Source organism: Squalius cephalus (assembly GCF_949319135.1).
Source record: "Squalius cephalus genome assembly, chromosome: 21".
Lineage (NCBI taxonomy): Eukaryota > Metazoa > Chordata > Actinopteri > Cypriniformes > Leuciscidae > Squalius > Squalius cephalus.
In genome coordinates, this window is record NC_137142.1 from 4896680 (window position 1) to 4968768 (window position 72089).

Consider the following 72089-nt stretch of genomic DNA (forward strand, 5'->3'; position numbering starts at 1 on the left):
CGGAACATACTATATGACAAACGCGACAGCGACTACAAAACCGGGGTATTTCTGTTTTACATTAAGCGCCATCTAATGTCAGGGAATGAATTTGCATGTTCACTCGGCTCATCGTCAGCGGAAATCGATTGGGTGTGAACACAAAAAACTCGTTGAAAAACGCTGGCGAATAACGCGCGCTGATATTCGTCCCGGTGTGTACGGCCCTTTAAGCGTTTTCCTCCCATAGAAAACCCTTATTATAAAGAAGGCTACTAAGACAGTGATAAAGATCAAATTCTGTACACACTTTATTAATAAACCATACTATGTACAGAAAAGCAGACGAGCCCATAATATGAACGCAACGTATTTAATACACGGTAAGCGTTTTCCTCCCATATAAACCCGTTATTATAAAGAAACTCTTAACGTGGCTTTCTATGGGAGGATGGCATTGCGGCACACAACAAATCCTTTAAATGGTATTCAATGCAAAACAAAAATTAAATATATAAGTAGCCAATAAAATAAACATAAATTATTGTGGCATTAATTAGCCCATAAACAATATTTATTTAAAGCCTAAACAAATTAATTTAAAGCAAAACACCAGTGTTGGGCATTTATCTGTAATAGGCTAAGTGTTGTATTTGTTTCAGCCGCCCTTTTCAAACTGGCCGTATTTGTTATTGTTATTGACTTATCCGTCTGGCATGGCCGCTCGCTCTAACGTTAACCTAGATAAATGTCCGCTATTATTAGGCACATATCCAAGTGTTTGTGTGGAGTGTGGAGCGCGCTTACTGCATGACATGCTGTAAAATCACTCCGCCCAAGTAGCAGTGCTTCGCCTTCTGAGAATATATTTCCCAGTATGTATACGGTTAGAAGATGGCTGTGTCTCATGTGACCTTGTTATTTGCACACGCTGTGACTATACAAATCACAACATATAAATAGGAAAATGTTGGCGTTATTTTGTCACTTATTGGGAGCAGTATGCTAGCTGGAGCTGTTTACCTCCAGTCTTTGTGCTAAGCTAGGCTAGCGGTGGGTGTGTCAGTGGTGGGTTGTTCCCAGATAACAACCCCTCAAAACAGATAACGCAGGCTCATCCATGTTACTGAATTCTGCAGTGCTATACGCTTGCTAGGAACAGTTTTTCTTCGTGGAAGTTTTGTGTTTGGTGAGCTAATAAAATATTAAAACTCATTTGGTGAACATGTTATTTAATTATGCCATCCAGTATCGTGGACTCGCACTCTCTTGTTTCATACAAACGCAGAGGCTGCCATTTTGTGACTATTGTTTTGTACACAGTTGGATTATGAGATACAAACAGGTATGATTTTAAAACGGTTTAATCTGAAATCAATATATCTTATCCCCATAATTATTTATGTGGCGAAATGCTGTGTAATAAGTGGTATGAATGACTGTATACCGTATCTCTTAAATATCTGTTTAGTTTGAACTTGCCGCTGCAACTGCTCTCACCGCGGAAGCGTTGCTTTTAAAGACCTAATAAAATATTTTAACTCAATCAATATTTCGTGTGTAATTATTTACTTATGTGGCAAGTAGCCGTGTAATAAGTGGGATGATGTACATCCAGCCGGTGGTTCTCTCAAAATAACCCCGACAGGATGATGAGGACCCCGACGCGAAGCGGAACCACCGGCTGGATGTACATTATCCCTTATATAACATCTCGTTATTACTAGAAAAGATGTCATTAAAACGACATAACATATCGTTATTACGACATAATTGAGTGGAAAAAATTATATGTATGTGGCAGCAATGCACCACCGTAATAAAGAAACAGGCATGAATGAGAAAGTAAAGAGTGGTCGATGCTTGATGTTGAGTGCAATAAGCTGTGTAAAGGAACTCAATGCGGTTGGTGCTCGCGCTGACTGACACACACTTGAAGTGTGCACACAGAAAACCGTCTCTCACACAGCATGCGATTGCGAATTCAGTTCTCTTTCGAGTCTTATTTGCGTTTGAATAGTCAGACACACAATAATGTCAAAATGCCCGTCGTGTGGAGTTTTCACGTAAACATAGTCAGTTATGTCTTAAATTAATGTAAACAGTTGGGTAAAAACCGGATGTGTGTCAGTAAACTGGATCTGTGCATTCAGTCTTAAAGGGACAGCAGCATAATAAACAACTGCATTAATGTTAATCGATCAACAAAAGACGGAGAAAATCACTCACTGCTCTTGACTGAATCACTTTTGGATCTTTAATAAGAATAAATTCATATTTGATTCATACAGTGAAAACTATTCAGTGTTTTGGTTATACACTTGATTATTCAATTTCTGTAGTGTTTCTTACTACATGTTAAAGGTTGTATCAGCGATTTCAGGCCCAAAAAAGGCCCAAACATAAATGATCACATTCATCTAATCTTTCCTAACGATCCACTAGCTGCCCGCCCCATAAGCAGGCCGTCAAAAAAACGCGTCTCTGTAGGCAGCCTAGGCTCTGAGATCTGCACACACACAAAAACAATTGGTTTCACCAACACTCAAAACCAAAATAAATAGTGTTCCAACCAATCACCGACAGGGGGTGGGTGTTGTGAGGTTTTGCGCTCGTGTTCTCCGACTTCGCGTGCAGCCGTGCACGAGCGCAAAACCTCACAACACCCACCCCCTGTGGTTGGTGAAACCAATTGTTTTTGTGTGCAGATCTCAGAGCCTAGGCTGCCTACAGAGACGCGTTTTTTTTGACGGCCTGCTTATGGGGCGGGCAGCTAGCGGATCGTTAGGAAAGATTAGATGAATGTGATCATTTATGTTTGGGCCTGAAATCGCTGATACAACCTTTAAATAAACCTACTGTAGCTGAAAAAAAACGTTTATTTATTTGTATCCTTGTCTTATTGTAGTTGTCCTTCTGTTTGTAATTGGCTTTTTTGTTCTTATTTGAATAAAAAGATAAAATAAAAATTGCTAGAGATATATATTGTTATCTGTGAAATCACCCAACTCTATAATGGATAGTAAGGAATAAACGGGAAAGGTTAAAGTAACTGAAATTATGGTCTGTGGGGCTATATCGGATCGGTTATATCTAGGAAAAATATGGGACAACAGAGTTATGAATGTCTTTCATTCACCTAATGCTTTTTCAGATCATCACATGGTTGGATTAGAAATAATTGTTGAGACGTACATACAGAATTATTGGCATTTTAATGTTAAACTGTTATAAGCTGTTTTGTTCTGTCTTGGAATGAATGGAAAATCAATTTTTTTCTGAGAGAGAAAGAGAGAGTCTTAACCAGTGGTGGTATGTGGGTAATAAGATTATTTTAGTCAATTATACCATGTATACTTTATCACAAATTAAAGTAACAGTTCAAACCCTGGAAGAGATGTTGTGTAGTTAGAAAGAGTACTAATGGATAATTACTAATGGATAATTGTGGAACTGTACAGAAAGACTGAAGAAAAAGAGAATGGAACTTGGTTCTTTCTTACAGGAGCAGACAAAGGGAGCACTTATAAGAGGGAACAACATTTTGCTCCATTAAAGATATGGATGCTCCTAGTTCATTTTTTTTTTTTTAATTTAGAAAAAGAAAAAAAGTGAAACAGAAACAGATGTATCATCTTCGGCGTTCAAATGGAACTATCACCTCTGATCCGGTGGAAATAAGAAAAATGGCAGTGTTTTGTTTTACACCAGAGTAAAGAATCATGTGATTCTACGAGTACTGAGGAATTACTCTATGATATGCCAAAGCAAGCGGATAAACCAAAAAAAGTGCTGGATAATGAAATTACTTTTAAGGAACTCACAGAGGCAAAGCAGTTGTCCTCAGGTCGGTCTCTAGGAATAGATGAATTGCCTGTTGAGTTTAATCAGTGATTTTGGAATGTACTTGGAGTGGATTTATATAAAGTATTTTTAAGATGTTTTAAAGAAAAGTCGCTTTCTTTAAGTTGTCAATGTCGCAGTCCTCTCATTGTTCCCAAAAAAGGGAGATTTAGGTTTATTGAAAAACTGGAGACCAGTGTCCTTATTAAGTCTGGATACTGTCAAACTGTTTGGCAAATAGACTCAAGCATTTTTTACATTTTTTGATTGGGAAAAATCAAATGTATTGTGTCCTAGATAGGTCAATTATTATAGTTACGGGATTTAGTTGATTTTAGACACTCTAATCATAGTGATCTTGTTATTTTATCATTAGACCAATAAAAATCATTTGATTGGGTGGATCATGGGTGGCTTTTTAATATTTTAAAACATTAAAACTTTTTTATCATATATAAAATTGTTGAATTCTAATGTATTTATTTTGGTTAGGGTGGTGGGGGTCTTAATGCTCCAGAACTGCTTTGTAGAGGGATCAGACAAGGCTGTCCATTATCTGGGCAGTTATATAGCTGAATGATTGAACCTCGTTTATATATACTTAAGAAATGGTGTAATATTTCAAAATAGAAGTGAAAATGTAAAATTGTCATTTTCCACTTATACAGGTGATATAACAGTGTTCATCAATAGGCAAGAGCATTTTAGAAGCATCTACTGCCAAAGTAAACTGGGAGAAAAGTGAGGGCTATATTAATAATAATAATAATTTGTTACATTTATATAGCGCTTTTCTGGGTACTCAAATCACTTTACATGGAAGGGGGAATCTCCTCAACCACCACCAATGTGCAGCATCACCTGGATGATGCGACGGCAGCCATACTGCTCCAGAACGCCCACCACACACCAGCTTACTGGTGGAGAGGAGACAGAGATGAAGCCAATCAGTATATGGGGATGCCAAGAGGCCAAGGGGCAAATTTTGGCCAGGATGCCGGGGTTACACCCCTACTCTTTTTCCGAAGGACATCCTGGGATTTTTAATGACCACAGAGAGTCAGGACTTCGGTTTAACGTCTCATCCGAAGGACAGTGATTTTTATGGTCCAGTGGGATGAGGTAGGATATCCAAAACTTCCAAGTGGTTTGAGATGGGGGAGAGACGGTTTAAAAGTTGAAGGTGTTTTTATAGGCAATGCTCAATATCAGATGAAAAATTGGGAGAGTATGCTGGATAAGGTGTCAGCCTGATTGTGTAAGTTGGAATGGTTATTACCACAGTTGTCTTATTGAGGGAGAGTTCTGGTCGGCTTCTATACTGTGGCACAGGTGTATAGTCATGGATTCACCCGAGGACATTATATGAGAAATACAGGGGAAAAGGTCTATTTCTTCTGACTGCATGGGGAGCATTTCTTCTAGACTGCATTGGGTCCGAGCTTCGAAGGAGTTTGCGAAGGAGGACATGGATTGGTGGATGTCTAGAGTCGTATCTGTGCTTTCAGATTACAAGCAGCCATTTACCAAAATTATTCATCATGGACTTATACAGCGTGTGTCATCTTTCAGAGAGGACAGGTGGGCTTGGACTTGACAAACACCTGTTTCTAATGTTTCTAATGAGACTGGAAGACATGAATTTGTCTGAAATTACTGAAATTTTATCAGACAATGTTTCAAGTGTGGAGGAATGTTTTAAAGGTGGACAGAGATTGTTTTGCACACTAGGCTCCTGAGGAACCACTGTTTTTTTTATTTTTTTTATAACATGATTCAGACAAGACTTTTGTCCTCAGTGGGTGTGCAGGCATCCTAATGGATAAAGATGGATGGAAATGGGGATGGCAGTGTTGGTTTTGTGGGGAGGGAGAAGTTTAGAGAATTATTTTTTAAATGTATTGGACTAAATAGTCATTTAAAATCACTTTCAACTTGGTTTCAGGGGTTTAAAAAATAATTTTCAGATAACATATTCATAGGAGGACTGAAGTATAGATTTTTATTAAGAAGGACATAAAATCTGGCCATATGGAAAACAAGAAAGAACAAGTCTAGAGTTTGCAGCAACAGATCCTAAAGTTATGTTCATGTGGCTTTCAAGATTGAGAACAGAATTTGCATATTACAGTCTTTCAAATAATGTTCCTGCTTTTTGTGAAATATAGTGCATCAATGAGGTTCTATGTGTTGTACATGATTATCAATTGGTATTAGTTTTTAAAAAAGGTTTTAACTTATTTTCTATCAATTTTTGGCTCTGTTTACACCTGTTTTAAGATGCGTTTTGGTCGATCGGATCACAAGTGGATGACTTGATTTGATTTGCTAAATACAAATGTAAACTGGGTCTAAAACGTTTTGAGCTTGTCCACTTTCAACCACTTCCAGAGGAAGTGGAAAACACATTCGACCGGATTGCTTTCGTAGTGTAAACGCTCATGTGATCGAATGCGTTTAAACAACTATAAAAGACTGTCTACTCTAGCGCTAGCTAGATGGGACTTAAACTTTATCGGTTGAAGACCCAAGTCTGGTTTGAAAATGAAAAACGTATCAAGCACAATGTTCTCTCAGCATTCCTGATTTCTTACACACACTCACAGCGTTCGGCTGGTCTTGCAGCTGTCAGAGCCGAAACTAAAGCTGATGCTCTCCGTGTTTTTCCGTCGTCTCCGGTCACGTTCATGTGTAAATTGCGCAAGCTTATCTGGTCCATTGAATCGAAACATCTAAAAAGAAAAGAAAAAAATCATACATTTACCTGCCCATAGACCCTCCCCTCAAAGAAATCAGGACAGAAGTGGTTGAAAGTGGACAAAAGAGACGGATTAAAACACCAGGTGTTAACAGGAATGTGTCTCCCTTGTCTACTTGTGATCCGATCGACCAAACGCATCTTAATACCAGGTGGAAACAGAGCCTTATTTTTTCTTTGTTGCTTTCCAATGTTTTGGGGATATGATGTTTGAATTAGGAATATAAAATGTGTAAAAAATAAAGTTTTCTAAACCTCTTTCTCTCACTCTCTGTCTGGAGGGAGTCATGAGGGTCTGGTACGCAGCCAGATGACCTCTGGTCAACCTCAGCAGGCAGTGGTGTGTGTGTGTGTGTGTGTGTGTGAGACATATTTAATATGGCATCCTACACTTCACTTTCACTTGTATTGTTAACCATATCAGCTGGTTCCCTTTGAGACATGGGTACAACTGGATAAAAAGGCAAAGCTGCTCTCCTTTCTAAGTGTGAGCGTTAGAGTGTGTGTCCATTTTCCCTTTTGGATCTCTTCCCATCTGGCCGTCTCTCATGTATGTCCAGTCAACAGAAGCTCACTGTCTGTGCCTCTTAAAAGGCCTTTATCGTTGTACTATTTTTCCTCCCTCTCTGTTTTTCTCTCTCATGCCCCCTCATTTCTTTCATGCTGGGATGACCACTGTGTCTGCATTCCTCTCGCATTCCTGCTCCATCACGTTGAACCTCTGAACACACATGACTGAGGCAAAAACTCAAAGCTGCACCACAAACCTGCCGTTTCAGACCAACATTCACTGTTCTTTACAGGGGTCGTGTCTTAAAAAATATATATTTTAAAACTTTTGAAATAAAAGTGTTGATGTGCTGGGGGTTAACATCATTAACTAAAACTAAAATCATAATAAATAATAAAGATTAACTAAAAAAAAAATATTTTCAGCTAGTTGCCAAGGCAACATTTCTCATTTTCGTTGACGTTGATGTACTAAAATAACTAAAACTAAATAAAAATAATATTGTTATTAATTAAAATAAATAATATATAGACATATTTTTTACAATAAAACCACAATTTTAACGAAATTTAAAATGCAAACAGAAAATATAGCAAAAAATTAAATCTAATTCAAAATATTAACAAAAACAATAATATGATGATATTAAAAAAAGCACTGGATTCATTATGAAAATATGTGGTAACTACAATCTATTGAAAGTAAGATGCAAAAGTAAAGCTTGTTCAAAAATGTGTGACTGTTAACAGATTAATTTGGTGCTAATTTAAAACGTTTAACACATTATTATTAATAAAAATAATAATAATAATAATAATAATAATAATAATAAAATGCTTTTGTGAAGAGCCTTTTAAATGTTTCTATACGAGATGAAGACTGTAGCCTACTCATAATCATGTATTTTAATTATGTAAGGTGTGGGTCACCCGATGAAGGAGCTGTGCACACCGAAGGAACCGCACCAGCCCGGAGTCTCACTTGGTTCTTGGTTGAAAAAAAGCGGGTTTTCAGCACAGTCAAGTAAACTGTCATATTTTCTACTAAATGTGTGCCCTTATGTCTTGCAAAACAATTTTAAATCCTGCATTAACTTTTCATATGGTGTTTTTATACAAGGTTATTAATTTTGAGGAAGAAAAAACAAAAAAAAAACCTTGAATATGCCTTTTAATGTATTTTGCAGTGCTGAAATGATGTGACCCACATTTTAGAATTTTATAACCACGACAATATATATTTATAACTGAGACAATCGTCATTGGACATGTGAGGATCTCTAAAACTCACTAGTATCAGTGTGATTTATCCAATAAACTAATAAACTACTCAGAGCCCATACTAGTGCTGATCCGCGTCCACAGATGGCAGTGCAGCATCTAACACCTTTGTAGTATCTAAACTTAAAGTACACAAAAGAAGTGTTGATAATGCTAGTGAAACAACTACTGAATGCACCTTTAAATGAATGTTTTACCCAATCTAAAAAACATTAAATTTTGCCTCTGTATGGCTCTGAAGCAGACGTGGATGATATTGACAAAATAATTATATCTCAATATTTTCTGGAATTTTGTCAATAACAATAATTAGACAATATATTGTCTATTGTGTTTTTGTGCTGGTATCTTTGCTGGCTGTTGTGTCCAGTTCCAAAGCTATCCATATTCTTCATATTCTGTGTGGTGGATTTAATCATTAAAATTCAATTAGAATAATAAGACACTGCAGGCTGTTACCAAGCAAATAAAATCTGTATCAACAAAATCCATTAAAAAATATCCATAAATAATACTGAGATTAATGTTTTGAAATATGAAATGATTTTTAAAAATGAAACAATCCTTTAAATACAAAACTGAAACTACAGTAGGTGGTGGCAAGTCACTGGCTACATCCAAAATCGCATTCTTTCTCTATTTTGAATGAGTATTGAATGATAAGGATACTTCTCGACCGCTAAAAAAGCATGTTCTATTATGAATGTAATCCGGACATACTGCAGTCGCCATGTTGTCACTGTCAGTTGCGTCGCTTCATTGTCATTTAAAAATCTCCTGTGGCCTCATGGGATAGTAAAGTGTCCATCATATGCACACTTCAGAAATCTCGCCGGGATAGTAGGTCTATTCATTTATAAGAACTGTGAATTCTGTTTTGCACCTGCTAATTGCTAAGGAAGTATGTGATTTCGGATGCAGCCACTGTCTTAATGAGTGAGTCGTTGCATCTTTCACTTGACCGATTTGTTCAGACAACTGATTCAGGAAAGAAGCAAGTGACTTTCTTTTTGAATGGATCATTAAATCACTGATTTAGTTAAAAAATGCTGTTTCATTGATTCATTGAAGAAGAAAAAAAGCTAAAACTATATATAAATATTAGCCAAAAACTCATACAGGGACAATTTTGCCATATAGACCTTAGTCAGGGTAGCATCATATTTAACTGTGAGGGCCAGAAGTACAGCATGTTTAATAGATTATCTTGTTTACCAACATGCCAGTTGTTCATCTGATGAAACATCTTTCCAAAAACGTTCTTCTTTGAAAGTTGTGTTTTGAAAATTGCATATGATCGAGGATCTTCACGTAGTGCAAAAACTGTATGTCAGCTTCGTTTTCATCCTCGTAAAATTCAATATGGTGTCTATCCTGACTAAGGTTTTGCTAATATGCCAGCTGGCATTCGCTCCACACAGTGAATTTCTTCCATTGCTGCTTTATATTGGCTGAAATTCCTTCCACTCTAATGAGTCACTTTAGTTGGCATGATATAATGAAGGATAGCAGTACTGGGACATGAGGAGTTACTTCATAAATGAAACTTCTGTCATATTTACTCACCCTAATGTCGTAACGAAACACTCAAACATGTTGAACTAAAAACCCAAATGCAGAAAGGTGGAAGTTTTCTCCTTACTTTAGAAAACCAGCACATGTCACAGCACTGAGGTGACTTTTTAACACAGGGTCTGTCTCTCATTAGTGGCGCTGCAGCTAACCCACAATCCCACTCACCCTTCCTTCATCTCTCAGTCCTTGATTCTCTCCCTCCGTCTCTCTCACAGCCTGGAGCCGTGCCTCAGGAAAAGCCATAATCCCTCAGGCCAATAGAAGACAGATGCGTCCCTCGCTCTCTGAGTCTTTGTGTCTCGCTTTCTCTCCTTATCTCTCAGTCTGACACATACACATTAACACACACTCGAGCGTTGATTCTCCACACACCCCTCTCTACAGATCTGATTCTGCCTGGGTTTTCAAGTCTTTGTGGTTCCATCTATCTCTATCAGTCCCGATGTAGAAACGAGGCCCTGTGAAAGAGGATTTGGATGGTGGCATCTGGAGAGCATGTGTGTGTCAGGAGATGAGCTGACCCGATGCTGGACCTGCAGCCCGAGTGATTCCACTGGGGACCGTCGGGAATGTTAAGGCTTCTGCTCCCCTCGCCTGTCTGTGCTGAGGCTCAGTTTCCTGTGACCAGACTTTTGACTTTTAGCATGAGGTCTAGTCCACTTATTCTTGTCAAGAAAGTCCCACTTGACAGGAAAAGACCATCTGACAGACATTTAAAGTGACCAATCACAGTTTGTTTTGCTTTTAAATGCCTTTAAAATACATACACTAACCAGCTACTTCATTAGGTACACCTTGCTAGTACCGGGCCTTGTTGCCCCTCTTGCCTTCAGAACTGCCTTAATTCTTCATGGCACAGATTCAACAAGGTGCTGGAAACATTCCTCAGAGATTTTGGTCCATATTGTCCTGATCGAATCACACAGTTGGCACACCTCCACATCCCAAAGCTGATCTACTGGATTGAGATCTGGTGACTGTGGAGGCCATTTGAGTAAAGTGAACATGTCCAAGACACCAGTGTGAGCTGATTTGAGCTTTGTGACATGTGCGTTATGCTGGAAGTCATCAGAAGACTGTACACTGTGGTTATAAAGAGATGGACATGATCAGTAACAATCCTCAGGTGTGCTGTGGTGTTTTAAGCTCAATTGGTACTAATGGGCCCAAAGTGTGCCAAGAAAATACCATTACACCACCAGCAGCCTGAACCGCTGATACGAGGCAGGATGGATTCATGCTTTCATGTTGTTTACGCCAAATTCTGACCCGACCATCTGAATGTTGCAGCAGAAATCGAGACTCATCCGATCAGGCAACATTTCTCCAATCTTCCATTGTCCAATTTTGGTGAGCCTGTGCGAACTGTAGCCTCAGTTTGCTGCTTGTAGCTGACAGGAGTGTGTGTCTTCTGTGACACAAAATAGTTTTCAATTTTCAAAACCATTTTACTGCTTAATACTTTTGTAGAAACTGCTATTTTTTCTGGATTCTTGGATGAATGGAAAGATAAAAAACCAACAAAACAGCATTTATCTGAAATAGAAAACTTTTATAACATTATAGAATGTCTTCATTGTCTCTTTTGATTGTTTAATGTATCCTTGCTAAATATATGTAATAATTTATTTTAAAAATAAATTCATAAAATCTTACTGTACTAACATTTTTGAACAGTAGCATAGAGATTCAAATACTACAGAGATATTGTGAAATATTAAAAATGTTTTTTTTAAAAAAACTGTATGATACAATTGTTTTAATATTGTTCCCCATGTGATCCATTTATAATGTTATAACAAATGTTCTATGCCCTAAAGTTCATATTTCAGTTTGAACAGTCTGACTCTGAATATATTATCACGCACAAAAATGACCAAGACACAGTTTTAAGTCACATGACTTTAATTTTTCCATATAAAAATATCACTCTCATATACAACACAACCATAAGTACTTTCACTGAAAGCAGAAACCTCTCCAACTCCTTCACCTGTCAAATAACAGATCGACATTTCCTTGGGAAACTTTATCGCACCACAAGGGGATTGGCTGACTAACCACCGTCTAACAGTCAAGTACCACAATTAACCTCTCGAATGGGTCATTACATTCTGCCATTGAAAATAATATTCAAATTCAAAACAGAACATGAAAAGCTTTAGTGACAAGAACAAAGAAAAATAGAAATGACTGAAATAGAAATTTCCAGATTTGTTGCTGATCTGTTGCTAATTTAAAAGAGGCGTTTTCATTCGTTAAACCAATAAATTACTTGTTTAGACTGGTCTAGGTGAACATTTGGACATCAATTGTCGGAAGAATTTGTTTTACAAGAGCAAATATTTGAAAAGGTTTCAAAACTCAAAGCAAATGCTTTTAAAAGCTCAACAAATAAACCCTGACTCAAATGGAAAACAAAGTGCTGGATATCAGAGCAAATAAAGGAGGATTATGTGTGGGCAAAAACAGAAAGAGAAAGAATGACAGATGGAGAGAAAGAAATACTGACATATGTTGCTGGGACAAGCATAAACAGCCTCTCTGCATCTCTGCTCGATACACAAACACATTCACAGTCCAATCCCAGGTTCAGAGAGGCAGTATTGCACACAGCTGACCTCCTCCTGAAGGAGTCTTCAAGAGAAAATACAACTTTCTCTGTTGGCGTCCTCCTCGAGTCCTGAGGGGTAGACAGCACACGTGCCGATCAGAAGAAGCTGACTCTCATCTCAGCTCTCAGCGGCTCCCAGGCGTATGTACGAGAGTTTCCCTGGAGCCACGCTCATGCTGGATGCTCCGGTTTTGAAGAGCACAAGCTGATGACCTGCAGAGATCAAAACTGTGTGTGAGAGAATGGACATTTCCTGCTACAAAACAGCAGACGGAAGACAGGATGAACAGGATGTGAGAAGCAGGACGTGGGAGGAAGAGAAACATGAGAGTGCTGTGGATCTACGCCACAGGTGCGGTCACATTTCCCATTGTTCTGCGATTTATTGTGGGTGAAATCCAGTCATTTCAATAGGAATCATCATGATTGGGAATTTCACATGATGACATAAGATCTGCCCACACTGATTTCACAACAGGTTCAAGTTAATTACACTGATTTGCTGCGCTGACCAACAGAAAGTGACTTCTGTGTGAGCTGTGCTTCATACATCACTACGCTAAAAATTTCGCTAATGTGACTCCACTTTAATACTATGTAATAAAGCTGGATTCTGCCAAGTGTTGGATAAATTTGAGCCAAAACACTGTTGATTTTGACATCAAAAACAAGAGGGAATAATGACAAATGAAAACTCAATATCTGTTCTCTTTTAGACAGTACTGAGTTTAAAAGGAGAACCTCCTTCTAGGGCTTTAGAGCGGAGATTAACTCACGTCTACAATAAGCTGTTTAAAACGTGCATTCAGCCGATCAATTTTGAGCATCCAGGTGGTATTATCAAACATATCTTGTGGAGCGCTCTCGGAGTACACCTTTAGTTGTCATTGTAACTGTTGGAAACGGAGCATAAAGTGGACTTCAAATATTTCATTTCTCACATCCTCCTCAGATTTGTCACGATGAAGTCAGTGATTTCAATATGAACTCGAACATTTCTCATCTCTCATCCAAGATGAAATAATCTGAGCTATGATATAAAATAGCTCTATATTTCTTCTCTATGTCAGCTATTGTCCTATTTGTCTTTACTTTCATTCCACCATGAAATGTTCCACTGGGCTATAAGAACAGATCTCAAGCATTTGAGAAGCGCTGGTCTATATGCGGTTGTTGTGCGTCACGATTTATAAACGAGGCGAGGACATTTATCACGTACATTCACACGAATCCACACACATATTTACATTAACACTATAAACTATAATGGCTCTTTTCCAAAAATCTAGTGAGCTGCCATGCTGTCTACTGTCTACATAGGCAGCTGCCGAAGGCATCCTAACTGAAATGGATCTTCACAGGTCTGAAACACTCTACATAGGCAGCCAACAAACAGATAGCACAGACTTGATTCACAATTGCATTCAATAGAGTTTGAGAGTGAATAGTAGATAGTGCTGTGATCCTCCAATTAAGTGCATTAGTACACTTTTTCATCTGAGTTGGTTCATTTTTCCCATAGGTATTTTAAAAAGTCTTTGTTATAAGCCATGAATCAAGCCGATCAGCAACGCAAATAGTTTTACCATTTACTGCTCTTTGTTATTCTTCTAGTTATTTACCTATAGTGCAAGTTTCGGACATTCGCAGAAAATATCTTACTTCCGTGTTGCAAAAATGAGCTGGATAGTTGGTGTGAATGTACTAAGCTGAGCTACACATATTATACACATATTTGGCAACTTTACCTGTCCACGTGCTCTGGTTGGTCAAGACGAAGGCCCGGCACTGGACGTGGCTCTCACACACGTCGATAGCTTCGTGAACGCTGAAGACTGACAGCAGGCATCCGTCGTGCTGATAGGACGGCCAGCAGCGGTAGTTCTCTGCTGCTATTGAGGCATCTAACACACGCTTATACTCTGCCAAAAGAGAGAAAGTCATGTAAAAATGCTATTCTTCAAAATACTGGTTAAAAATATTTGTTATGTATGGGAAATGGACAGATAGTAAACCACTTTATTTTATTTTATTTTTAAAATATGTAAAATATTGCTACTGTTCTGAATGTCAATCGTAAGCAAGTAAATCTTTCATGTTCAATGGTTTCTGGCCAAAATCTGACCGCCCCCATGACAGCACTGACACACACTGCTCAATAAATCAAACACATTGCAACTGTCCAAGAAAAGCATAGTGTGTGTGTGTGTGCGAGTGCGTAGGAGCTCAACACACAGCAACACAAGCTCCTTTATTGTGTTAACACAGGGGGTGTCTTGTTCTTTGACGGAGAGAGTCTTCACAGGCTGTTGTTAGTCAGAGTTTGACATGTGTCTTTTGATTTCTCCTTTATTTATTATTTCCTCCAGAAATTCACTCACACACATTTCAAACACCACTCAACGTGACCCCGAGCACAATAAATGCCTCCGTCGCGGACAGTCACAGTCAAGCCAAGAGAAAGAGGGAAGTAGTGAATAGAGGGAGACTTGAGGAGTGACGGCCAAAAGAAAATGAAAATAACGCTGTCCCTCCCACACATTCATCTCGTTCTGTCGCTTATCTCTGCACTGCCTGTCAACTCTTCAGCACTGCAGTCCATCGCTGAGATAAAGAAACCAATGCCATGCTTCCAAACCCACCTAACATTGTGTCAATATTTACCACAAATCAAAGATTTGTTAGGTTACTGTAATGAGAATTAGAGGGGATCATTGTGGTTAAGAAAATGTTGCAATGTGAATCGCAAATTTTTCACAATGTTTTGAGTGCTACCTGTAACAAACTTTAAAAGAAAATCTCCTACAATAATAGTTTCTATCAGTTAGTCTGTCTGTCTACACTGAACATAAAACTGCTGCGTTACAATCATAACCGATAGGAGCAATAGGAATTAGATAATACATAGCAGAACTTGTGGACAAATGAGATATCACTGCGGATGGGGTTAAAAGAGACACGATCACGGCTGGTTGTGAAACCGTATGATAATGGAGTAACGTGTACGGTAGAGGCGTGAGTTGAGACGTGGAGAGTAACTAATGAGAACAGACACGGTACCGCTGCCAACATTCACTGATGGCCAGATCACAGAAGTGTGTTTTTAGTCATAAAAATGTGCAGCTGTCTGTTTCTCGTCTCGGTCATGTTGTATCAAGTCAACATTACAAGATGTGATTCACATTAACACAACATACTGTTTGTAATACTGAATGTATGACATTACATTAGTGAACAGGGGCAGCTGTTCTCTCTCAGATGAGAGAAAGAATAAATGTAGCTGTCCGTATGAATTCAACAGCTGCGAGGAGCTCAGTTTGGGGAAAACGGGCGCGTAGGAACAATCTGAAAAATGTGTGTGTGGATGAGGTACATTATACAGTAAGATGAATATTAATCACGTGAGGTCCCGTTTGCCTTTAACTGATTTGCTGAAAAGGCAAACAGACACTAACCACAGTAAGATCGACCCAGCTAACAGAGAACATCTGGCAAGGTTATGAACAAACATTCTTCTAATAACATTAATAGAATGTTTGTTCAAAGTTATCTGGTCTTTAGTAATGTTCTCAAAACATAAGCACAAAAAAACATCAGTGATAATATCTAGGGCTGTGAAATGATTGTGATTAATCGCTTCCAAAATAAAAGTTTGTGTTTACATAATATACATGTGTGTGTGCTGTGTATAATTATTTGTATATATAAATACACACACGCACGTATGTATATATTTAAAAATGAAAAATTGAAAAATGTGTTATTTATATATAAAATATTTATATTTATAAATTATATATAAATATACAGTATATACATGCAAATATTTATTAAATATATACATGCATGTGTGTGTATTTCTATATATACAAAATAATTATACACAGTACACACATATATATTATGCAAACACAAACTTTTATTTTAGTTTATTTGATATAATCTTAAATGTGTGGTAACACTCTAGAATAAAAAGATGATTGATTACGTCTCAGACACTGAGACATTATTCTAAAGTGTTGCCAAATTGTTTTAGTTGGACGTTGGTCAGACATTTTTTAAATGTTGCTACTTGTTTCAGAGAACATTATAACAACATAATGTTTGCAAAATAATAAAATGGAATGTTTCCTTAACGTTCGCATGACCAAGAAAAAAAATGTCTTTAAATCATTTAATAACTGGATGTTTTGAACATTCAGAAAAAAAATTGTCACTACCAAATGGGAGCATTAGCAAAACATGCTTTTGTTAGCTGGGAAAGAGGTCTGTATTTGTATCTTATTTTTGATGGAATTTCCTCCTCTTCAAAAGTATCTGAACGCAGTGCTCTGCTAGCGCCCGTGACAAGACCCAGCAAGCAAACCTGCATCACTTACTCATCTAAGATCCTCAAACCGAGTTGACGACAGTACTTCGTGACGTTCCTCCTTTTCATGCTAATGCACGGTTAAAATGACCGTTAAAGACCGTTGAAGGACAGCTTTGATTTCACGCCAACCGCGCTGAAACACAGCCAGTCTGCGTTTTCACAATCCAACCGTGGCTCTTTGACATTGTGGTGATTGGAAGTGGAATAGCGATGGATACACTGTCATGGACTGCATGCCTTTGGCAAATATGCTGACAATGTGGTCATGTATTCGAAAAACGATCCCATGGTAATCCATTTTGTGGACAGGATATATCGGCATAGAGCTGTCAATATGACTGCTGCACCGCTGTGAGGTTTGTAAATGCTTCTGGATAGTGTCTCGGATGGTTTGGAGAGTTTTACTCGTTTTTTTATGCTCTTGGAGAAGGTTGTAACATTCATTCACAGCACTGTGACAATGGGCCTGATAAAAGGAGAAGAGCCTTTAAAAGACTCGAGCTAACTGTGTATTACAAACGTCCCTCCCGACTACTAGGCCATAAATGTCGGAATCTCTGAGTCTCATTTTCCCTCTCTTGCTCTTCAGGGATATGGCTGGATGGGCTTTACTGACGTGATTCACTGTTTCTCCTGGAAAGCAGGGCTTTGAATGAAGGTGACTGGGCAAGCTGCCTCGATGAAGTCTTTCTGAAGAGTGAGGAGAGGGAGGGACGCACGAGGCAACTAAGTGGAGCAAGAAGCCAGTAAATAAGAGCAACTATTAGACTCTTTATTGCCCTAATTAATGCTTTATGGAGCGCTCGCTGTCTTTGAATGTTCCTGTAAGATGCAGGAGGAATGAGAGGGAAGTTGATGTAGTCAGCCAGAGCCATGCTGGGCTTTTAATGCGTGTTGGGCAGGAGTGAATTCCGTAGGGAAGCCCTGTCTGTATCCATGCAAACTCACAGTGCTGCCATAGGACCCTGTTTTACAAGAAGAGCTAAAACACCAGGCAGTGCAGAGACGTGTCCAGTCAATGTACTGCCCGCTGGACTGGAATGGAGATTACGAAGGCCTGTTCACATGCCACTTTAAATATTAGCCGATCCCATTTATTCCCCATTACCTAGACTAGAGAGTAGAATGGCTGATTTAATGCTGAAATATATATACAGTATATATATATAAGATACTTAATCATGGCAAATAAGATGTTTACAAATTGCTGAATTTAAATTAACACTTAAGGTCCTCCTTGCACACTGAGTTGGACATTTTCGTGTGCGTTTTTTCATATTCGTAATTCGTTGGCTCTGAACTGTCAAAACACTTCTCAAAATGCTTGATACGGATGCGAAAAACGCAGACAATCGAACCCAGTCCGAATTTTTTTTTAAAGTGCGAAAATTTCGGACTCAGTGTGCAAGGGCCTTTACACTGCCGTTAATGTAATTCTCTTCTGCTCGCCAATGCTGCATTTATTTGTCAAATAAAATGTGATTTATTCCATCATTACTCTAGTCTTTAGTGTCAATTTATCATCATAAATATGATGATTTATTATTACTATCAATGTTGAAGACAATGTTGAAGATCAATGTGCTGCAAATATTTTTGTGGAAATTGTGAAGCAATTTTTTCAGGATTCTTTGATGAAAGTTGAAAAGAACAACATTTATCTTAAATAGAAATCTTTTGTGGCATTATGAATGACTTTACTTGTCCTTGCTGATAAAAAAACAACAACATTATTTTCTTTAAAGCCACAAACCTTTGAACTATAGTGTATTTTACACATTTACTCATAAATTGAGCACTTCCAAGTTGCCAATCGACTAATCATCTAAAAATGACCAAATATCCGCCCAGTTGTTATCGTGATATGACTTAAATATGACCCGTGCTGGCAAAATAAGTCCCAATGAGCAAATTTTCAAAAAAAAATTTTTTTTTTTTTTTTTTTCACATTCTCATACCTTCAAAATGATGTATGATTTGTTGGAATCAATAACCGAGTTAAGATACCAAAACAAAATCTCCTAGCAACCATACCTTAAAATCCCTGGTAATAACACCAAATTTAGCACACATGAAGTCAAAACCAAATATATAAGAAACATTTATATTTTTTTTTTTCTATGATACCACAATTGTTTGATTAACATTAATGAAACAGACCTACTGTACCGCACGGTTCTAATAGAATGCTACACATCAGATGTTTTTCCCAAACGTTCACATAACAGATAATGTTTGAGTGAATACTCGCCAAGACAGATATTTTGAATCTCAGCGTGAGTAAGATCGTTTTTTAATAGACAAAGGAAAGGTAAAGACAAATAAAGATAATTGTATATGTTAAATTGCTATTTGGAGCGTTGGGATAGACGAGGGCTTAATGAACTCATTTTTGTGAAAACCTCAAAATCGACCAAAATCTATTTTTCACTTGTTTCGCCTGTAGATTGAAATGATCCCGTGCGCATTCCGACTCCTTTTGCCAGCACGGGTCACAAATATTTGCAATTGTTTTTTTTTCCTGTGCAAAACTATTCATACCAAATCTGATATTAAATGTTCGCTATTCTCATAAAATTGTACTAAATGGTTTTCATCAAGACTGTACGTAGTCTGCAAAAAAGTGATGGAATAAAATAGTATTTTTCAAAATTGGTATGAAGCGTGAATTTTCTAGTTAGTTATAGTTAAACGTCAAAATGACAGGCTTAACGCAGCACAAAACTGTTGTAAATGAAATGTACAGTCTAAAGACAGCAAACACAGCTGGTGGTGCAGTGAGAGTGGAAAGAGTTAAATCTCTCTGGAGAAGATGTCCCTCTCTTGCTTAACGCTCTCATCAGTCAACAAGTGTCTGCTTTAGACTGCCAGTGGAGCATGAGGGATAGCAAAGAAAGAAAAAGAGAATAGGGACAAAATGTTAAAAACGGGTGGAGCGAGTAGGAAGGAGACTGAGGTGCTTCTTGCTGAAATGGCTGTTTTGTCCGTCAGGAACGTAAGCAGCCCCTCTGCTCACCAGTTATATAAACTCTAATCTTCTAAATCTCCTCTCATTTGTCCTTACATGCACACACAAATTATCCCCCTCTCTCTCTCTCTCTCTCTCTCTCTCTCTCTCTCTCTCTCTCTCTCTCTCTCTCTCTCTCTCTCTCTCTCTCTCTCTCTCTCTCTCTCTCTCTCTCTCTCTCTCTCTGCTGACTGAACAACTGGTTAATTCCGGGGAGATTTGAGGAAACCCATTCACTGCCAGGATTCTGCTGCCTTCTAGTCGTTTCAGAATGATGGTATTTACGAGATGAGCACATGAACACCACCACAATTACCAGTGGGAAACCCAGGCTTAGGTCCTAAAGAAACCTTTTTTTTGGTGACATATTTCTGTCTTGTTTTCCAGGACAAATATCTAAACATCCTTAAATCAAGATCCATTTACTTAAGAAGCAAAATGACTTAAGATATTAAGTCTTGTTTTCTGAAAAATCGACCAAAATGAAGTGAAACGACAAAAACATCTGCCAGCTTGTTTTCCCGTTGAATTAAGTTTATTTTGTGTACCCCATTGGCAGAAAACTTAAAAAAACTTAATTTTGATAAATTTTTCATAACAGAAGACCTTATATGACATTTTGCTTAAATGTATCAAGATATTTGTACTTGAAAATAAGACAAAAATACAGAGTAAAACAGTTTTAACTCTGAGTGTTGACTGTACTTAACTTAATCTGTACAAATATTATGCTGACTTTAGACTGTAAATTTACAGCTCTTTTTAAAAAAAACTCACAGATGTGATTCCAGTAAATTTGGTGCTAGCACATGTTGCAAAGCTAAAAAAGTGATGCACAAAAATCAATCATGTAAGAACTGGAAGTAATTTATAAAATGTAAAAATAATAATTAAACTATTTTAATTCAATTAAACGGCTCTGTATTCATTGAAATATTAATATAGTGCACATTTCTCTCAACTCTGCCTGCCTAGGATCAGTGAATGAGCCCAGAATTGCAGTGCATTCTGGGAATGCATAACTCTGTGAAGCACATATGCTGCCAAGTTAGATATCTTACAAGGCAGAATAATTTTTCTGCCACCCATTTTGAACAGTATTAGAAGTGCCCATGTTGCCTTAAATGCTGTCTAGCTAGGTTTTGCAACAGAACTGCATTTGTGAATGAGCATCTAAACTTTGGTCATTTGAAAGTGTTCAGTAATCAAGGTGTTTTGGTATCTGTCTGGGTCACTCACCTGTTTTGTATGCCTGCGTGTTATTCTTGAGGTAATGTCCGTTTCTGTAGATATCCAGCACTTTTTCGAGGTGAACCAGAGTCTCGTCGGTGCCCCATATCAGCTCTCCTGAAACACATTAATACAGCATAAACAGCTCAACTATTAACGGTTTACATTCCGTCATTAAGAAAACATTCCTACGGAGTGATGCTGAAGTGGATGTTTCGTGACACTGGGAGGGAAAGATAGGATCGAGTCTGGGCCACCCACGCTACCCGCGGCTTCACGGACTGTTGTGTCCCAGAAAAACAGATTTCAAACGCTATCAGACATGCCATTATACTGATGAACATGCTGATAGAGCGCATCAGGAAAGGAATTAAGGCCAGAGACAAAAGGCATGCTGAGGGACAGAAAGAGAAATGTTGGGATGTGAAGAGGAGGAATGTTTGTATGTTTGAACAAACTTATTCTCCTCTATAAAAAGGAGTCAAGAGCAGGGCTTGACATTTACTTTTTACAAGGAGCACATACACTCCTAAAAATATAGGAATGCATTAAACAACTTTAGGGGTGCAGGGAAAAACATAAGTTCGAATTAAGTATAAGTTTGTATTGTATTTGGAGTAAATTTAGGGTATTAGGGTGCGTGGAGTAAAAAAGGTTGAGAACCAGCCCAGGCGGCGACATAGTGTCGGCCCAGACCTGGCTGTGTGGAATCCACATGTACCAGATGTGGGCCGGATCTGGGCCGACACTATGTTGCTGTCTGGGACTGGTCTAGATGGTTGAACAGCTAAACTACCATCTGTTGGATCTAGTTTTGGGTTGACAGACCACCTTAGACCAGCTACCAAAACCAGCTTGACCACCCTGAGCTGATATGACCACCTTTTACCAGCAGGGATAAGAGCAGAACTTGGGTAATGAAATCAAACTCACCTGTAGAGTTGACGATTTTGTCCAGAAGGGGTCTCAGTGCTGAGGGGGCACTGTGAGGTAACAAGTAGGTGAAGAAAAATCTAGAAAATATGGAAAACTATGTCAACATTTCACCTTAAATACACCCTAAAATACACAAATAAAGCACAAGTTGTCTCAGATCTCAGGCCATGAACACACACCTGTAAGCATTGTAGAGGTTCCTCTTTTCGTTGATACCCTGACAGCGGCCCTTGTGGCAGGGGAGGGTGAAGTTGCGTGCGGGGAACTCCATGAGACAGTCTGAAGGAGAAGACGGGGAGCAAGGCGTCTCCTCAACACTGGCGTCGTCCAGGTCGGTCACTTTCAACACTCCCCCCACCAGAACGAACTGTCGTGGCCTGAAGTCCAGCAGGGTGACGGACCCGAGCGGGGAGTGGGACAAATAATGCAGCAGCCTCATCAGACTCAAACAGATCTGCGGAGAGCAATATATTATTTTGTATTATTGAATATATTACGGAAAGGTTGTATATTCATATAAATAACTCTAACCCACATATGACATGCGGGGGAAAAAAAACGAAATATTGATTTAACTAAAATAAATTGAGGGACTGAATTAATACAACATGGCTACTATATAACTATAACTAGAGAACAACTGAATACCAAGTTGTGGAAAATTCTTAATTCGAGGCCATGATGTCTTAGATTTAAAAATGCACAAATATAAAAATTCTTGCTGATTGTCAGGGTTATGTTTAAGGGTACGTTTACACGACAAGATGTACCAAACACAGAAAACTTTTTCCTTTGCGTTTTTCCAGGGGACAATGTTGACAAAATGTTCCTCGTTCACAGGGACTTGCGAAAACAACTAAAAACGCTGTATTCTGCTGTCAGGCCAGTAGTTGGCAATGAGACTGAACACGTAATATGCATCGCATGGCGTCATTCTCCTACGTTGTTGACGTAGTGTATACAGTGCAGCGCTTCCTGGTTCTACCTCACTATTGGTCGACGCTGGTCACGTGAACACCACGACACATGCGTGTTATGCAGGAGCTCGCGTAGGAGAATGACGTGGAAGAGAAGAGATTGTGGATTAAAGTCATTATTTTGGGGGGAACCACTGTAGTCACATGGACTATTTTAACAATGTCTTTCCTACCTTTCTGGACCTTATAAGTTGCAATGATGTTCTTGCCTCTTGGATTTCATCAAAAATATCTTATTTTGTGTTCCGTAGATGAATGAAGGGCTTATGGGTTTGAAACGACATGAGGGTGAGTAATTGCTGACAGAAATTTCATTTTTCGGTGAACTAACCCATTAATCATATATCAATATGTTAATTACTTAGCTTTATTTTGATTAAAGATTACAAATTCAACTGAATGTGAGGCACCGCCAGAAGGTTGGACAAATTAGTGTTCCTTGTTTGAGACCATCAGGTCTACACAAAACCTTGTCAGAATGGACTGTCTCCAAGCACTGGAAGCTCCTCGTTGAAAGAGCCACTTGAGTGTGTGAGGCCTGTTGTGTATGTGCATGTCTGCGAGCGCACGAGTGTGTTACTTGAGGATTAGTCCTCTTATTGTGTGTGAGGGTACGAGGAGTGAGGCTGAAGCTCTGGCAGCTGGTACACCTCGCATTCAAGCAACACCCTCATCTACCATGCTCTTAGGAGCAGAATTCAGAAGATTAGCTGGCCATAGGGAAAGAAGAGGAGGACGGAGACGCAAAGAGGAGTGAGAGGGGTGAATGCAACCCAAAGAAGGAGAGGAGGACATAAAAGAGAAGACAAACAGAGAGGAGATGAGGGGGTGGAGGAGACACTGCCCACGTCTTTCACAACAGACAAAAGCTGCTTTTAATACACTCCGGATTAGCAACTACTGGGAAAGGTCAGCCCCCCTCACACCGTGTGACTGCGTGTGTGTTTGTGTCTTGCTTAACGTGGTAGGCAACCGGTAGCTCTGGCAAATCCATTGAGAACGCCATTGTAAGGGAGGCGAGGCCATCCAAAACACCACAACAGATTCGGTTTCCTCAAAAATGCAGTAAGCATTTGTACCATTCATACACGTGTGAACTGGCTGCAGGATATTGGGAAAAATTACATTGCAATACTTTATTTTTTATTGCGATTATATATTGCGATATGAAAAGATACAGGAATTTGAGTATCTATATTTGGAAAGAATTAATAATTCTAGAGTGAGTGTGATATGCATAAGTGCATCTGCATAAAAAAAATACAAATAATAATAAATAAATAAAAAATATTACTTTTACTCTGAGGATATTTTTGAGTTTGAATTATTTGGGGAAAAGTTTTCATTCGCCACATTCCTGATGTTGTTTACCAATTTAATGCGACTATAAAATAATTCTTATTTTATTGTGATTTTTAATAAATAAAGATATTAAACAAATTAAGAAAAACATTGTAATAATACTATTTTACTGTAAAATTACAATACTAATATTTACGTCTTAAATTCTTCATTTTCAAATGTTAAACCATCGAGCTCTTATTTTGATGGGTTGCTGAAAAATTATTTCATTGTAATTATTATTAAATAGAAAAAATACACAATTTTATGAACAATTTTATTATTTTATGAACATGCGCATTGAAAAAGAAAATGCATGACTTATAAGTAATTATAAAAAATAATATATAATTGTAACCATAACTGTTCTTATAATGCAGGTCTTAATGAGTCTTTATAAATATATTTATAAAATCGTAATACTTATAAATGGAGCTATAATTCATTATAAGCATGGACTTCATAGAAACTGTTACCATAATGGTATTTTACTGTAAAATTGTAATACTAATATTTAAATCTTGATTTCTTCTTTTTTAAATGGTAAATCATAATTTTTGAAGGGTTACCAGCATATAAAATGATGCGCTGCCGGTTTCAGAATGAAGCGCAGCACGTGTTCATTTACACACATGCAGTCTGAAACCGCTGAGAACAGTAACGCATATATTTATTTCATTAAATCACGAATTTAATAATGGCACTAAGCCATATCACAATATCAATTTTGATATATCAAGCAGTAGTGTGAACATTTGCTTGCTTGTCACGTATTTGGTTTAGCTGGCGAGGGCCTGGTGTGTGTACGGATGTGTCCTCGCTCCCGGCATTATGTAGAGGGAATAAAAGCCTTCGTCAGCACGCAGAGGAAATGGCTTTGGACCTAAATGAGCTGTTTGGAAGTCAACGGATTCGACAGTCTCCCCAGAGTCTATTAGTGTCTCATACGCAATTCAAATGTTGCTAAAGCATTGCTGGGGTGTTTCTGCTTTGTTCCACATGAGGAGGCCAGCAGTGCAAAGAGAGTGTGACTGTAGAGGACAGTCTTAAAGAGACAGGACGCATTAGCATTTACAAACATGTGGAATGAACATAACTACTTGGCTTTGTTCAGACAGGCAGCTAATCAGTTTCTTTGGGCATATCTGACTCAAATCCGTTTACTCAAATCTGTTGTTTGGAGTCTGAACAGCAAAAAAAATGCATGAAATCCTAAAACTTGCAATCTGATTAAAATAATTATTGATATTTGGAAATGCTTCAGTCTGAAATGTCACACTGGAATTCAAGAGCTTTTCATTTTGGACGCACATTTATGTATACTCATACACAATATGCCGTGTGTTTATAGTGCATCACAGCTGTGCTTAGAACTGTCCAAATTCACACATTTTTGCTCACTCATACCTATTTAGCAAACTGTCACATTTAGTAAATAGTAAATAGTGAATAAGTGAATTATGAGTGATTTCAGATACAGCATATTACTGTTTCTGGCACTTGCAATTTAAATGGTTGGGGGGGGGGGGGGGGGTATTGAAAGAAATACATATTTTTATTCACCAAGCATGCATTAAATTGATCAAAAGCTTCAGTAAAAACATAAATAATGTTACAAAATGTTTCTATTTCAAATAAATGTTGTTCTTTTCCTATATATTATTATTTATTAGTCATTATTAGAAAGTATTTTGGTATTGTGTTGTATCATCATTACCAAGACATCCAATGTAGATGTTTTTAATATTAAAAGAAAAGTTCACCCAAAAATGAACATTCTGTCATCATTTACTCACCCTCAATTTGTTACAAACCAGTAAGAGTTTTTTCTTCTTCTGTTGAACACAAAAAAAGATATTTAGAAGAATGTTGGTAACCAAACAGTTTATGGACCCCATTGACTTCCATAGAGCTTCGACTGTCTGGTTACCAACATTCTTAAAAAATATCTTCTTTTGTTTTCAGCAGAAGAAAGAAATTCATACAGGTTTGGAACAGCATGAGGGTGAGTAAATGATGACAGAATTACATTTTCTGGGTGAACTATCCTTTTAAATACACTATACCAGAATCCATCACTTGCAAAATGATAGCCTTAAATATTTAATAAACAAATCAGAATTGTGTGCGCTATGAAACTTCACATATCGTGTCCAAAACCTGCACACATTTTGTCAAAGGACTGACTGAAATTAATTAGGACTAGACCTGACAGAAACATTCACACACACACAAAACACACAAGTAGGTTACTCTCAAAACCTCAAAGCTGGGTAAAATATATAAAGGAATGCATAAAATGTTTAAAAATAGTAAGAAATGAAAGGAGAAAGCCAAGAAAAGCCTTAAAGAGGCAATAAAAACCATGAGAAAATCAACAGCAGGAACTCTTAATCCACTGAACATAAAGTCACAACTTGCCTCATACTCATTAAAAGGGTTTCATTGTTCTAGACTGGAAATTCATTCAATATGACTGAAATATCACTCTGAAACGCGAGCCTAATAAATATGTTTAGCAGAATACTACGGTAGGTATGAGTTATGGTAAATGAAAGTCTATTGAAACTAAAGTACGGCTATGAATTGCTCTGCTGAACTCTATACCGCGGTGTTGACATGTAGATGAGTGCACTGTGTTCGTTCCCTATTAAAGCATGACATGTTCAGCGAGCGGCGAGTGTGTTGGTCTGTGTTTGTGAATCAGTGTGAGTGTGAGGAAGGCCAGTCAATGCACTTCTGAGTATAACTGTGGTCTGATTATGGCTATTTTAAAATGTAATGTAATCAAATTGCAAGTAGTTCGTTTTTGGGATTTGATCACATATAATAATCAGTTACGACTCCATTCCTAGAGCTTCCAAACAAATGTTGTTTTTTTTCCTAGAGCTCCTCCTGTCCGAATTTAGGGAAGAATCGGGTCCATCGGAGACGTCCAATGGAATTATTAGGCGCCCCGAATAAACACCACAGACACAGTGTAAGAGTAAAACTATATGCAAATAAGTGTTTTGCCAGATGAGAAGTTTATTCTATGAATCATATTTGTACTACTTTAATTCAATTTACTCTAATTCCTTTTATAACTGTATCATTTATCTCTTTTAATTCCTTTTATAACTGTTTTAATTTCCCTTACTTTATTTTGTGCTTATTTTCTATGCAAAGAACTTTAAATTGCCATAGTGTAATATTTTAATTCCTTTCTATGTAAAGCTTTTGAATAAATGTTTTAATTTTCCTTGCTTTTATTTTGTGATTATTTGTATTCCTTTCTATGTAAAGCACTATTAATTGTCAGATGTGCTATATAAATAAACTTGCCTTGCCTTACCCAGCACTGTTTAGCTAAATTGTGAGCCTGCAATTATAATCTGAACGTATTTATATAAATCTGAGCTCATAGCATATAACTCATCTCTCATTTAAAGCCCCTGTTCACAGATTATCGCATGTCTTTTTTAACATAAATTCGTGTCTTCCTGTTATCAGAGGAAGAGCTCATGCATTGGGATTTCATTCGGTTTCATCCTCTCTGAACAGGATGCGCTTTGGCCACAGGAAGTCATAGCAGATCATTATGGGATGTTGCCAGGGCGATAGCGATCAGGCAAAAGCTGTGCTACTTAACAGGAAGTTCAGAGAGAGCAGAGAGCAGGACGTCCCACAGAAAGCTCTGCTGTAAAACAGGTTTAACTCTACTATAGATTGCTTTTTGGTAAGTGTTTGATTAGGGACATGGGATTCGGACATGTCGCAGGCAGGACTCAAACCTGTGTTACCCACATGAGCACCTGACGGGGTATGAGGCAAACATATGAAGCGCTGGCCCGTGGCTTTGCACAGAAAACACAGTTCGAGGTCGGCCGACTGGGTTGAAGTCATTAAAAATGTTTACAGTGCATTATGAAATGGTAGTAATTTTATGAAATGAATGTAATTTTGTTCCCCTGTTTGTTTATTCAGGGTAAATGAGCTGTACCTTCTGGCCTCTCCCAATCTATTCATCTTTCTCAAATCATATATCAGAATATAGTCAGTGGTGTCCAAAAGTCTCAGACCATTAGTGAAAATGCTTTGTTTTTTTACTCTTTGTTAACATTAGTTAATAAAAATACAGAAATAAAAAAATATAAATAAAAAAAATGAAATTATATTATCAGCATAATTTTCATGAGAAGACGAATTTAAAGTTTTAATTATTCAAGTTTTTGGAAAATTCTAAAACTTTCTATAACTAACTAACTAACTAACTAACTAAGTACAAATAAATACAAAAATCTTTTATCAAAATTAACCTTTAACTTTTTATTAAACTGAATTTAAAAAATGGTGAAATAAAAAATAAACATGACTGTTTTTAATTTTTTTTCTAAATCCTAAAACTTTATATTTATTTAGGTTTTCAATCAATCAATAATATTATTATTTATTTTTTTCAATATGGTTTCAGACTTCTGGGCCTTCCTGTATATAGTATTTTACAATGTCATAAATAATGTTCAATTGGCAATAACCTTTAATTTTTTTTATTATGCTGAATGTAAACAAAGGTTACTTTTTTTCCAAATTTGAAAACGCTCTATGTATTTCTAGAATGAATAAATAAATAAATAAATAAATAAATATGTAACAAGTAAGCAAGTTTTAGGTTTCAGAATTTTGAGCCCCAACGTATATATATATATATATTTTTTTTTTTTACAATGTCAAATATTCTTTAAATCACAATAACATTTAATTATTTTACTATGCTAAATGTAAAAAAGGTTGTTTTTTTTAACAAATTTGAAAACACTCAAACAATCAAGTATTTCTAGATTAAATAAATAAATAAATACGTAATAAGTAAGTACGTACGTTTTAGGTTTCAGACTTTTGAGCCACATTGTATATACATATATATATATTTTTTTTTTTTACAATGTCAAATAATCTCGTAACATTTAATTATTTTTTTCATAGAAACGTTCATAGAAACGTTCGAATAATCACTGACTCCATTTGTTCACATCTTAATTGAAGGTCCCTCCAGAGCTCCAGAGAGACAGTAGATGTTGTGTGATGAGAGCCCAGACTCACCCTGAATCTCTCGTCCCAGGGCGTCTGCAGCAGCGTGATCATCTCCAGAGGGCTTCCCAGCTCCGTGATGGCCGTCACCGTGTCCTTAATGTCGTTGCTGTCCTGGTAGCAGTATCCGTACAGCTGCAGGAGAGAGACACGAGAGCATCCGTCAGCACTGCGCTCGCCACATAACAGCGTTTTATCGTGAGTCTCCGTGACGAGTTTGCCCGGGATTTTCGAGATCGCCCAAAATGTCCGGGATTCGGCTTTTGCGTTCTACAGTCGCCATTCATTGTGTTTACTGTGGCGAGCAGGACGAGGCTGAGGCCGCGGGAGAACGGCGCGAGGCTGGTGGCGTGATTACTGAGACGCAGCGGTCTCGTATCTCTCACGGAGGAGCGGGAATTTTCTTAGCAATGTTAAAACGCACATCAACCGATCACTTGTTTAGCGTTCATGTAAACACTACATTCAGATTCACCAGTCGGAATGAATTCAGTTCGATTGAAACAAAAGGTGTGCATGTAAACAATGAATGGCGACTGCAGAAAGCAAAAGCTGAATCCCGGATATTTTGAACGATCTCGACGGCCGGACATGTCCGGGAAAAAGAGGATGGTAACCCCTACTACTCAGCTTTCTCATACTACTTAACTTTCTCCACAGAACAAGAGGCTGTTAGCTAAGCTTCCAAAGAAAGACGGCTGACACTGTGTGTACATTCTGTGAGTGAGATCCCACCTCCTATGGGTGGGTTGAAAACATGCGGGACAGCGCCTCCTACTGGCTGTAGTCTTTAACCTCTGGCCAAAAAATCCTCCGATGACGCAAAATGACGATTTTTGCGTCATCTGAGGATTTTTTCCAGACAAAAAATACACAAATCTCTCATCTCAGGGAGATATGATGGGGGAAAGCATGGTCATTCGAAAATACTACAGGTTTTCTACTAATACAAAGCTATAATGCTAAATCCTGAAGTATCCCTTTAAGTAGCATTACATGAGGCGTTATGGGAACAGACAGACAGGCAGACACACAGACAGGCATACAGACAGACAGACAGAGAGACAGACAGACAGACAGGCAGACAGACAGACAGACAGACAGACACACACACAGACAGACACACAGACAGACAGACAGACAGGCAGAGAGACAGACAGACAGACAGACACAGACACACACACAGACAGACACACAGACAGGCAGGCAGACAGACACACAGACAGACAGGCAGACAGACAGATAGATAGACAGACAGACACACAGAAAGACAGACAGACAGACAGACAGGCAGACAGACAGACACACACAGAGACAGACACACAGACAGGCAGACAGACAGACACACAGACAGAGAGACAAACAGGCAGACACACAGACAGAGAGACAGACACACAGACAGACAGACAGGCAGACAGGCAGACACACAGAGAGACACACAGACAGACACACAGAGAGAGAGACAGACACACAGACAGACAGGCAGACATACAGACACACAGAGAGAGAGACAGACACACAGACAGACAGACAGGCAGACAGACAGACAAACAGGCAGACAGACAGACAAACAGGCAGACAGACAGACAGACAGACAGACAGACAAACAGGCAGACAGACAGACAGACAGACAGACAGACAAACAGGCAGACAGACAGACACACACACACACAGACACACAGACAGACATACAGGCAGACAGACAGACAGACACACAGACAGACATACAGGCAGACAGACAGACAGACAGACACACAGACAGACAGACAGACAGACAGACAGACAGACACACAGACAGACAGACAGACACACAGACAGACAGACAGACAGACAGACAGACACACAGACAGACACACAGACACACAGACAGACACATACAGACACACAGACACACAGAAAGAGAGCCAGACAGACAGACAGCGTGTAATCAGGAAACGTGTGCTTGTTTGTTTTGTGGGGGAGGTCTATATGTTAGAGGCTGTTTCCCTCGGCCTGCGTGACGGGCTCTCTTAGCGGGGCAGGATTTGGCTTTTTGCTTACAGAAACATTTTCCCAAGCTAATTTAAGCCAAAGAAGCTAGTTAAAATTAAACAGCATGAAATTTCATCAAAAAAGAAAACAACCAATTGCTGTGACCGGCTGCATCGCAAGCATCAAAGGGAAAACGCCGGACCATTTATATTAATGCACAGCCAAGTGTGTGTTTCAGTTGTGTAAGTTAACAAGTTAGTTTCCACGTTCTTCTGTGCTGGAATTATAACCTTTAAAGTCTGTGTCAGTACATGCTTACTTCTATTCCAGTATTACTTCATTTAGTCACATCATTCACACTTGCTAATAATGCATAACACCTCAAACTCATACACTGGCAATGCTAAAACTGTCCGGTGACGACACGCTCGATGTTATGTTGCCTAGCAAAAACACACGGCCTTATTCCTAAAAACACAAACATGCATTTCTGTTTCATACGTAAAGTGCTGCATCCAGTTCAATTTGAAAATGTATGTAGAAATGGATTTATGAATGATTATACACTCTGCAAAAATCATTTTCTATTTTTGTTAAATAAAAATAATATGAAATATTATTATTAATAATAAAAATAATATATATATATATTTAATCATAAACTGAATTTTGTTAGATTAATGCTTAAGAAAAAATGCCAATATGCCAATGGAATAAAAATAAAAAAATCTCTGAATCTTATAGTAAAACACTTCATTTCAGATACATTTATTTAAAGGTGTTTTTACAATATATAAAAAAGGCTTGACAAAAAAAAATAGAACATTTTTAGTAACACTTTACTTAAATCCTTTATGTATAATGCATTATAAAGGTGTTCCTAATGTAAGTTATAATGCATTATATCTTTTCATAAATTGGAACCAAAGTTACAATGCATTCTGATATTCGCAGACTCCTTGTTACATCTGAAATTGGTTGTTTGTCGTGTTTTAATGCTTTATACTTTCTAAAGTTGTGTTCAATGAATAGATAAGTATAATATTACATTATAACTGCAGTTACAATTATTCCTAAAACCATATAATGCATTATAAGATGCATTACAAGCCTTAATGAATGCATTAAAAAATACTTTTATAATGCATTATATATGAAGTAAAGTGTTACCAAATTTTTGTTTTATTAATGTGGGCATAAATCTGTTAGACTATGGGACATTTCATAAATGTGAAAAGCTATAGATGTCCATTGGTGGCAAAACTGGTCACTTTCCCACTGGAAAATAACCATTAGAAGCTCTTTAACCATTTAGTCTTGGCAGCTGATTTAATTGGTGATTCTTAAATTCCCGATCAGTTTTGGCCTGTAGTGTGGAGCGCATAAATCAGCGATGTGAAGTCTGACAGGTCCCGAGATACCTTTGATATCTCAAATGTCAAATTTAGGACAACAACTCTGGATCTTTCTAACTGTCCCTGAGGGAGGATCTTGAACAAGTTCAGCCTGTGATATGAAGCAGGAACAGGACCAATCTGATCTAAGATCTGTGTGCAGACAGGCTTGTAGAGCGAGCCCTATCTGAGATTAAACACACTCTAATGACTATTATCAGCATGATTCATCTCGAATGTGAGCGTTTGTGCTCAGACTCTACGGCTGCCGGCTGGGAATAAAGCAGAGCTGCAGATGGAGGAACGCTGTGGTCCGTCTAGCCACACGGTGCCGTTTCGCCTGACACGAGTTTAAAGGTCAACTTGCTCGTCCGGTTCATTTACTACGAAGACTTTGTATCTGTCCAGAGCTGCTATGCACCAGATGCTAAAGTCACCAAGGGCTCCAGAAATATTTTTCTCATTTCAACTAGTTTTTGGTCTGAAATTTTACGTCCCGTTGCACGGAGTTTGCTCTCCAGAACGGACTGAATTCCAGAGCGGTTTCATTCCTGTGCATGTGAGAAATATAAAAGAGCTCGGTGAAGTTAGTATTTATTTGTCTGTTTTGCAGTCAGTTTAGGCTGTACAAAAAAATCCCTAGGAAGATTTTACTTAATTTTCAGGAAAGAGTGAGTAAGCGGAATCATTATAGGAGGGGTGAAGAAAAGTGGCCAGCAGAAATTAGCTAGATCTTTCACGGTCTAGTTCTCCACTTTATTTTCTCATGAAAACGTACCATGGCTTTGAAGTAATCATTCAGTACTATGGTATATCATATTACCATCTGATACTATGACTGTACCATAACCACAACACAACAGCAACAGTACCACAACAGAACTTACTTTAAATAGACAACTGAGTGGTCATTAACTCTAGGCTATTTAAATGTAGAAATTGAGTTCTGATTATTTTTACAGATTGTGCAGTTACAGGTGTACATTTATGAACATTTTACAATAGCATACAATTAGAATCTGTTTTATAAATATATTTCTGTTCTAATCTAACATAGTCTAAAATTAAAATGTTCCATAATTAAATGCACAAAAAGTGTAATTCAGAAATAAAATAAAAAACACTCAAAAGCATGAAAAAAAAGGAAGGAAAATTCGTATAAAGAAATTTGGGTCACACTTCAGTTTCCAACTCTCACTATTAACTAACTATATGACCTTTGCCTCAAAAAACTTCTAATTATTGCTTATTAATAGTTACTAAGGTAGTTGTTAAGCTTAGGTATTGGGTAGGATTAAAGGATGAAGAATATGGTCATGCAGAATAAGGCATTAATATGTGCTTTATAAATACTAATAAACAATCAATATCCTATTAATATGCATGCTTATAAGCAACTAGTTAATAGTGAAAATTGGACCCTAAACTAAAGTGTACACGTCTGTCTAGCACATGTTTAGACAGAACAACAATGGAAAAGCTGTGGAATGCAAAAATATGTTCTGAGTGAATGGCCCCTTAAAATGCTAAAAAGAAACGAAAGTATCAATCAACAGATCTTTTGTTCTGTATAGTGATGTACATCCGAGTGAAACTGATTATTGAATAAGGAAGAATGTAGAGCTTGCAGTCGGCTGTAAGACAGGGTTGGGTTTAAGTGCACTAAAGGATTGGAGAAGTCCATGGATAATACATAAGCAACAGTATATCCACATTAAAATCAATAACATGTATTTAGAAAATAAATAGGGTGAATTTTCATTCCATGACACTAACTAGCATCTTTGTCAGCTCTTCTCCTCACTGGTGCCACGTGTGCAGATATGCATATTCTCAAAGGCCTTTTTGTTAGGTTAGGTGCCATTAACAAACGAACACGGGTTCACTCGCAACCCTACCGCGATCGTTTCATGAGGACACCCTGGCAGCAAATCAAAATGGCCACGGAGACGGTCATGTTTGCCCAGAGATGAAATAGTGGTGGGCAGTGGAAGCCAACGTCTACGGTCAGTGAGGACAGGACTGTCCACGGGAACAAGAGCTGCTCAGTAACAGGGGCTTGACACTGAGCGTACGGCCCGCGTGCTGAGTTTGAGCTGGGATCAGGTTCAAACCTGTGTGTGTGTGTGTGGAGGGTTTCTGAGAGGGAAAGCTAAAGTGAATAAACGGTTCAGGGAATGACTTTTACCACATTGTTTTAATCAAAGTTTCTGAAGTAACGCCGCTGGAAAAAGTTCTGAGTCATTTTCCCTTGCCTCTAAAATTGATCAGTGAACATTAAACAGATTTGAGACTTATTAAGGTCTGAACAGAAAAATGTGAAATTGTTAAATCTTACTGCCAGAGTTTTCAAAGGCTTCAGAAGTTCTCCCTCAAATGCCTGGTTCTGTGCCTGGTGTTTGACGTGATTCAGCAGTTGTTAATGCTGATGAGTTTGGGATCTTTCAAGGTCCAAATGACTAACACCTCTAATCTAAATTCCAATAAACTAACACAATGACAGAAGTGCCATGAAATTTATTCAGCTTGAACTGTTTACACATTGTATTTATTTTCCGAATCTGTGAATCTGCGCTCTGAAAATCACATGGATCTTTTTAGTGAAGCGATCACACGATGGGAAGAGACAAGTTGGTTTCCTCATCAACCTGTTCCTGCCCAGTAAAATAAACAGAGAGCGAGGCCATGTAGAATGAGGAGGACAGAGCGTTTCTGAGCTCTTCCTCCCACAATCCTCCTTTCTCAGGACAGTCATTAACACAGCACTCCCAAATTGTTCCACCGACACTAACTCCTTAAACACACAATCGGATAAACATGTCCATCCAATCATTTTGCTCAAAAAAAAGAAAAAGTTTAAATCTCATTTGTGACATTCATCTCTTCTGTTCCCCCCAAACCTATCACAAAATCAATGTATTCCATGGAAAAATGTCAGCATACAGATTTGGAACGACATGAGAGTGAGTAAAAAATGGCAAAGTTTTCATTTTTGGGTGAACTATACCAACGCATTCTCATCCTAGGGCGTCATATACTGACGCTTTTGACATTTCGTCTACATCGAACGCACATGGCACCCTTTAGCGTCAATATGACACGCACAGAGCTTTGTTCGGTTATGGGTAGGTTTAGGTCTGGGGTAGGGTTAGGGTTAGACCGCTAGGAGGCGCCTTCTGGCCCATATCTATCTGCGTCTCATATTGACGCTAAAGGGTGCCATGTGCGTTCGATGTAGACGAAATGTCAAAAGCGTCAGTATATGACGCCCTAGGATGAGAACGGGCTGACTATAGACTATAAAGAGGACCTATTATGTACTTTATCAAAGTCTTGACTTTTTGGGGTTCAAAAAACCATGGGCATCGGAACCATTGTAAATGGGTGGGACAAGACCCACCCACTTTTTAAGACCAATGATATTGGACCCACTCACTTTTACAGTCTCTAATTCAGCGCATGTGTCTGTTCGCTTTTCAGAGCGCCGTCAGTCAAATCTATTCCACTTGAGGAATTCCCTAATAAATTAAACTCCATTTCCGCTGAATCGCTACATCATATTTCTCAACGAGCCGCAACTGACGAAAGTAACCGCCCGTTGTCAAATATTGCGTTGCAAACATCAATAACAGCTTTAAGTTGTCATTGCTGGCAAATGACTATGGTATTAGCGGGATAATCCACGGATAGCTGTGCATTTAATGCACGACGTGGAGGCAAAGAACCGCCCGACGTGAAGTGGAGTTTAGCTTACTTGTTTAATTAAAAGGCACCAGAATACATGAAATTGTATTTACTCCAGTAACATTTTTCTGGAGGAGGACCCATCCACTTTTTTTTTCTTCCGACGCCCATGCAAAAAACACATATTTTACATTATTACTCTCTTCGCTTTTAGTTTAGTTTAGTTCCTGTCTCTATGAAGCCCCTCCTTCTGAAAAGCTCAAAGTGCTCTGATTGGTCGGCTGGAGCAGTGTGTTGTGATTGGTCGACTTCGAGCGTGTTTGGGAAATGTCCCGCCCCTTACCATAACTGCCAGTTTAACACACTACTAACTAACTCAACCAGGCCCCGCCGCTTTATTTAGCATGTGCCTTGGGTGGGAATTATTTAAATGAGGAATACTGTGACGTGTTTGTTCCTGGAAGAAAACTCAGAGAGTTCAGAAACAGTGACACTGATATAGAGAATAACTCTTTGACTTTGTAACTTTGCGGAGCGTTTCATGATCATACAGCAACATTACACACTAAAGAAAGATGAACAAAAAGCCTAATAGGATCCCTTTAAACGTAGATATACAATTGCTGTGACCCTGCTGTCGACTGGAGCACAGTCGCCTTCTCCTTCCTGACAAACTGAGAGGTTAAAGTATTAACCCGTGTTTAATTGCGTCTAGCACTAAAACTCTCCGTCTCACTCCCATCTTAAAAATGACCCTGGGGGCCTCTGTGTTTAGGACACCCAGCTTTCACATTCACATGTTACATGCTCACATTAGCAGGTTACTGATTACCCTGCAGTGTATGTGTGTGTGTGTGTGTGTGTGTGTGTGTGTGTGTGTGTGTGTGTGTGTGTGTGTGTGTGTGTGTGTGTGTGTGTGTATTTTGGGACTTGACTAAGAATCTGAAGAGTTAACAGAATGACATGCTAATGTAAACATAATCCCAGTGCAAGACCCCCTAATCAGGCCCCCAAGCTGTTCTGCAGATTGCCCGACACACCATTTCAAATGCCTTTCCATATACAAACACTCGGAAGAACTTAAAGGAATTGTTCACGCATAAAATGTTTAAAAAAAAAACCCATTTGTTCTCTCTCATGTTGTTCCAACTCTGTAGTACTACTTGTTCATCCATGAAACACAAAATGAAACGTTAGACAGAATGTCGGAGGTGCTCTTTACCACGAAAGGAAAGTGGATGTTGAATTTTACTGTCAAGCTCCAGAGAGGACAAAAAAAGCACCTTAAAATTAGTCCATATGGCTCGTGTTCTATATTCCAATTCATCTGAAGTCATGTGATAGCTTTGTAAAAGTAACACACAAAAACCATTATTCATTGTACTGATAATCTTCCTCGTAAGAGTATGACTTCAGATAACTTATAGCCAACAAGCACAATTTATATGGGCTGTTTGGAGCTTTACTGTATAAAGCCCAAAGTATTCTTCAGTTTTAATGTGAACACATAGAGTACATATGCGTACAGCCGAACACATAGCCTTTCAAAAACACAGCTGCTTGACACATTCGTACTAAAAACTTTCATCCTTGTCCAGTTTCTGCGCTATTTTTTGCAAACTAGTCATTTAAAGTGCCACTTTTATGCTTTTGTCAAATATTACATTTCATGCAGTGTAAAATAGCTGCTTGTGAATGCAAAAGGTCAGCAAAGTTTTAAAGATCAAAGTGCACAACAAATAAAGTTATTGTCTCCTAAAAGAAAGAATCGATTCTGAACTGCCGAAACGAGTCGTCAGTAATTCCAGTCTCACTTCCTGTTACAAACCTATGTAACAATGTAACAAATTTGCATAATGTCAGTTCTATGGTGTTCATTGGCTGCCCGTGAACAACATCTACTTTGACCCTCATACACTGAAGTTGTAGCTGAGACTGGAAGAGTTTGGTTTGTGTTGTCGACATGTTTTCAGCGCTGGGAATCTTGCTGCACTTCAAAAGAATGAGGACTCACGCTGGAATTGATACGGACGCTATCGTTACTGTTCGTATCACTGTGTATCAAGTGCTGAGGAAGAGCTGAAATTCAGATATGATAATGGACATTTGGTTTCTGACATGGACTGTAAGCAGTCAACCAATCACAACAGACTGGGCCGTCTGACCAATCAGAGCAGAGCAGGCTCTCAGAAAGACTGAATCTTCTTCAGACTCCGAGAAATGATGTGATGTGCAATGTATATTATGAAAAAATTAAAGTGTTTTATGACTTTTGATGCATCCAAATCTACTGTAGGAGACTTTAAAAACAAAATAAGGAACCTTTAAAATAGCATAATAATGGCACTTTAATTTATAACATGGACTATGTAATTGCGACTTTTTAATCTCACAATTCTGACTTTTCTTTTGCAATTGTGTTTATCTCTCACAATTCTGAGAAATTGTGGGATATAAAGAGTTTATATCTTGCAGTTGTGATTTTTTTTTCTTTCTCAGAATTGTGAAATATTAAATAAAATAAATGTGGAAGAAGAAGTAAAAATGCTACAGCACAAAAGGCCAGATTTACTAAACAGGGCTAAATTAACGTGAGAGCGCAATCCCATACAAGCGCAGATGTGAGTGTGAAGTTCAGCACATGATCTACTGAAGACACACACATTAAAGAACACAGACAGCGGATCATTTCCATAATGACCAACACAATCTACCAAGAGCAGCGCAAGCTAGCGTCTGGTTTAAGACATGCTTTTTTTGGGCAGTAAATAATGCCGCAAATAAACTGATGAGCGCAAACCTTATTAAATCAGCTTGCATTATTCATTTAAATACTCTCCTCACATAAATTTTGCATCTGAAAGGAAAACTCCTACAAATTCAAATGAAATAAGATCAGCCGCAAAAATAACCGTTCACGCCTTTTCAGCGCTAATTTTTCACTGCGTGTCTTTAGTAAACCCTGTCAATCCCTACCTCTGTTCCATGACAGTTTATCAGCATCCCTCCACCACCCCATCTCCTCACTCCTAACTAGTCCCATCACATCCCGCAGGATTTCTCTGGGTTCGGGCCAAACTCGGAGCTAGTTTGCATCTCTCTCTCTGGTGTCTCTGGTGTCAGTGCTGACATGGCAAATGCCCTTCCTGACATGTACATGAATAAGCCCACTCTCCCTGTCCACACAGATCCAGCACCACCGCCACCAATCATGACTGTTTATATAGCAGGTGTTGCCCTCGCTTGTAAGAGGAAGACGGGATCTGCTTGACAGACATGCTAGTTAAAGACTGGAAAGCCGAGCGGAGTGTGACCTCGCTCCTTCAGACCTGCGCAGATCTTTCTTCTGCACTCTGGCTGAACCCGACCTGCTGATAATCATCCTGATCATATCTTCTCACCTCTGACCTCGCAACTTAGAAAATAACAGACATTTATTTCTGTCTGATGTGGCGGCTGCCAAAGCAAATGAAAAGCAACACTTCTGGGCCTGATTGGTTAGGTGCGAGGGCGAAGAGCCGAGGAAGATGTCGACTGCACGGGTTATTTATTAATACTTACATGTGAGGAATATCTGTGTATGTGTTCTATCATTATAGGTTTATAGAGAGAGGTATTATATATGTCGTTTTGCTGATTTATGAACGTTGTAAGAACTAGGGCCTGATCACAGCCAAAGCGCCGGCTCTGAAGCTCTTGGCAGAGAGTGAGACGTGGCACTACAGAACGAGCTGACGCCCATATTCAACTCAACTTTTACACATTTTGATATTTGTAAAAGACTAGAAATTGAATGGAAAAATATATATATATCTGTGCTTCTTTTAACAACTACTACAAAGAAGGAAGCACTTTATTGTACAGTCCTGTTCACCATGTGCATACTATGTACTTATTGTAATAATTACAATAACTGGGTAATAACTAGGTACTAACCCTAAACCTAACCTTAACCAGTTTATATGACCACTACTTTCCTAGGTAAGTGCACTGTAAGCACACGTACTGTAAAATAAAGTGCAACCACAAAGCATTTAAAACTGGTCAACTGGCTATTTGATGTCAGTGTTACGAATGACTAAATCAGGCGTTATTATGTCAAGCTTAACAAAGCTAATTTAAAATAGATGGGCAAATAAAGAGATCATGAATAAATAAGAGAATTTACATTAGAGAATGCTTCACATTTTGAAGAAAAAAATTCTTAAAGGTTTATATGTTTTTAAATTAAGATCATTTCTTTCTTTGATATATAAAAGAATAGCAGTAAAATAAAGAAAATAAGCTTCAATATGCCTTTCTAAATAAATCGAAATAATAAATAGTTTCCATATTAGTACAGTGTGCTTAATTCAAATCAAGCAAAAGATACAATAAAAATAAGAAGACCAAGCAGTGGCCACATTTAATTTGGTTTCACACAAAAATATTATGTTATTCCTTAATGCATTGCACAAAAACAGCTCAGACTGTCACAAATATATATATTTTTGAACAATGTTGAGCTATCTTTTCAAAACCAGATTACAAGTTTGCTTTGTCAATTCATTCTCAAATGTTTAATGTTTAAAGTTGTTCATTTTTAGAGATTTAAAAATGATGAATTTATATAGCAGCTGTCTGTGATCATAATGTGTTTGCGATATAATAAGGATGACTGTGTCTTTTGTGTGAGTTGATAAACTGGGGTCCTGCACCGTTGGTCCCCTGCTGTGAGCGCACAGAATGAAATCAGGCCGACGGCCCCAATCTACATACAGCTTCTGATAAAGCCTTCAATAACACCACCTCAACGCTTACTGCTTATGAAATGACATAAACCATCTCTCCATGGCCATATTCAACTGTGAGGGAACTGTTCCACTGTACATAGCCTATCAATCTTATAAAAAATAAATAAAACTATCTTGGATAATAGACATAATATGCAGAATTAAATTCGGTTACACTTTCTTTTAAGGTGTGCTTGTTACAGTGTAACTATGCATTTAAGTACTGAGTAATATTAAGTAGGTACATGTACTTATAGGGTTAGGATTAGGATTAGGATTAGGTTTGGTTTAGGGTTAAGGTTGCTGTAAAATAAAGTGTTACCTTAGCTCAAATTTCTTCATCAGTAATTTCTGAATCAGTGTAATATGAACTCATCACTTTGATTTTTGCTGTGGATTTAAATTAATAGTAGCATGTGTTTACATGGGTAACATTAATAAACAACATTAGGAATTAGGTTGAATTGTTTATTAATGCTCGCTGTTATCATTAGTTAGTTAGTTACATAGCTATTAATTGTTGAAGTATGATATGTGTAACATGAGCACTCCAGTATTGTAAGTTTGGTAATTAATGGGCTCGTTAAAGAAATTCTAAAGCAAAAGACGATTAGTCTCCATCATAAAGGCCTTTCTAATGCAAACCCGCGTGTTTAATAACTGTGTGAGATCTCAAGTGTGAATGTTTACGCGTGGAGTATCAAAATCAACACAAGCCCGCGGTGTGTGTCTTAGTAATTACACTATCACCCAATCAACAATGACTGAAAATGGGCATTGGCTCATTGTCTGCGTGTTTCGGGCGATCAGAAGCGGCTCTGTTGTGTAGTTTATTTGACACGAGCTTGTCTAGTTGTTGAAGTCGTAATCAGCTCTTGTAAACATAAGAGAACAAGACTCTGAAATTAACAACCCTCGTTTATCTTCTGTCTTCCTGCAGTCCAGCCATGAAGCCCAGAAGTTAACCAGGCTTTGAGTGAAAAAAAAAAAAAAAAAAAAAAACATAGGCTAAAAATATACTTGCATTCTTAAACCTATAAAGTGATATATTTATGTTATGAATGTAAATTATTACATATTTTATTACTTTTTTTCTGTATTTCAGAAAGGGATATAGGCAGGATAAATATGTTTCTAAACCTTTCTAGTTATGGGTTTAGTGTTTCTACAGACACCGTGTAGCTAATGTGAAGTGGATAAAATTAAATCAGCTGAAGTTTAAATGGTAAAAAAAAATGTCTAATAAAAATTGTCAAATAAAAATGTGTTTTTAGCAACCAGTCCAACCACTGAAAAATCCATCGATTAAAACAGTTTAAACGTTATAATTTAAAAACTCTAAAAACTCGTGCTATAATGATGAAACCGTTTTAAAAGTTGCGCTGCAACATGTGAATTTAATTTTGAATTTAGCTCAATTCATCTATGTGCTTTGTTTAAAATAGAATCAACATTACCTTGAGAATATTAGGGTGCTGCAATCTCTCCATCAGCGTCATTTCCTTGACAATTTTGAAGGATGCGAGTTTGTAACAGTCTGTCGACGACGCGTATTTCTTCACACAATTCTCCATGTCGTGACCTCCGAAATCGACGGATTTCAACGCGACGGAGAAGCTGCTGTTCAGAGCCGCCTTGTACACCGCCTTCGTGTATCCCGAGCCCAGATACTGGACATTGGTAACGTTATCAATACTGCCGCAGCCGAGCACCGACTCGCGCGTAAACTCCCGGTGTGCTTTTGTTGCTATGGATACAGCTCGAGACTGATCGTAATGATTGATTTTCTCGATTCCTTTGTATGATTCCCACTCTCCGCGTTGCTCCAGGTCCATGAGCCGCCTGCGCTCGAGCGCTCCGGTGCCGACCCAGTGCGCGCGTCTCTGGCGGTACCGCAGAACCTCATCTAATCGCTCGCGTATTTGCCGCTGGAGCTCCGGGAGTCGCCCGACGGAGGGTGTCAGGTCCTCGATTTGAAGCCGGGCAGGAGAGTCCGCGTCGGGCTGCGGCTGCTGCCGTTTCTCGTGCTGGTGGTGGCGATGCACGCGCTCGCCGTGGTGCTCGAATCCCGGAATGAACAATAAATTCATCAGCGTGCCCATGAGGAACGAGAGGCAAAAGCCCGCCGCGACCACCATCTTTCTCCGCTTCATTTTGTTGCTTATTATTATTAGCAGAAAATAGATGTGTTCCCCCTTCCAGCCTCCGCCTACCCGCCGGGCAGCAGCAGGCAGTGTGGCCGAGCCGGAGTGTCTCGTGCAGCGTGAAGGCTTCAGGATAGCGAGGGAAGGCTATGATGCTGCGCTCAGAAAGATGTGCTGTATGTTCATCTTGCAGTTATGATTTAAGATCCACCCCATATACTGCTGCTCATGGTGACACTGCGTGTGCGCGCAGTTAACGGGGGTCTCCGGGCGCGCACCAGCACTTCGCCTCAGCGCGACTCCGACGAGACTGACGTCACTTTGACTGGCAGTTCACTCGGCTCGCTGCAGAGGAAAAGCGAAGGTTCACACTTAAAGGAATAGTTCCCCTCAAAATAAAAATTCTGTCGTCATTTGCTCACCCTCAAGTCGCTCCAAACCTGCATGACGTTCGTTCTTTTGTGGAATGCAAAAGGTCGTTTGAAGAATGTCTGCATGCATAACCTACACAATGAATGGTGACTTGATATCAAGCCTCAAAACGGAACGCAAACAACATGTGTTCGGCTATTTTTAAGTCTTTTGAAGCCATATTATAGCTTTATGTGAGAAGCAGAGCGATGATTGAGAGCTTATGCGTTTTATTGGCTGCTTTTGTAAGCCACTATATACCCTAGGTTATTTTATGTTGATCTTGAGTGTTCAGTAACCATTCATTGGCATTACAAGAAAAAGAGTGACATGCAGATTCTTCAAAAATTCTCCTCTCGTACACTGAAGAAAGTTGCACAAGTTTGGAGGACAGGAGGGTAAATGACAGAAATTTCATATTTTGGGTTTTCCTCTTGACTGTGGAATTTTGACGCACACACACACACACACACACACACACACACACACACACACACATATATATAATATATATATATATATATATATATATATATATATATATATATATATATATATATATATATATATATATATATATATATATATATGTTAGTGTCTTAATATAGGCCTTTAGTTTTTCACTAAGAACATCCTTTTGAGTAATATATTTAATGGTTTACAATTTAAACATCTTGAAGTGTTCCTCTGTGTTTCTGGCTAAACACCCACACGATACAGTTAGTTGCATGTCTATGTGTTTACCAAATGTTTTAAGCAAGCATTTAATTGTGTTTTTTCAGCGCATTAGACTCTGCTCAGTTTGCTAGTCCCTCTGACTTTCGGAAAGAAAAATGTGTATAATTATGTCTCTGGGGTCGGAGAAGTAAAAGTTTAAATGAAAAACAGACCCGGGCGGGCAAAGGGGGAGAGAAATGATGGAAACATGGCACTTGCAAGCTTTGTTAAACTCGCGCGAGATAAGGGATTCCTCACTAACATCAGGCTGCTGTGTTTGTAGGCTGAGAGTAAATAAACGGCAAAGTCAATCAACACCCTCATATGTATAGACTTAAAGTTCAACACAAACTCATAAACTAAGAGCAGTCTTCATGATGCATTTCCAGTATAATTATTATGCAATGGTTTTCTCTCTCTCTCGTGAACCAGGAATAGCGCAGGCCGAATGCCAGCGACACACACACATCCATCACGCGCGCATTACCATGCTGTTAGCAACTCATTAACAAATACAATCAACCTGTAAACTGGAGCGATACGTGCAGATCAGCAGGAGCCCGGCCGCTCCAGGGCCGCTTCAGTGTTGCCATGCGTCCACTTTTATTTATAGCACTAATTAAGCAAACGTAATTAGGTGATGTTAGTCTCAATTTAATGTGAAAAACTTCGCTGGAGGAAAATGCGTGGGTTAAATTCCTGACAAAACAGGAATAGAGGTTAGCATGGGTCTGGCACTGAACAAGAAAGTTTAACACAAAATAACATGTTTTATCATTGCATATATAACAACAATAACATAATAATAATACAATCATATTAAAGCAATGTTGACAACTCTCAACTCAGTGTCTGGTAATTTATGCGCATATAGGCCTAGGCTACACCGTAAAAAGAGAAACTTAGCTCCATCTTATGGACGTTATAATAATAAAAAATATATTATTATAAATAATAATAGTAATAATGTAAATAGTCATAATAAAAAACACTCTGGCAATGTAAACATAAAATGACTTATCTGTACAAATATTCAAATTCAACATAAGATATGCTCAATAGCATTCAGGGAAAAATAAACGTAATGCATTAAATGAATAAGTGCAGCTATCAATAATGAGGTGTTTACATTGAAGTCTAGTTGATCCAATACACTTCTCTCTCTCTCATAGGTCTCACAGAAAGGTCCAGCATGACTATCATGCTTAAAGAATCCTATTTAGACAATGTTAGTTTTGCTAATGAATGGTATGCATGACACTTGGACTCAAGCAGAGAGAGACACAATGTTATCGGCCTGCATGATAATGGCTCATTAATATCAGGAGAGGCGGGCGCGTCATCAGCACCCCCACCAAAACATTTACATTTCTTCTTTTTTATCAAGCTTTTTAATTTATTTTATTATTATGTTTTATTTATTTAATTTTTTTTAAAGAATATGGACTGAGGGGGAAAACTGTCATTTGGTAAATTATAAAATAACATCCATGAGTTAAGTAAAAGTTTCTAAATGCGCTCCTAAATTTTTCAACTTTGGAGCACATGTGTTCCTTAGGAAAAAAGGAAGCGTCAAGTCCTGTAAATCGTTCCTAAGTTTTTGGAACGTAGAAATGAACATGGCGACTATTTGGTTGCACATGCATATATACGATATGGCTTTTGTTGAAAAAAAGTGTTGGTTGCCTAAATGTGTAGGCCTATTTATAATAAACTATTAGGCTATTTGACGCAAATCAAATCAACCGGATGATTTGCTGCCATGAAACTAGTGTGTGAGACTGTAGTCAAACAGAATAGACTAATAATAAAAAATAAAAATAATTATTTAAAGTAACGTGAGCTGTATTTTGCTCAACGTTGTAGATGTTGCAGTGAAGTTTGAGCGCATTAGCGGGTCGGGGCGAGGCGCATTTCATTTCCCTGAGGGTTTCTTCCCTAGACAATGGAGCAGACATTGTGCTCCCAAAACCCACTGCGTTTTTAAAGGCGTGTTTGCATATTAATTCACCGTGGATATAAATTCAAGTGACTGTAGGTACGGAGTGTTTCCCTTTGACTGACGTTTTTGTGATTGAGTGGATTATTAGGGCGTTTATCCGAGCCCTCGCTTTCACGTTTCCTTTGACATCAGTTTTAGTAAACCATGTGGACGTGTGAAACATCTGTGTGACCGTAAATATATCATATGCGGTGAGAGAGACATGTGTCAATCAAGCATCAATCAGAATGTCTGACATCATCGCTGTTAACACTTTCCCTCTTTTTTCTGTTCTATTTTTAGACGTTACAAACATTACGTTTCTTGTAAGAAAGTATTAGCATTTGTAGTGCATTTGAAAAATGATCTTAACATGAAATTGTTAATTTCACTAAATTAGCTGGTAACACTTTACAATAAGGTTCATTAGTTAACATTAGTTAACAAAATTAGTTAGCATGAACTAATAAGGAACTGCACTTACACAACATAATCTTTGTTAATGTTAATTTCAAAATTTACTAATACTTTATTAAAATCTTGTTAACATAAGTTAATACACTGTGACCTAACATGAACAAACAATGAACATCTGGATTTTTATTAACAAAGATTAACAAATAGAGTAAAAAAAATGTATTTGCTCATGCTTAGTTCATGTTACATTAACTAATGAACCTTATTGTAAAGTGTTACCAATTAGCCTTGTAAATTACAATTTATCATGATTCACCAACATTTGTTAGTAAAAGTAAATAAAAAAATAAAAAAACTTGCTGCGTGCATACAACTTCCTTTAATCAATGAAGCAAGATATCAGTTTAGCATTTTTGTGACATTCAGTAGAAAGTTGCATTCAGATAAATAAACATGCGGAGTCGAGCTCATTCTTGAGTTTATAATGAAATATGCTGAGCAGCAATATCTGAAGTGTGTCTTGTGGATATCCAGAGAGCGTGTCTGGCTTTCCTCAATCCTCAACATGAACTTTCATTTATGTTTATACAAAACAGTCATGCATAGAGTTTTCATTTTTCCACATAGGGCTTAAAAAAACGGCGAAGACCCAAAAATTTTACGATTCATAGCTGCTGTGAAACCACAGTGACTCAGGGTCAGTTTGCCTGGTGTAGCTTACATTTGTTTTGTTTGGATTGTGTTATTGCTAATGTTAGCACAGTCATGATGCAGACACATGAAGAGAGAAACAGAGCAAGAAAACATTTAGTGCAAACAAATTTCCATCTTTCTACAGTGCGTGTTTCAGCTAAGACCGTCACTTATCAGTTTGAAGTTCGTCTTGAGACATCTCTGCAACTCTGAATGAACATATTTGAGCTCTAAATCTCAGCAGGTACCCTGATCAAAGTCACAGAGATGGTCAGAAAGCAAATCAACCGACAGCATTCAAACATTAACCAGAACCAGAGAGATTTTCCAGCCAACATGAGATTTATGAAACTGCAAAAGTGTGCATTATGATATTTTTATGCTTTCAGTCCATATATATGGCAGCACTTGGTGACCTCACCTCACATTGTTTTAATGAGACAGACCTTCATGTGACTCATGAACACGGTCAGTCTATTATATTTCTATTTAAACCACATTGGTTTGTGACATACGCATTTCACCAGGTCTTTTATCGATGCATATTTTATCAGTTATGTTTCAGGAAAACAGTTTAAGTGGATTTTGTCCGATCTCAACATCGGCGGAGAGCTCTCTAAGCGTGTCTTTAAGGCTGAATTCAGATGTTTTCAATCAGAATTGTCTAATAAAGAGGTTAGCTCAGGTCAGTGTATCAACACAAGGTATTGCTTCACTCGGGCAGTGAGGCAGAAAATTGTCTGATGCTCCGTCTCTGCTCCGCTCCACCCTACAGTTAATCGGCATCATCCTACCAGCCCGTGTGTGAGGTTTTGCAGTCGCGTTCTGGGATCATGGGGATCACATCTCTGAGGGGCTTTTCCTGTACTGAAAGGCAAAATAAAAATCATGGGTAAAACACAATGCAATATTATTACTGATGTTGCAGAAACAACAATAGTAGAACAAAGCAACTGCAACTGTGAAAACTGATCACAGTTCAGTAAAATCATTGCTGTGCAAACCTTTAGTAAACCTACACTGCATGCTACTAAGCACATGGGAGATACTTCCTAGCCTTTTTAGTGATCTATTACACCTGACAGCTTTAATGAGCCACAGTCTTAAAAATAAAAATTCTTCAGGGTTTAATTAGGTTCACATTAAGTTCATTCGTTCTTTGGAGATTAGAAAAAATGACAGGTTCTTCAGATCAGTATATGAGATTCTGGGTTCTCTAAGGCGTCACATGGATGGTTTTCAAAAAACTAGAGAATAATGAAGCCCTTTGTAGTTTGTCATCCGGCGGTAGCGGTTCGAAATGAAATATTTAGTTTTAAGAGAAGATTAAAATGAATGAAAACACATTTGTACAACTGTTTTTAACTGGATTTTCCAGATTTTACCTCTAAAAAACTAAAGGAGGAAGAAGGGGAATATATAAGATATATATGTAATTTGTGACATAAATCTAATTATAATAATGGGTAAATTAGTAGATGTCATATTGCCTATATGCCGTACAGTATATTTTACAGTATTTAATGCAATACAGCAAAATTACAGTAATGAGAATAATGAAAATCAACACTTGAAATAATGGGAATTAGAAAAAAAGGATTTGTTTTCAGATTTTTGTCATAAAAAATGTCAAAATGAAAAAAAAAATCTTAATCTACATATCTCATGCTTCTGTTTAAAACATGTCTTTCTTTGATATTGTGGTTAAATACATTTTCAGATAGTAAAACTGTCAAATGTAAAGTGTGCTATCTCCAGAAAGCATTCAGCTCACTGTCAAACATCTGGCCTGCTGAAACACTATCAGTCCCTTTGGTCAACAAAAGAGCTCGGCCGTTTTAGCCTGCACACAGCCATCTGGCCTGGCCACTGACAGACCGCCATGTAGCCACTTTAGATGGCAGGATTATTGGGCTGTGACCGCCACGGCAGGACGCTCAGGGGACTGGGGGGTCTGGGGAACCTGATCGGTGGGGGGGAAGACTGAGACCGGCGGCCTGCAGCAGAATGAGCGCCTGGGGAGCAACAGCTCACAATGAGGCCTCTCAGCACCCAGACAGAAACACACAGAGAACGAGAAGGACGGAAAGGGGGTGCGGGAGGAGGAACAGGAGTATTGTTGTCACCGCACAGATGTCCCAGTTGAAGGTATCGAGTCAGTCCGAGGCCCGGGGAGCACACCTGTAGGTCACCACGCAGGTTAGAAGAGTGAAAAACAGAACAAAAAGAAAGAGAGACAGAGATTTCTCATGGGTTATGTCTATTTGTGAAGGCATTTCCAGAGGCCACGCAGAAAGCACATTCTGTCTATCTGTGTGTGGAAGGAATTCAAAGCTGAATTCTTTACTGTCAGACTTACCGATGAGAGCTTTCCAGAGCTGGGGAAGCTTTGAAACTGTACCAAGATTAAAACTTTATTGCTCTTTTGTCGCTCTGGAGAAGTTTCTTCTAAAATTTCTTGGGAGAAATAAAAAAAACAGATGAAAAACACTGTATGAGTACAAAGATATAAACAAATGTGGACAGAATAACTCACTCAAACAATACAACATGTTGCTAACAATGCCAAGGCCATGATTCCCAGGGAATGCATGAACTGATACAATGTATATATTAAATGCATAAACATGGGCCAAAGTAAGAAGAAAGAATGACATACTTTTATTCAGCTAGGATGCATTAAATGGACCAAAATTGACATTGTTAAAAAAAAAAAAAAAAAAAAAAAAAAAATCTATTTTAAATAAATGCTGTTCTTTTGAACTTTCTATTTATCAAACAATCCTCAGAAAGAAAAAAAAAAATACCACAAAAATATGAAGCAGCACAACTGTTTTAAACTGATAATAAAAAGAAATATTTATTGAGCATCAAATCATATCAGAGTGATTTCTGAAGGATCATGTGACGCTGAAGACTGGAGTAATGAAAATGTAGCTTTAATCACAGGAATAAATTACGTTTTAAAATATATTTCAATAGAAAACATCTATTTTAAATTTTAATATTATTTCACAATATTACTGTTTTACAGTATTTTTTATTAAATAAATGCCTTGGAGTGCAGAACAGACTTTTTTCAAAAATATAAAAAAATCTAACAGACCCAAAACTTTTAACAGTATATAGTGTAAGTTGGACCAAAGTGCCGGCTGCGTAAAAATAATGATAAACTGCAGTTCCCTTTCAGTCGCTCACGTTCGACGTAATTGGGATCACTTCAGGGAGCCCTATCAACTTCGAGTGTCTACAGAACGAGCCAATGAACGTTGGCGTGCGTGAATCGCGTCACGCGCCCCCGCCCCGCAGCGCGGGTATAAACAGGAAGCGGGCGCACACTATGGGCTCAAATTCCCGCCAAATATATAGCGGTCACGTATAAAAAAATAATAAGCGTGAATCAAAAATTTAAAAACACATGTAAAAATATATTGCACAAACTGAAAAAAATAATGCAAAATGATCAGAATAGCAAACAACGTGTTCACGGATCAAAATATGATAAGCGTGAATCAAGAAATAACAGGCATGAATAAAAACTTTAAACACATTAAAAGTTATTTTGCACAAAACTTAAACTTATGGTCATGTTTTCTTTAAAAGTATGTTTTCCTTGGTTATATTACTCTGTAATTTGTGCTCTCTTGCATTTTCTGCTCATATTTTACTCTTTTGTACGCTTGTGCTATTTTTCTCTTCGCTCGTCGAACTATGTTCTGCGCTTGCTTTCCCAAATGTTGCGGTTCCAGTTTCATGTAAATTAGGGCAGGCTTAAGTGTCACCATTGGTCCACTAGTTCTAGATTGACAGCTACTCCTCTAGCCAATCAATCGAAGAGGGGAGTTGACGTCACACCAATGCGACTCGTGGCTGCTGATGCTTACTTACAGGGAAGACGACCATCAACTCAGTTGGCGAAAAATTTTCCGTGGCAGGACACCTTTAAACTGCATGTGTGCCTGCAACTCAACCTGTTGCCGGTATATAGCCTACGTATACCTGGCAATATGTTATCGTTACATTCGTCATCCTAACGACGACCTGTTACAGTTATGCCTGTCTGATGATCCATCATTCACTTCTAATGCACTGGACCTGGCACCGCGAGCGTCGATCTTCTCCGAGCAGTAACCACCACCTACCGGCCGTTTTACTTTCATATTTAATCAATAACAAGGATGGGTAATGTCGGTCCTGGGTGCAGAGTTTAGCTCCTCCAACCCTAATCAAACACACCTGAGCCAGCTAATCATCGTCTTTGGGATAATTAAGACAGGTGAGGTTTTTAATCGGAGTTGACGCTAAACTCTGCAGGACAGCGGCCTATCGCTGATGGAGATGTTGCTGTATTCAAATTTGAAGCTATATTTAAAACATTAATCCTAAAGTAATATGCAATTATGTAGCTATGTAAGTAAACACAATAAGTTTGTAATAAATCACTGTATTAAATTCAACTTGTTTCTGTATATCTTCTCTGTAACACAATCATTTTCAATAATCTTTTGTCAAATTTGGCGAGGTTAATAAAAAAGGTAGGCAATGCGTAGCGGTGACAGGTCAAAGTCCTTAAGTCTTCAGACAATGGCCGTTTTTAACTTAGTTTTTGCAACGAATTGTAGCGTTTCATAATTGCAGGATGTTTCACTTACAGCAGTCTTAGCATATTGACATCATGAGCCAAGTAATATTGTTTAACACCAATTACCAGTGTGCACATTAACATTCTCATGTATCTCAAAAAAGATAAATTTAATTATTTATGTCCAGAGTTCATATAGCTTTACTGCTTGAAAGTCTTTGTAAAGTTAAATTGAACTGCCGTCTTCCCCTGTATAAGTGTAGCACTCCTGAAAAGGAGTATAAGGATTAAAGAAAAATGAAATAAGAGAGAGCGCAGCAGTGCTTCTTTGTTATATTTACTCAGAATGAAGTGCATCACGGGCGCGCACCACCCACTAAAATAAAGCACAAATAAGAAATTGAACAGTATATAAAAGTATTAGAAAAATAACATTTTAGTATATGGAATTGAAGAAATTGTACAAACATAAACAGCTTGTAGGCTACTCACTATATTACATAGCCACGAGTCGCATTGGTGTGACGTCAACTCCCCTCTTCGATTGATTGGCTAGAGGAGTAGCTGTCAATCTAGAACTAGTGAACCAATGGTGACCCTTAAGCCCGCCCTAATTTACATGAAACTGGAACCGCAACATTTGGGAAAGCAAGCGCAGAACATAGTTCGACGAGCGAAGAGAAAAATAGCACAAGCGTACAAAAGAGTAAAATATGAGCATAAAATGCAAGAGAGCACAAAGTACAGAGTAATATAACCAAGGAAAACATACTTTTTAAGAAAGCATGACCATGAGTTTAAGTTTTGTGCAAAATAACTTTTAATGCGTTTAAAGTTTTTATTCATGCCTGTTATTTCTTGATTCACGCTTATCATATTTTGATCCGTGACCACGTTGTTTGCTATTCTGATCATTTTGCATTATTTTTTTTAGTTTGTGCAATATATTTTTACATGTGTTTTTAAATTTTTGATTCACGCTTATTATTTTTTGATACGTGACCGCTATATATTTGGCGGGAATTTGAGCCCATAGCACACACACATTGTCTTTCACTTCGGACTCGGAGCCGAGCTTCTATGAGACTTTGTCTACGAGAATTCAGCGCTTTTGAAGACTTCAAAGGAGATCTACTCTCTGATTGCAGTGTTGGTGTGACGGTGCGATCAGTGGTGGCCGCGAGCATTGCAGCTCACAACTGCTGTTTTCACAGCACTATTGTTTGTGCCTGTGTGTGTGTGTCGGTTCGGTGGGCGTTTCCCCTGTGTGTGTTCATTCACACCGCGGCTACCCCTGGGTGCCTCAGCACTAAGAGAGTGTTTTCCAACCTTTTTTTATTTTTACTAAAAGAGCAACACAAGCGTGACCCTGCGTCTTTTTCAAGATGTCATTCCGCTTGTGCGTTTCTGGATGCCGTCGTTCCCTGGCGCCAGCAGATGGCCACAGTAGTTGCCTCTCGTGTTTGGGCATTCAACACGCTGAGGCAGCTTTTGTGGATAGTTCATGTTCCCATTGCGGGAATATGACTATCTCAGCGCTTAGATCGAGACTCGCTTACCTCAAGTAGGGTTAGGTTAGGTTAGCACTGGTTCTCAGTGCGCCGCCCCGGTACCTTTCTTTCCGGAGGTGCATGAGGAGCTTTCTAGGACGTGGAAGGCACCGTATAGTGCTCGAAGCCGTTCTAGTGGCTCCTCCCCCCTCGCCACCCTCGACGGCGGGGCAGCTAAGGGGTATGTGGATATCCCCCCAGTGGAGCGGGCCGTCGCGATGCAACTGTGTCCGGTGTCCACCTCCTCTTGGCAGGGTAGTCCACGCCTCTCCACCCTTAAAGTGTATGTTGCCGCTATTGCCGCACATCACGATGCTGTTGATGGTAAGTCTTTGGGAAGGCACGACCTGATCGTCAGGTTCCTGAGGGGAGCGAGGAGACTGAATCCTCCTCGCCCACTCTCTATACCCTCTTGGTATTTGTCTGTGGTCCTTTCAGCACTTCAGAGACCACCCTTTGAGCCTCTGCAATCAGCTGAGTTAAAAATCAGCTGAGTTCGGCTTCCTGCGCCACTCCCTTCCTAGGAATGGATACGTGCGCTTTTTGCTCCAGTCAAGTTCCCCAGTTGGCGAACCCTGTGAGTTCCTCCGCACCCCTTCGGCAGTCGGACGTTGCGGAGCAACCGACGCCAGGCCTAGTGCTCGTATGCTTGTGTAACTTGTGCTAGGCTGGGTTCCATATGTGGTGATCCCTGCGGCGATCCCATATGTGTATTCTTCCACGACCAGCTCCCTGCGGTGAGCCCGTGTCTTTCCCTCGGCAGAGTCTGCTCTGCCGTCACTGTCGGTGTAGTCTCCCCCTTCGGGTGGAGCCACCCCAGTGACATTCCTGTTTATACCCAATCAATTCATTCCTGTTTATACCCTTCCTGTTTATACCCCCGCTGCGGGGCGGGGGGCGCGTGACGCGATTCACGCACGCCAAAGTTCATTGGCTCGTTCTGTAGACACTCGAAGTTGATAGGGCTCCCTGAAGTGATCCCAATTACGTTGTCACGTCGACGTTACGTCTCCCGTTCCTTCCTTCAGGGAACGAGGGTTACATTAGTAACCGAGACGTTTCTATCCTGAAAACAAAAGTGCTGCTTCTCACTACTAAAATGTAGTTATTGTAGTTCTAATCTAAATGTGAGCAGGCATTTACTCGTCTCACTTGCACAAAAACAGATTCAGTATTCCTCAAAATGAGTAAAAACAGTGAAATGCAAACTCAGAATAGTATCCAAACCTCCAATAAATTAAATTAAATAAATCAATTAAATATGAAATATAAATAACACAAATATACTTTATGCATTTCATCTCACTTTATTAACCAATATATTTGCCCTTGAACTTTAATGATCCAATTCAACCATATGAATAAGCAAAAATGACTTTAGTTAAACATCACATTTGTTTGACGCAATCCAGGAGTGTGTTTCACAAAGGCATCTATGGTTGCAAGTTTTTGTTGGTAACAACGGGCATAGTTGGTTTTGGGAAATGCACCCCAGAATGGCAGCGCAGCTGAAAGGTTTGTTTGAGCTGCGCCCTCTACTGTACAAGTGTGAATTTGCATTTCCTTCAGCCTGAGGCTTATTCATTTCATTTTTGGTGTGAGAGGTCCTTTACATTTGCAAGAAAAAATAAAAATTGTAATATAAAAAAAAAAAAACGCAGAGTGATCATCCTGCTCTGGGCTTCATACACGTCTGGTGCCAGAGCTAAGCTCAGTTTACTAAACGGCTGCTCACTCACTCACTCTCTCTCTAAGTGCATGTGATGAAGGCTCCCTGCTGCGGGGCTCCACTGCCATATCGGACGGCGCCACAGACTGCGGAGTCACACAGATGCACAGACAGCGCTTATGACACACATGTGCAAGCTAACATAAACACATGCAGAGACAGATGATCAGAATCCACACATTATGTCCACAAACACACACTCGTTTAGGCTATCCACTATTTCCCATTTGCATTTACACTACATGTTCCACAAAGAGCTGAAGTTTAACAAAGAGGCTGTTCCAGATCCAGTGTCTTATCTACTGGAAATACCTCCTTCCATAGGTCTTAGCAGGCACAAGATAAACCTTTTTAATATGCTTACTTTCTGTGCTAGAAACCCAGACTCAGAATTACCCTTGTGCAGCTCTTTAAGTGCTTTTGCCTGATGGACCTGCAGGATGGCCATGACATGCAGGTTGAAGATGGCCTATCCAGTGGCACTGTAAGCCTGACAGGCCTTGGATGGGGCTGCTGTTGTGTTACAGGCCTTGATTCCTCGGTTCCGCCAGGTGGCCACCGTTTGCGGGCATAAATGCACCACAACTACATGCTCCATCTGTGGAATCTCCACGTAACCCTTGTTCACCCACCATCAAGGGTAGTAAGAGTGAACCTCCTCATGTACTTCCATGAAGAAAGGCACTTTACATCTCTACAGATAAAACGTTGTCGGGATAATTCCGGTTTGCGTGGCTACGCGGAAGCGATTAAAATTCTGTATTATACATTTTAAGGCCAGACAAGTAGTTTGTTGAGGGTTGGTTTGTAGGGAAGGACTACACGCCTGCGCACATATATTAAAACACGCATAGCTATAGACTGATCTTGTAATACGCATGTGCACGCCATCAGCGTTCTCACAGGTTCGAGTTTTTTAAAGTTTGCGTAGAGAGAACTTAAGAGTTTTCTGTTAAAGCGGTGTCATGTAAGCGGCCCCTAAGTTAATAACTAATGATCGTTGTGACAGAAGTGAATCAATCAAACTAACTTTAGTTGGACAATAACTTTATTCTAGAGCTGCTTAAAGCCAAAACAATCTCTGTTACTTTAATTTCCTATTATCACTGTAAAGCCGCTTTGGAACAATCTACATTGTTAAAAGCGCTATATAAATGAAGATGACTTGAGCGGAGCATGGCTGTGAACCGCACCGCACCCAGGAACCAATCATCCAACCGCGAGCTTCGAAAAAGTGGAGGATTCCACTCGAGCCCGGGAAAGCATGGCCGTCAACTCTGGATCCGATTCAGCGTGATCTATCACACCCAGGGGGGGAAGCTCAACTTCATCATCCTCTACAGAGGACAATAGCACACTCTCCGATCCATGTTTGACATCTGGTCCTCATCCGGATCGCCCATCGTAACCCTCAGGTCTCTCTAAGTGTTAACCATACCCGCGGCTCTGCTATGAGAAGGCTGAGCATCAGCAGAAGGGACTCGTGCCTCCGCAAAGAAGGAGAGTCGTGACTGCAATGCCAACATGGACATGCTCTCGCAGTAAGAGCATTCACCATCCACAAACGCCCTCTCAGCATGCTCTCTGCTCAGACATGTGAGACAGCGATCATGGCTGTCATGAGGTCAGGAAACGACCGCATCCAGAAACACGCAGACAGAAAGACATCATGAAAAAGACGCTGACCGCCTGTCTTTCCTCTTTTAGGAAATCTGCTATGAAATGCCGAAGTGCTGAGGGGTGAAATGCTGCACTTCTCTTTTAAAGAAATTAAAATTTGCTTTTTCTCTACCACAGGAATTCACTCAGATGAAGGATCACTCCCTCAGTCAAAAATCGAGGATCTGTCCATATAATCTTCCCTCGTCCACTTCACGAAGTGGAACGCACTTCAAAATGGCGGCAGGGATTCGCCCGAGGGGAAGTTCGCAAGTGCGTGTCTAAAAGTGGACTGCAACGCAGCCTGAGTTTATTATGAAATGTAAGACAAAAATATTGTTTTCAAGTGGCTTTGTCTTTGTCAGTCTTCAGTGTCACATGATCTTTCAGAAATCATTCTTACATGCAGATTTGCTGCTCAAGATGTCACGGAAGTACACTCAGACACGGAGGATGACACACAAAAGGAGGTTTATTGACAACAATAGAGCTGATCGTGGAAAGCAAGTAAGCAGACCAATAGATAGTTTCGTAGACAGGAGTCAGGCAGTGAATGGAATGTCTTTTCTTACAGGACCGGATGATCATGGATAGATGAATGCACACACCTCGCTGGATGAATGGAGAGCAGGAAGACAGGAGAGGGAAGAAGCTGAAGAGGAATCACAGGAGAAACGCTGGAGAAATCACAGAAGATAACACTAGAGATAAATCACTGGAGTAACAAGGTAATTTGCTGGAGAAACAAGGTAAGAATACACTTCGCTTCAAATGAGACCGGAGAATAGGCTGGGGCGAGGTGTGTGCATAAATGATGATGAGGGTGCAGACGAGGTGCAGGTGTGTGTGGTTAATACTCAGGAGAGGGAGTGTGTTGTGATTGGCTGGTGCAGGATCCTGGCAGATCTGTGACACAAGAAACATTCCTGATTATTATCAGTGTTGAAAACAGTTCTAAAGCTTCATATATTTGTTGAAAATGTGATAAACTACTACCATCCAAAAGTGTGTCCATAATAGACAGTCAAAACATTTGCTACAAAATATTTCTGTTTTAAATAAATGGTGTTCTTTTAAACTTTCTATTCACAAATATTCACAAATATATTAAGCAGCAAAACTGTTTTCAACATTAATAATAATAAGAAATGTTCCATGAGCATCAATATTTCACAATGTTTTTAATGTATTTGTGATCAAATAAATGCAGCCTTGGTGAGTATTAGAGACTTTGAAAGCATTTAAAAAAAATGTTTTACAGAGACTAGAGTTTAAAGAAAGAGACCTGTATTAAATACAGACCATTGGAACAGCATGAGGGTGAGTACTGTAAAAGATGACAGAATTATGTTTTTTGAATGAACTATCCCTTTATGACCTGCATAATGAGAGGATCTGGACGGTGGACAGGACTCCCAGACAGTTGCTACGGTGGACACAAGAAGGTGCATGTGACGGGCCATAGACATAGATGGATGAGACACAGCTGGAGAGGGGAAGGTGAAGACGTGGTTCAGAATAGGAGGATTAGTGGCTCTGTTCGACTCTGTATGGGGCTCAATTACAGTGTCCCCTGCATCCAGAACCCACAGGGGTGAAATTACATGCTCTGACTGGGTACAGTGCCTCACTGCTGGGGGTGAGCTGTGATGGATAACCACTGACCCAGACAGGGTCACGTCTGTCAGAGGAAAACCACGGTAGCACAGGGTTCAGGATGTTGCAATACATGGCGCCATTAAATATATATTTACATTCAATACATAGACAGACACTGAGCATGTTTATTTTATTCTGGTTAAGGTCCATATTCCGGTTAAAGGGTTAGTTACCATAAAATGAAAAAATTCCAAAACAAATTTACTCACCCTGGTGTTGTTCTAATGCAGTGCGCCATTCTTTCTTTTTCTGACCCCAAAAGAGGAAATTTAAAAAAAAAAATGTCTCCCTTGTGCTCATCCATGTAATGGCAGTGAATAGTGACCATGTGTTGAGTAAATAAAAAAGTAATCTACTAATTAAATCTACAACAGAGTAATTATATTACTGTTCTTCTAACTCTCTCTAAAGAGTATTGCATTACTTATTACAAATTACTTTCTAAATTCTTTATCATCCTCAAAACAGTTGAACAATACAAGGATAGACATGAAACTGCTTTAATTCTTTCAAATAAATAATATAAAATGGCATAAATTATTCTTGAACTGACCAAAGTATTCAAAGGAAGAAGACTTTAGATGTTAAATCCAGTATTGTTTCTTTAGATTGTTCTTATACAGCATTTAATGCAATTACATCAGAAGTAACAGTAATTAAATAACAGAAAAGTTCATCCCTTACTTTAGTTTTTCAAGGTGGAAAGTAGTTAAATTACAGTAGTTAATTACTTAGTAATAAGTTAGCAACCAGCATCAAGCTTTAAAAAAAGATGCAAAAGTATGACAGAATGATCCCGTGCAACATGTGTCGTAAATCAAACGTGTTCTGGGGGTGTTTGATACAAAAATAACAAAAAAATTGTATGTATTATTTAATGAAAATCCTGACCTTGGTCTTCTGTGCATGGCTGCACGTTCGTTAAACTTTATTAGTGTCGCAGTTCACTCCGTCTCGCCCCAAAAAATCTCTGTTGCATTAATTTCCTGTTATCACTGTAAAGCTGCTTTGAAACAATCTGTAAAGCGCTATATAAATAAAGGTGACTTGACTTGTGATACTTTTGTGTCTTTTATTAGAGCTTAATGCTGGTCACTATTTACTGCCATTATATGAACGAGCAAGAAAAAAAAAACTTCCTTTTGAGGTCAGGAAAATGAAGAAGGGCATTAGAACAACACCAGGGTGAGTAAATGATGACTTTATTTATTTGAGGGTAAACTAACTTTTTAAGTATGTATTCTGTAACAGAGGTTTATATGCTTCACACAGCTATTTCTGAATGCATATTCAGCATATTTAGATATATAATTTAGTTTAATATAAATTACTTTTACAGCCAATTTGATTATAGTAAAAAATTTGAGTCAGCAAATGACCTTAAGTTTTTAAGTTAAAATAGGTCGATTTTTTTTTTTTTTTACAGTGTGCTTGATTAAGCACTAATCTGAATATTGGAAGGTCAGTGCATTTATATGACATAACATGTATGCCAGTTTTCTTTTTCAGATTTCAGAAACCAGAATATTGACTGAACTGGGTTATGAGAGTCATGTCATTGTGTTGACAGATGCATAATTGGAAAATCAGCAGATTCTGTTTCATTTTAAGTTCAATTTTCTAAAGCTTTACATGACCAATAGTGGCTGAAGTTGAAGAAATGCCTACGTATGAATATGAAGGCTGTTTTCTTTGGAGGTTCTCCATGATTTGCAATAAAGATCTCCCGCTGGCTCACATCATTACACACTGACTACAGTAAGTGGTCTGATCTGACAGGACTCATCTTGAAGTCTCTTGGATAAGTGGAAACACACTTAAGGTTCAGTCAACACGAACACACACTCCATATGCCTGTGAATGAAACCACAAAGTCCTGCTAGTGTGTTCGAAAGAGGAGTATTTTGTGTGTATTCATGAGTGATAGAGTGTGTTTGGCTCAGGAATTGTATGAGCTGAGCATCTGATTCACATTGCAGATGTGTTTAATTTTAGTTTTATATATAAAAAGACATGAAGGATCTCTTTGACCACCACATCAGAATGCAATAATCAGCACTGCCAGCTGACCTGGGTTAAGCCTGATTATACGATCTCCTATGTATGCATGTATCCAATGGGAAGGTCTCATAATACTGGGATGTGGAAGCATTTTATTTGGATAGTTCCTCCAGCGGATCCTCCTATAAATGTCCAACAGACCATCTGTTACTTGTGCGAAGTGTCAGCAGTGATTCTGATGATGAGCTACAGTTCAATATATACTATAAATCTCTAAAGTAACACCCAGTTTCATATTTTGCAAATTATTCATAGAGTCATAACTGATGATAACATATAATACTGAGTTTCCTTGCAAGAAAAACAGATCCGGCTGGCTAGGCCGTATTCTTTTTTTCTTCCAGTCAAATGCACCAAACACATGCAGATCATCCATGAATGCTCATACTCTGCACTATTGTTGCTGCCATCTCGTGCTCTTTACTGTTAACATTTTGTTCAGCGCCATAATACGCTGCACTACCTCAGCATCTGACTCTGGCACAAAATATCTAGATACTTGGATTTTCAAGAAGTTTGCATTTGTGTTTTGGTTGATTATCACATGTGATACATTAGGCTTTTATGGCTCATATAGTCTGATATAGTGAGAATATGGAGCATTGTACTGTATACTGTATATCAGACTAAATTAAATATGTTCATACTTGAGAAGGAAAAACACATCAGTTTTATTCAGAGGCCCAAACTGAGCAAAAAATGCAATTTGGTGCAGATGCTGATATTTATATGGCTAAAAAGTAAGATGAAATTCTTATATCTTATAATATAAATCAGTGAGATCTTTACAATTGTATAGACTCATATGCATATAAACATCAGTTCTGTCATGACAACTCTCGGAGTGTTTGGCATGGTAATGATGAATACAATGGGTTAGGGTTAGGTTAGAGATGTTTGGTCTTAGCAGAGTAGATCTGCTATGCTGCTGCAGAGCAAGTATCCTGCCAATACATACATGACACACTGCTGTGAGCATGTAATGCAATGGCTTACATGACTTGCCTGTAGTAGCAGCTGCAATATGTCTTACGTCAGCATCTATACAGGTGGAGCTGGGGAAGGTGGAGGGTTTCAGAAAGTGTACTGCAAACTGGTACAATAGATGCTGACCAGGGGTCTCATTTATAAAACTGTGTGTAGGATCCTTACTAAAAGTGTACATGCGCCCGAAAGCCAAAAATAATATTCAAAAAATATTTAGACATATTAAACCGTGCGCACTCCAGAACCTGCGCAAAATTTCCTTTATAAATCACAGTCAGCAGAAGATTGTGTGCACACGCTTCTCCACCCCGTCTCCTCCCCGAAATAACCATATATGGAGCTTCAATGCCTCGTTTTACTATGCATATCCTCATGTCCATATCATTATTCATCCATGTGATACCATGTTTAACGGTACAAGACATTAGGAAAGAATGAGAAATGGATGTGCCGTCACATTACATTCCTAAAAATCATTTAGTAGCCTATCCTTGCCTTGTTTTTGAATAAATAAATCAACTAGTATAAAATACATTTCAGAGAAAGTTTTTCTCAATCTTTTCCAATGGCCAAATAGTATTTTTAATTGCTTTATATTTATAATGGATACAGATAGGCCTTATTGTGCATTATTGACCATTATTTGTGCAAAAATATTTTCTCAGACCATGAGTTCTGCACCAAGCAATCCTCTCTGTAGTTGAAACATTAAAACATGTATTTGAAAGTTGAGGAGCAAGCTCATTGGCTACTAATACAACAGGACCAATCAGCTGTGCCCGATTGAGAATTACGCGATTTCAAGCAGATTGAGTTAAGGACAGAACTTTTAATTTATCATTCTAGATATGCCAAAACTATGTCTTATGGTTTTTAAATGCTTTTATAATCAAAGCTTTGTTGTTTATATTGTGGAAGCAAACCATATAATGCAATGATGATTCAGAGAAATATATAAATGTCCCTCAAAAGCCTGATACACTCACCGCCCACTTTATTAGGTACACCTGTTCAACTGCTTGTTAACACATATCTAATCAGCCAATCACATTACAACAGCTCAATTGATTTAAGGCATGTTGACACGGTCAAGACGATCTGCTGAAGTTCAAACTGAGCATCAGAATGAGGAAGAAAGGTGATTTAAGTGAGTTTGAACATGGGATGGTTGTTGGTACCAGACGGGCAGGTCTGAGTATTTCAGAAACTGATGATCTACTGGGATTTTCACACACAACCATCTCTAGGGTTAACAGAGAATGGTCAGAAAAAGAGAAAATATCCAGTTCTGTGGGAGAAAATGCCTTGTTGATGTCAGAGGAGAATGGCCAGACTGGTTCAAGCTTATAGAAAGGCAACAGTAACTCAAATAAGCGCTCATATCTCAACCGAGGTCTGCAGAAGAGCATCTCTGAACACACAACACGTTCAACCTTGAAGCAGAAGAGCTACAGCAGCAGAAGTCACACCGGTGACACGCTCCATGTCACAAAGCTCAAATCATCTCAAACTGGTTTCATGAACATGTTCACTTTACTCAAATGGCCTCCACAGTCACCAGATCTCAATCCACCAGAGCAGCTTTGGGATGTGGAGGAACGGGAGACTCACATCATGGATGTGTAGCGATAAATCTGCAGCAACTGTGTGATGCGATCAGGACAATATGTAGCAAAATCTCTGAGGAATGTTTCCTGCACCTTGTTGAATCTGTGCCATGAAGAATTAAGGCAGTTATAAAGGCAAGAGCGGGTTCAACAAGGTGTACCTAATATAGTGGCTGGTGAGTGTGTATAATATTTGATTCTCACATTATTGTCAGGTAACTCAGACAAATGGAGGACTCAAAAGCGGTGAATAGTGGACAAACGTGAAAAGTTTCAGTAAACTTTGTAACATAAAATAAATGCACAAATAAATGATTCTCAGTATGGTGGTTCCCGTGCGCACACAGACAGAGGACTTTAGCACAGGGCGACCAGAGAAAGACGAGTCCAGCAAGCGAGACAGTGCTGCTACAGACTCCTCGTCTTAGGTTCCTGAGCACAGATAACAAGCAGGTAAGTAACAACACACATGAAAGAGAGCACAGAACATGAGACAAACACACAGCAAAGATAGAGATCAACTGACAACAAGAGGTAGACACAGCTGGAAATATAAAAGGTAAGGGAAACAAGCAACAGGCGGAGGAGATCAGCTTGTGATTGTGCTCAGTGCGACCAGGCAGCACTGACTGCTCAATTCACAAGATGCAGAAAATGACAGAACCATGACACCAGAGAAGAACCAGTGACACACCCTGACCCGTGACAATTATAACATGATTTTTATAAAAAAGGAAGTATGGATCACCAAGTAAGTCTAGGTTGCTTTGCTTCAGTAAGTGTTCATCTTGAAAAATGACTAACAATATAAAAATTAATCTTGTGTTTACATTATAAAAATCAGTGATTATTTCACAGCAAAAAGACACATGAACCACAATCTAAAGGAGGACGCGTTTACACATATATTAAAAGGCCTTTTACTTGCTAAAGAAAGAATAATTTATCAATCAGACGACAGGTTGCTTTTTCAGCAAAGCTTTGACCATGTTGATAATTTAGAGGCCTTAGAAATTTGCAAATCAAAAAATATACAGTAGGCTTAATAGCGTTAATATTTTGCTTCTTATTTCTTACACATAATTTGTAGGTTAAAGCTCTGTTTCTATTACCAGGATCAGGCCTGCTTTTGCACACATTGCTTTGCATTTGTTTCTGTAGTTTTAATGTTTGTTACAGTGAAAGCAGTGACGCTGAGTAGTAACAGTAATTTAATTATCCTAGACAATCCATCCTATCCAACTTCTAACTACATATATGAAATAGTACAATGACCTTGAGTACAAAAAGTAAATAACGAGTTGGACTTGAATGGGCCTTTTCACTCAAATGTGAAAGATTCAGATTCACTTTCTGTGTGACAGCAGGTTAGAATTTGGTATAAAACACTTCAAGAATCTTTATTAATTTGTCATTTTTAAAACTTTATTTTAATGACAATGATTAAGGTTTTCGTCGTTCGTTATTCCCTGTTCCTGTTCTGCCTGAGTTCTCGTTCATAGTTGCCATGGTTTCTGATTTGAATTATGCACCTGTTCCATGTTATGTTAATAAGTCCCTGTGTGCATTTAAGCCCTTAGTTCCTTCTGTTCATTGTTCAGTGTTGTCAAAGATGTACATGGTTGTTTGCTATGCTTATTATTCCTGTGATGTCCTGTGTGTTCCTAGTTGGAGTTATGATTAAAGAGTTTATGATTAAAAAAAAAGATAGTTTAATTCTCTGTCATTGTGCTATTACTACAGCCACATCCTGACAGTACTAGTAACTATGTCATTTTGTAGTGGACATTTTGGTTTAATAAAAAAGGATTAAAAAAAAAAAGACTTAAACTTCATTGTTTTGTTTAGAAACAGGACAGAAAGAGGTTTACATACCCCAAAAGAGTGACTTGCACTAAATTTATGCAGTTATTATAATTGATACAATGTTATGGAGCAAATGGCAGCATACAACTAACAACTGGATTTCTGTGTAAATATTCCCAGGCCTTCTCCGTGAACGATTGACCTATCAAGTATATATCTCGCAAGACTAGTGTGTTTTCCAATGTATGCTGTGGCATTTAGACTCCTACATGTGTGTGTTTGAAGACGAGTGTGTGTGAATGCTGGAGAATCACTTATTTTCTGCATTCCTGTGGCCGACTGCAGTGAGGAAGTATTGCTGGGAAACCGTGAGTGTGTAAACACACAGTAGCTGTCTGATTCTCACCCTACTGAGACCACACTGCCCTCCTTTGACACTGGACAGCACATGCCTCATCTGTGTGTGAGTGAATGAGACAGCCAAAATAAGAGACTTGTATAAGAGAGAATGTAGTTCAGCCAGAATTATCCCTACTATTGTTAGTATTCTCATCAAAACACTTCAGTCCAATGATCTCTAATTCGTGAAGAGCAGAAACACAATTTACCAGACGTATGAAATGTTGACAGAACCAAATCATTGAATGGAGAACAGTTATTTTCTGAATGTATCAGGATAGTTATGACATTTTGTTAAACCTCTATTTTTAACTGTCAACAGTAACAAACATTAAAAAAACACACTGCCCTTTTTTTTTTTTTTTTTTTTTGGATGGAAATTACATCACAACATTTATTTCCATCAAAAGGTTCATCAATGTTTGGTCAGGATGTTGTATTGTCAATGCAAGAGTCCAGCACTCTGTAAAGTCTCCTCCAGCACATCCCAAACACTTTCAGTCAATTTAAGGTCTGGACTCAGAGGAGAAAACGATTATTCTTGCTCCTCACAACCGTTCTTTCACAGTTTAAACCTGATGAATCTTGACATTGTCATCCTGGAATATGGTCATGATGTTTCTTCCTACATGGTTGTTTAAGAAATGAAAACCCTCCACACACTCCATCAATTAGGGCTAGAAGAACTGTTTCCAAATACTGTATAGAACATGCTAGAAACATAATAATCACTACAATAATGATCCAATCATAGAATTTGCCTAAGTTAAGTCCAAACTGTTTTTTGTTTTTTGGACGGGCAGTGTAGATTATACAGTGTTTGTGTGTGTGTGTTCTTGTATATAGTTTATGAGGACATAAATGTGTATAATGACATGGGTATTACAACGAAAACATAGTTTATGAGGACATCTCCTGTGTCCTCATAAACCTAACGACTTACATACTAAATGGTGTTTTTTGAAATTCAAAAATGTCAAAAGTTGTCTGTGATGGGTGTGTTTAGGGGTAGGGTTAGTGTAGGGGGATAGATTATACAGTTTGTACAGAAAAAACATTACGCCTATGGAGAGTCCCTGCAAACGTACGTGTGTGTGTGTGTGTGTGTGTGTGTGTGTGTGTGTGTGTGTGTGTGTGTGTGTGTGTGTGTGTGTGTGTGTGTGTGTGTGTGTGTGTGTGTGTGTGTGAAAAATGCATGAATCTGATTGTTTAACTGCAGCATTCAGCTGCACATTAGGGAATGGCCACTGTCAAGGGTAATTCTCACTTATACAGGAGAACGATGTTTCCCACAGCTGTTCTCATGTCTCTCTGTGCTCTCTAAAAGCAAGCTAATTAAATAACTTGCATCAATATTTCAAGTAAACTGACTTGTTTTGTGTTTCCCAAAGAAACCCCAGAACAGGACCAGAGATTATAACAGAATGGATTGATAAGAGCATATCTGCAAGCAATTTACACCGTTTCTTTTCCACAGCTCCAGTGCTTTTGTTCACCAGTTCATCATTTTTATGGCTATATAGAGATTTGAGCAGTGGCAAGCAAACAGACAAGAAAACCCAAAGCAAACAGTGACTCATCCAGCTCCTGAGTGTTTATGAAGCATGTCTGTGAGTGCACTGAAGGGACTGGAAGACCACGCTAGTCATTTAACTCACCCGTGATCATCTCAACGAGGATCTGCTGTGCTGCTTGAGGACATGTATGCTAAATCATCACTATGGAATTCTGGGATTGATATGGCATTTATGTTGACAGGCTGCAAATGATGTGGTTTGATACCCCTATTTAAGGCTTGAACTTCCTAATGGAAATCAAAACAAAAGGTTAGAGGGGTTCAGGTTTCAAGTTTAAAGGACAATAAACAATTTTGGCACCATCAAAGTAAACTCTGGGTCCTGAAGCTAAACCAGTTGAGGACCACTGGCCTAACAGACAAGCAGTGTTGACTGGTGTGAATTTGAATGGTATGCATAAAATCTGTGGGCATCACAGTCCCATTTCCTATGTGTCGTAAAGGCTTAGTTTGACTAAAGGGTCTGGAAGCACATGAGAGTGAAAGCATGTGTGTGTGTTTGTGATCTGTCGGACGACCCAAACTGCCTCTGACATTGCCAAGTCCACTTTGGCAGACAGAGCAGCGAGAGAGAGAGTGGCATGCTGGGAAACACTTTGGTGCTGTTTTTGATTGGTCATGGAGAGATTGTACTCATTAAATGAATCAGTTTTTTGATGATTCAGTGGATGTAAGTGAAGTGAGGACTTTACGTTTCTGAGCAAAGAATGATAGTCAAGGCATTTACATGAAGTGCCATGAATCACCAATTCTAGCACAAGTTGGTTCTCATCAGAATTTAGATTTTCTGCTTTCACTCCAGTCGTATAGTGTGTCACACCCCCCACTGTTAAGAAAACAAGATAATCGAGGTAAAACGATTATTGTGCCGCTGCCGCACTCCGTCCAGCGCACTTTCCTTTCATTCACAGCGGTGCGCTTTCATTCCTCCCTAAGACAATCTTAACATTCAACTCAGCCGAATAAGTGAGTGATGTAAAATGCAGTCTACTGTTGCTAAATTTCAGGACATGCTTGATATTACACACAAATATGTCAAAATGCCGTTTTGGTAAGTATCCTCGTACACACAGTCAGTTATGTCTTAAGTGAATGTAAAGATTTGAGAAAGCGTGTTTGACATGTGTGTGTAACAGTATATTGGATCCGTGCAGCTCGACTGCTGCAGTCATTAATGTTAATCAAACAAGAAAAGACAAAGATAAAATCACTCTGCTCTTAAATTAATAACTTTTGTAGTTTTAAATAAGATTAGATTAGTCTATATTTAATGTATACAGTAGTGTTACCTTTACCTTACTTATCTGAATACCACTGTTAGTACGTCTTCCTGAAAAACCTAAAGCACTGATTATTTCATTTGTATTTTTTTTTTTTTTTTCGGTATTGTTTGTAATTAGTTTCTTGGTTCTTATTTTATTGCTGACTGTTTACTTGTCTTCTGTAACTGTTTTGAGGATTTTTTATTTATATTAATTAAGGATTGCTAGTATTACTTTTTGCTGAAGTATTGATAATTGTGAAATTTCACAGACATTTAAAATTACTCATTTCTTGAAACAAGACTTTGATCATATCACCCACCACCAGTAATAATTGTGATTTCAATATTGACCAAAATAATCGTGATTATGATTTTTGACATAATCAGGCAGCCCTAATACCAACTTTGCCAGCAGAAAAATACTGAAACTAAAATAAAAATTAAATAAACAAACTATAAAACAATGAAAAAAGTCAGTGTGAAAACAAAGCAAACTGATGAAAATCACTATAATAAATAAACTATAATAACCCTACACATCAGTCTTTATATTTTGCCTTTTTATTCAAATGGTTGGGGAAAATGTTCTGGATTTTTTATATATTTGAAGTACACAAAAATGTGTCTTAATCATTGGGATAAAAAAAAAAAAAATCTAACTATCCTGTCTCAATAATCCATGTTTATGTCACCTCCAGTTGTCTTATCTTCTGGAAGAAAGTAGTAAAAACAACAAAAACATAATGGATAATAGTAACATTTTATCTGAGTATGCCTGATGTAATCACTATGGATTTATTGCTGATTGCTAGCTTTGATTATCTGCTGCATTAGTGTCTGCGCACACACACACACACACACTTTTATAAACTCATACCACATGCTGTCACAGATGACATTTCTCCCTGTTTTCCTGCACTTAAGGTCATGCCAGGGTCGCTCCAGGAAACAGGGTGTGGAGGGACTCAGCGGGACTGCTGAACTCCTGCTGTCTGTATTGGGCTGAGGGGTCAAAGGTTGCAAAGACACAACAGGAGAGCACTCAGTCCTGCCTCAAAGCTACAAAGAGCCTCTCGTAGAAAGACAGGCCCTCATCCGTCAACACTTCACTCACAATTTCTCATACGTCAAGTCAAGTCACCTTTATTTATATTTTGTTGAATGAATATATCAAAAGAAAGAACAGATCTTCTGCTTTTAATCAAAAAGTCCTGTTTTTTCTAGCTTCATGCATTATTTTTTTGTTATCAACACATGAATGTGGGTAAGTGTCATATAAAAGCTAAATTTAAAGCAAAAAGCTGAGAAAATCGCATTTTGTCAAAGACTACATCCAGATCGGATTCAGAACAATGATCAAAACACAGATGGAGTAGATCGAGTTCATCAACACCCCCTCATTCAAAGTCCTAAAACTCATCCTGGGTCGACATTTCATTCAGTAACATTAGACAGTTTTGATTTATATGTTGTTTAGTGTTGATGATCGCGTTATTTTACATATGCATATGCTTACATTTGATATCGCTTGTTTCTGCCTCTTCTTCACCTGTGTTTTATGCCTAATAGCGCCCCCTACCATATAACAGTGAAAACACTGAAAGCCAGAATATTCCTTCAATGGCAGGGAAGCATTCTCATAAATAACGGAAAATTCCGATAATGGCGGGGAAAGAGTTAAGTGTATTATAACCCTGAACTAAGTAAGCCAAAGGTGACCGTGCAAGGAACCCAAACTCCATCAGGTGACAGAAATGGGAAAAAACCTTGGGAGAAATGCTCATTCTGGGTACCATGAGTTCTCCTCTGGACAAATGAACAACATGATTTTGAATGATTTTTACATAATATAGTTTTTTTTTTTTTTTTTTTATCCAGTAATGTATAATGAGATGATATTGATGTGAAAAATGCATGTTAGCAAGCTAACTCTGTGGACTTCCCCTGTTTGGAGTAACCTATTCTCATTTTTATTATTAAATATGACAGCCAACTCACTCTAGCTGCTTCCAGTAATGTTCAAAGTAAGAGTAAGGTTTTCATCATCTCTTTTGTTATTTGTTTCTTAATGCAGAGGTGGCAAAGTGTTCCAGAGCCTCTGACCCAGCTAACCATGTTTGGTCTCCTCCGCCAGCACAGAGGGAGCTCGAAAAGAAACATTCCCTCTCTAATCCCCAAACACTTCCCTAAATGTTTCTCCAGCGTTGTGTGCAGGTTCTGTGAGCATTGCTCAGCAGAGGTCCTGCTCTTTAAAGGAACTGGCTGGCGGGAGGTTTAACGTATGGCCTCTGCTAAAGCTATCAGTGCGAGTACTGGTGTGGTCTGGGCCCACTAAGCAGATAAGTGTAAATATGGAAGAAATAAAGAAAACCAAACCCTATTTCTCTAAATGGGATTTGAAACCTCATTACTCAAAGGGAGCAGTAAAATATCTGTGATATTAAAGGAAATTCTAGATATAAACACACCAACTTTGACTACTTGTTCAGTTGATTTGCTTATACTACATTCCAGAACATCTTTCAGCAAATAAGCTTCCAATCTGCTTGTCACAAGAACATCACACATTTTCTGATACTCCATGTTGTCATCTCAGTACAAGCTCATGTTTTCTAGCTGGCTACGCTGGAGAAATGCACAAACCATTTATTTAAAAAAAATTGAAGTGAGCCTTTTATTTATGATTACAGGTTGGGTGGTTAGACGACAGTGAGTCCATTTAAAGCAGAAGAAAATATCTTCATGACTCTTGTTGGTTATTTTCATCCTCACAATATCCCCCAACTTTGCATGTCTTGCTATGACAGCTTTGTCTATGAGGATGCGAGCTGCTTCATTCACACAGCTAAATCTAAACTATTCTCATGTGGAAAATCTGATGTTTCACTAAACTATTTCACAGTCAATCAAAAGTACAAGGTTCAAAAATAAGGAGTGCCTTTTTGGCAGCAAAAAAGACAACCAGGACAGTTGTTGGAATTGTGATTCATCTTTACAAAAGTTTATTATTTGCACATGTTTTAGAGTCTTGCCCATTTATACACTCAAATAATTTTATATCATAAAAGTTTAAGACACAAACACAAGAAGAACTCAATTCTGAAAGTTTTCTGTGTGCTTCGAGTGTGTGCTCCGAGTGTATGCACACAGAAAACCGCCTCTCAGACAGTGTGCGAGAACTGAATACAGACAAAGTTAAATCAAAATATCCATCTTGGTGAGCATTCACATAAACACATTTGATTATGTCGTGAACATAAGCAGTTGGGAGTAAATCAGATGTGTATTAAGATATTGGATAAGTGCCTGCTTCTGTCCTTCATGTCAAATGACAAACACGTCACTCTGCTCCTGAAAAACTTTTGTAGCTTTAATAAGGACTAATCACATATTTAATTCATATAGTGAATACTGAGAGGTGTTCTATTTTAAATTTGATTACTTTCATCATTTTTTATAGGTTTTTTTTTTTTTTTTAAATGAATACTAAAGGACTGTTCACACAAAGGACTGTTAGTCCTAGCTGAAAAAAC

General features: G+C 38.5%; 1 protein-coding gene across 1 annotated transcript; it reads right to left on the reverse strand.

The window, feature by feature from the left end:
• Positions 1-11837: 11837 nt before the first annotated feature.
• Positions 11838-43785, reverse strand: pkdcca (protein kinase domain containing, cytoplasmic a). Its single transcript, XM_079855027.1, has 7 exons — positions 42772-43785; positions 29506-29628; positions 22285-22559; positions 22103-22182; positions 21179-21286; positions 14309-14482; positions 11838-12773 (listed from the first exon to the last, which is right to left on the reverse strand). Exons 1-7 carry the CDS (start codon positions 43465-43467, stop codon positions 12679-12681), a joined length of 1551 nt encoding a protein of 516 aa, XP_079711153.1. The 5' UTR covers positions 43468-43785; the 3' UTR covers positions 11838-12678.
• Between the last annotated feature and the right edge of the window lie 28304 nt (positions 43786-72089).

Coding starts and splice junctions, on each gene's coding strand:
- pkdcca (XM_079855027.1), bottom strand. CDS start 43,467: ATGAAGCGGAGAAAGATGGTGGTCGCGGCGGGCTTTTGCCTCTCGTTC. Junction 29,629..42,771: donor AGCACCCTAATATTCTCAAG/GTAATGTTGATT, acceptor TCTCTCCTGCAG/CTGTACGGATACTGCTACCA. Junction 22,183..22,284: donor AACCTCTACAATGCTTACAG/GTGTGTGTTCAT, acceptor CATATTTTCTAG/ATTTTTCTTCACCTACTTGT.